Source organism: Mya arenaria, chromosome 13, assembly GCF_026914265.1.
Source record: "Mya arenaria isolate MELC-2E11 chromosome 13, ASM2691426v1".
In the NCBI taxonomy this organism is placed as follows: Eukaryota; Metazoa; Mollusca; class Bivalvia; order Myida; family Myidae; genus Mya; species Mya arenaria.
In genome coordinates, this window is record NC_069134.1 from 8,009,946 (window position 1) to 8,082,034 (window position 72,089).

At 40.4% G+C, this 72,089-nt stretch overlaps 2 protein-coding genes across 2 annotated transcripts; both read right to left on the reverse strand.

The window, feature by feature from the left end:
• Positions 1-8,945: 8,945 nt before the first annotated feature.
• LOC128214955 (prostaglandin E2 receptor EP4 subtype-like) lies at positions 8,946-22,034 on the reverse strand. Its single transcript, XM_052921678.1, has 2 exons — positions 21,037-22,034; positions 8,946-10,308 (listed from the first exon to the last, which is right to left on the reverse strand). The coding sequence occupies exons 1-2, from the start codon at positions 21,904-21,906 to the stop codon at positions 9,655-9,657; spliced, it is 1,524 nt and encodes a 507-aa protein (XP_052777638.1). The 5' UTR covers positions 21,907-22,034; the 3' UTR covers positions 8,946-9,654.
• An 18,222-nt stretch (positions 22,035-40,256) lies between these two features.
• LOC128213845 (prostaglandin E2 receptor EP4 subtype-like) lies at positions 40,257-42,316 on the reverse strand. Its single transcript, XM_052919907.1, has 2 exons — positions 41,477-42,316; positions 40,257-40,916 (listed from the first exon to the last, which is right to left on the reverse strand). The coding sequence occupies exons 1-2, from the start codon at positions 42,314-42,316 to the stop codon at positions 40,257-40,259; spliced, it is 1,500 nt and encodes a 499-aa protein (XP_052775867.1).
• Between the last annotated feature and the right edge of the window lie 29,773 nt (positions 42,317-72,089).

Consider the following 72,089-nt stretch of genomic DNA (forward strand, 5'->3'; position numbering starts at 1 on the left):
TTTTAATAAGAATTCAGTGTGATATATAGATTCAATCTTTATGCCACTTATAAGCTAAAACTGCTAGCTTGACAGACATCAAAACATAAAATACATCATCATTGTAATAAATCAAGACTAAGTGATTTTTTCACATCTATATACATGGGTGAAAGTTTGAATTTTTCAAAATACTGAAAATAGGGTGTTTACATAGGGAAATGCCATTTTCACAATACATTATAAAGGATAAATATTTTCCAAAATACTGAATTCAGTATCAATACTGAAAACTTTCACCCATGTATATATAGGTGAAGCTTGACAAAGAAACAGCATTGTTTATCAGTTATTTTTAGCCATGGTACATGTATTTCAGTTGTAGAATGCATCCTGTTGAAGGGCAAGCCATGGGTTCGACTCCCAGTGGTGGCAACATTATGTGCAATTTTGAGCATTGTCAGTATGTTCACCAGGGAAGCAGTTCATCTTTAGACTTTGCAAATATAACCCAGTGAAAGAGTGAATCAAAGAACATTTAGACAATTTATTTTTGGCAAATGTTTTAAACAAAACTTTCAAAATGCATACATTTTCTAATAATAAAACATGATATTATTGCACAGACTATTTTAAGATAGACTGTGTAATAATATCAAGTTGTATTACAATTAAATGTACATGACAACTATTATAAAATAAAATGCTGTTACAACAAGAACAGGCAAGAATCTCCACAAAACATAATTTTATATAAATCAATACTTCGATTGATAAATGACTAGAATCAATGACTAAACCATTTAACTCTTAGAGGCTGTCAGAATTGTACAGATCTTTGGGACCAGTGTAGCCCCATGGTCTACGCTGTTCACTGCTTGGACACTTAAACCTTACCTGCTGACTCGACAGCGAACAGTGTAAAATAACAGATTGGACTGGAATATGTTTAAATAGCCTAAAATCAGTATCATAAAAAAGCTTAGACTGACTAATAAAAAGTAATACCATTTTCTTTTTTAAACAGTAAAACAGCAAAACTAGTACACGTACAGTACCTTAAATAGTTTTCACAACTTATTTTTTTTTTGAACAATTTTCAGTGTTTTAAAAAGATCTGCTGTATTAGATCCACTGTTCATTCTGTAAAAATCTCAAGCACGATAATCAATGTAACTTTCAATAGTATACCCTGTTGTTTTTTCCTTTTCTGGACTACGGGGGTTAAAACATTCCCAGAGTCAAAACTTGGTAAAATATGTTCTGACTCTGACGAACATATTATTTAGTTAATGCATCTTCGTTATGTAATCCAGTGCATCCTTGTCAAATTCCAATATGCACCAGCGATTGTTTAGTTGCAACGACATCTTTCTTACTTTAACTTTCACTTTCAGGTTTATCTTTTTTTCCGGAAGTAAACAAAAACATTTAACGTTCCTATTGCCAGTATTGCAACATCGTATTTTTCATAAATGGCAAAACCATAGCAGTTTTGTTATAGAACCACGGACCTATAAACCAGGTCCGTGATAGAACTAAACTATAACACTGACAACGATCTACGTAGTTCTCCTTTCACTTTCATTAAAATTGACAGGAAGTTAGCGTGCTCCTGTTTTCCGTGCTTTTTAGACCATGTGGTATGAAAAATGTTTATTTTTCTGTTAACTCATTAAAAACTTATAAGAATATTTTTTAATTAACTGGAGAAATAATAAAAAAAAACTTAAAATAAATGAACAAAATATATCCTAGCATTGTTGTTTTTCAAAACCATTGCACTTCGCGAAAAAGCGGAAGGTATCCGTTAATTTGCATAATGGGCGGAGTTAATATTACGTCATTGAGTTTGAGTGCTGCTAATTGACAAGGTTACCGATCAGATTCCAGATCGATAATCACTTGTCACTTCGGGTGTAAATTGCTCTTGCGGGTTAAACAAACATTCAGATCATGCATTGAGGCTCCTTTCAGATGATACCGACTCTCACACCGAAATATCCCGTGTCAAAACTGATGCATATTACAAATGGATGATGCGTTGATTTCGGGTCATTTACGATTCCTGTGCGTCAAAACACGGGAGATCGGGTCAATTGAAAGCCCTGCAGTTTAATGTCACAGCCATTAAGGTTTTTGCCATTGTTTCAACTTGCCAAACCGGAAACGTTTGTAACTATGCAACGATTCGGACACTACCAAAATATTTAAATTATCGTTGTCATCATAGGCCAGAGATCGCTAAAAATCTGACTTTTCGAATTTTGGGGCATAAAAAAATTGCGGTCGGCGGTAAAAAATTACGGTCGGTCGGGTTACAGGAAACAGACATATTTTTTTTTTAGGCCTAAACGTTCATCGGAAAACTGAAAATCATATTTGTTTTGCCACATATGAATTCAAAACCAGTGTTTTTACACACTTAACTATGGGAACTGTTTTCATAGTGCGATTGGAACACCGACATCGTTCGTTGGTAACTTATGCTTCAAAAGGGCTCAACATACGCATTTGTGTTTTTTTCTTAGAACACACTTAAAACATGTTTCTTGTTCCAACTGTTTACCACAAAAATGCTCTCATTTGAAAATGAACTGGAAAAGTAAATATTATCTACAATTTATCAATGTTTATGTAGATATGGTAAACGCTATCATAGGGCTTAAAAATTGGCCCCAACCTATCTATGTATTAATGTAAATGTTCTCTCTTGCCCGTTAATTATATGTATCAGATGGCGCGGTAATCTGTTTACCTAAGATCTCAACTCTGGAGTAATATTTTGTTATAATTAGCTACAGAGAGGTTCTTGATTAACTTGTAATATCAGTTTCTAGGTTAATAATTTGATTTGTTTATACTTATTGAAATGCTTATTTAAACTTTTAGATTACCTTTGAGGAACAATTTCATGGCATGTGAGTACGTCTGTTCAAAGGGCATTTTAGAAGTTGCATATTCAGAGTGGTTTGACTTGCTCACTTCTGTTTTGATGCATAATTTTCGCGCAACATTATTTGATTAATATGATGTTTGACCTCCGAAAGCATGTTTTAGGTAACACGCTAATCATCAATTTCCTTGAACATTTCAATGTATTTAAGAAAACTTAACCTTAATAATGCCATTAACGTTTTACGAATATAAAAACCATTTAAGTTTAATGCAAATCCAATGGATTTAAGCAAGATGGTTTTTTTCATGTTTCTCCTACATAAATCAATTACTTTGTACATACGCACTGTTACCTATTCATGTTATGCCATTGCATTAGGTCGGAAGTAAGCAAAATTTTAATCCAGTGAGAACTATATTAATCTATGATGTACAGTGTGTGTATATCACGTGATAAATTGCGTCATAAATGCTACGTCGGAAGGCAAAATTTGGCTTCGAATGTAAACTTTAAACAAAGATAACTTCTCTAGTTCTTCACCATTTTAAATGAAACAGAGCGCAGTCTACGCCGCTTAAGAAGCCCCGTCTTCGGATCTTCGGACTTTACCAGAGTTTGATTGAGAGTTTAGTTTCTTAAAACACTTCGACAAACCTTTTCACAATACGGGCGTCTGACGGAGCACTGTCAAAACAATACTTTGGAATCAGGTTTGTCGAAGTGTTTGATGAAACTATTCACCTTATGATGATACCACGTCCTTTTCGACGCGCGGGTTTGTTTATAAACGGACCACCTTTCTCTCCACCAGTTAAAAGGGCGGAACTATGTCAAACGTTTAAAGATATTTTACTCCGAAAAATCTGTTTTCGTTAACCTGAAGAACTGAAAAATTCGATGTACAAACAAGTATAACATTGTCTCAGAGTAGCAACGGGGCACACGAAACCGATTTTAATGCTACGTTTACACTATGTTCCCGGTGGCCACGGCAGCCCCGTTTGCCCGAAACGTATTGCGCCGTGTGGTTTTGGCCATGTTTGTCTCCATAAACAAGTTTTGTTAGGTTGTGCTAAGTTTCCTCACGTTGTATCAAGGTAACCGTGACAAGCCGTAGGGGCGAAAAAGTGGTTCGTCCAAGGCGCACTAAGGTCCGGGCGCGGTCTACCTGGGATGCATGTACGTTGCTTCCCGGTCCGATACGTTCTGATGGGATCCCTCACGTTGTTCACGTCTTCATCCAGGTCTGATGCGTTTTCCACGTTTTGTCAAGGCTTCCTATGCATCGAACGCATCGAACGCGAACACCGCGGAACTTTGGATTACGTTTGTGTCCACGGTATAAAAAAAATCCCCCAAACAACAGCAATCACTGTATCAGAATACTTCGACAAGTAAACATGAATTCCCAAGATGAAGAAGATTTTGTGTTTTCACCGCAAATGGTAGCTTGCCGTAAAAACCGTGACAAAACGAAGCACAACGTGACAAAACAGGAAAGGAACTTTAGATGCCGGAGATTACATATGATTCCCGCCCCCCTACGGACGATTTATAAGTTGTGTAACGGCCTATTACGTACTGTCACGTACTGTCACGTGTTATGACGTTTATCCCGTTTAACTACGACCTACTACGTGTAACATCAACACCGTGGCTGCCGTGGCAAATTTTTTGACAGTTTAAAATTCTGGCCCGGCATGCACGGCAATAACGGTCTGTAACGTTTGCATATCTCGTTCCCCTGTGCTGTCTCACGTTTATCCCGTTTTCTCCACGGTGGTCTGAAACGGGGCTGCCGTGGTCACCGGGAACATAGTGTAAACGTAGCATTACCTTTTACGATGAGTAGTTAAATGATAACGGGGGTTACCGGCAAACATATTCGATAAACCAGATTGAACCACCAGCTGATTCAAACATTTGCTGTTCACAGTGTCAGTGGTTCGAATAGTTTTATAAAGCATAAGCGTAAATCAGTAAGACGTTTTAGCGTTGCATTATTTCCTGTATCATCTATTATATCGCATGGTACTCATATATATATGGCCAGTATTTTCCCGCATCTGAATGCTTAGACCAATATTAGTTTGAGTGAATTTGAACATTCAACTTTTGAATGATAATGATATCGTGTATTTGTCCTTTGTTAAACTGTGTAAATGCGAGTTCCTTCAGGATATTTTCCTATTTAATGCCCTTGTCACGTTTACAAATATTTTCCTACACTATGTGTGCCTTTGGTTCGTTTGACCAGAGATAGAAAAACATTCATCCCGAGACAAATTCATTTAATGCCAAACATCGTGTTCCCATTTATTAATGAAGCGTCAATATGTATCCAAAATAACTGTTGTGTCTGTGAAATGTTTACTCAAAGCATTATGAATTATTTTAGGGTCATTGAAGAGTCAGTAATTGTAGATCGGAAGCATTGCAATATTGATGTAAACAACGTTTATCAAATATGAAGAAACTAAAACCTTAATGAAAAAGTCTTTCGAGATCTCTGACAAATGGAACTGCAAAAACATCACCCAAAATAAACTTATAAACTCAAAACCTGTACTAAAACTAGTAGTTGGAGTTAAGTGTATATCAATTTGCATACACAACTTAAAACCCATCTTTTAGTTTGTTTGTAAAAAAATGATTTTCCTTTAACAAAACGTGTATGTTCATAAAAGGAAATGATATATATATATATATATATATATATATATATATATATATATATATATATATATATATATATATATATATATATATATATATATATATATCATTTCCTTTTATATATTTATAAATATATATATATATGATGTATTATACTTTTCTACCGTATGATATGTAATCAAAGCAACGAAAAATCCTTAGAAACGATTGAAAGGGACATGCATTATAACATTAAATACATGGGGATGGGGGATTACGACGATTGAAGTGACTTTTACATTTACAAGATGACACAAGACGCCATAAAATAGATATAGATATGTTTGTTTCCTCGCCCAATCTGGGCACAAGCGCTCTTCACCCTCTTGACCTTTCACTTTTATCTATGTGCCCTTCACCCATTCCCATTGTTTTCCAAATTTGCAACTCTCCCATATTTGCCCTCAGATAGTCCTTCAGCGCATTCGCGCTTTGATTATATTTTATCACTAACACTTATTCATTCACAAACATTGATAGCATTTAACGCACGTATTTATTTTTAATCAGTCAAACATTTACACACGAGCCCATTTTGTACCATGTGATCCGTCTTTGTCTTTTATTGTTAAAATAATCATTTAAGCAGTACCAAGAAGTTCATGCATTCATTCTATTTTTCTGGTAGCATCTATTTAAGAAAATATCATAATTGACATAATCACCAACTATTATGAGACAAAGTCAACAACTTAACTTATTCAGAAAGTCGACGATTTTTTAACAGCCCTCGTTTAAGGCCATCTTGCTGGTATTCGAGCTGCTCAAACTAGTATGCCCATAAACATGATGGATAGTATTTAACCGACTCCCCACCAACAATCTACAACCTCCATGGAATTCGAAATACCGCTGAAATTTGGAGCGGAATCCGGAATACCACTTAATTTTGAACTGGATAAGGAGAACCATTAGATGTTAAATAAAATCTTTCCAAAATTGCTTCATTTTTGTACATTTGATGTTTTTCTTGGCTTGTTTGGTTATGTCTCTATCACACGCACCTGTAGCGAGACATACATCCGTAATGGTATGGTCCAGGAAAAAAATATCTAAGGAGACCTTAAAAGCGTTTTCTGGAATTATTGAGACAAGACAAATAGTGACATTTTTTCTGGTGCTGTATGACTACGTTTAACGATATTCCATTACAAGCAATAATTAGTGTGTACTTCATAATAATACCTTTAACAAGCAATTATGCAAATATGTTTAAGATATTAGATAAACGTCGAGCGAGTGAAAGTGCGAAATCCCTTGGAGAAGTGCATATCACACCCTGAGATATTATAGTGCTTGTATATGCATTGGATGGGGTTTTAGCACTTAAGACTCGCCCTATTTCTCAGAATTGCATGTACCTACAAACCGAACAAGGCTACAAATAATGCTACACCATAGGAAACAGGGACTAGAAGCAATATCCGTTAAAGGCTGAGCATAATCAGCGCAGATAATTCCTACGTTCCTTTCTCTTTTGATGTGTTTACGCTGAATTCGTTTTTAGTGGCAGCTTCTTAGAAGATCTGACCTTGAGTGACAAGTGGTCGGAGAGCATGGAGCAAGCCCCTTCGCATCAGCAAAGCGTAACGATTATAATTAAATATGGCACGGCGGCTTGGGGACTCTCATGCAAGTATTTTTCGAAAATGTTGCACATTGACAATTCAGCTGTAAATGAAAGTCATTATATAACTTTGCCAGTAATGCATATTTCCTAGTGTACTTATAGAAACCGAATTCAGTTAACTCTCCAAGTGGAATCCAGCGTTTCCGGTGTACCAAGGAGGGGTGGTGGTGGTGGGGGGGGGGGGGGTTACGGTGTAACCTTATTTTAATAATTATGTAATTATATAAGATATAAATTATAAGATGGAAAGCGGACAAATGCATTTCTAGACTTTGCTTGCTATCGAATTCGTTCGAGATAATAGCTAATGCCATGACATATTAGTTGCCAAGTTTGGATGCAAAGCTTAATTAGGAGAGTGGGCCACATACATGCGCGCAACTGATCTGAGCTTGGGTTTAGCAATGCTTGGGATAAGACGTGGTCATAGTCGATTGAGAACGATTCTGCAACAAAACTGAGCTTGACCCAATAACCGCCAGGTAATTTGGATCAGACACACTGCTGGTATGCGCAGATGATCCCCTTTCCCTGAAATGAGTTGCATCGTTCTACATTATTCCGTCAAGTAATATATATAAAACATTTTAATGTTACTCGTTAAAACGTATTTTAAATATGAGTTTATACTAAGTATAACTTTTCAATAATTATGCATAATACTTAAAACTTCTTCACGTCATTCTGGGTAAAATTTAATACATTCTTCCAAATTTTGACCTAAACCCATAAACATTCTGAAGACATGATAACATGATTGAACGCATGGTCAAGAATTCGACCTCCGATTATTCTCAAAACATGATTACATGATTTAACAGATGGTCAAGAATTCGACCTCCTATTATTTACATGATTGAACACATGGTCAAGAATTCGACATCCGATTATTCTCATAACATGATATCATGATTGAACACATGGTCAAGAATTCGACCTCCGATTATTCTCAAAACATGATATCATGATTGAACACATGGTCAAGAATTCGACCTCCGATTATTCTCAAAACATGATAACATGATTGAACACATGGTCAAGAATTCGACCTCCGATTATTCTCAAAACATGATATCATGATTGAACACATGGTCAAGAATTCGACCTCCGATTATTCTCAAAACATGATTACATGATTGAACACATGGTCAAGAATTTGACCTCCTATTATTCTCAAAACATGATTACATGATTGAACACATGGTCAAGAATTCGACCTCCGATTATTCTCAAAACATGATTACATGATTGAACACATGGTCAAGAATTCGACCTCCGATTATTCTCAAAACATGATTACATGATTGAACACATGGTCAAGAATTCGACCTCCGATTATTCTCAAAACATGATAACACGATTTAACACATGGTCAAGAATGTGACCGCAGCTGCTGGTTCAATCAGGGGTTAATGGGTAGCTGAAAATAACTCCCGATTTCCCTTGAACAAAGGGATTTTTCACCCGGTGATCAGTCGATCTAAGATCCTACATTGATCCATGAATGTTGTGGACTCGTTCATCAATGGGCGACGGGTTTATCCCGTAATATATACGTTTTGAAAGCAAACATTGATACACTGGGACCCGTTAACAGTGCTCAACTTACTGTGTTTGCAATAAAGTAGTACCCCATAAAATAGCGATGGAAATATGTTATTATAGAATGATGGTTTATTTTTTCAAATAATATAATAATGGAACAGGGTTTAAAGCTGCACTCTCACAGATTGACCGCTTTTACAACTGTTTTATTTTTTGTCTTCGAATAAGCAAATTTGTGCGGAAATATCTGCAAACTAGTGATAAAAGACTGCTGACAATAAATCAGATCGCAGATTTTCATATTTCCGTTCGAAAATTAATGTATTATAGCTGAAAGCATTACTAACGGTGTAAGAAAAACATCATTTTTTGAACTTAAACATAAAAATCTGCGATCTAATTTTTGTCTGCAGTCTTATATGACTGGTTAACATGCATTTTCGCATTAATTGGCTCGTTTCAAGACAAAAAATAAAAAAAAAGTTGTCAAAATGTTCACTCTTTGAGAGTGCAGCTTTAAGTAATAGAATAGTGAAACTGAGCAAAAGACACTCTTGTTGATCTATATAAATACCCTGTGTAATATCCTTACTTCTTGGGAAAATACGACGAGACATTTGTAACAAAACATGATATTACTTAAAAAAGAACTTGATATCAAAATGTATTTCAATATGAAGTCCGAACCTGCAACAACCAGGCCATTGTTAGGATTACTTAGAAAGATAGATCCACAAAAAATACTCGAGCAATAGTTTTGATGTCAAACACAGTAATTGGCAATTATCTAGAATCGGTTGATATTGCTCTCACATGGCAGCAAAAACAACAATATTTCTGGAATGCGTTTGTTCATAACAAAGGAAAACCAAATACGATTATCATCCTAAACACCGTCTTCGTCAGAACATTCTCCACATTCGCTCTCTGACAAAAGCGTTTCGGACAGTTTTGATGATTCTACTAAACTGCTTTTTATTTCACCATTTGCAAATATTTTCAAACGTGTTTCACTTGGCTGAACACAAACAATGTCTTCATTTGAGGAATGTTCTGACGACAGTTCAACATCAACAGACGCTTGTCGTTGTAACTTAGCTATTCCCACTTTTCTCGAAAGACCTGAATTCCCATTGGATAGAATAAACTTTTTGGCTACATCTGCAGCTAAAATGTTTGCTGCACCTGCTCTAAGAACAAACGATCTTTCTTCACCATAGAAACTACAGACAGACGCTTGTCTCTGTGACTGCGGGGGATCACACAGACAATGGTAACAGAAGGAGCAGCACGTCTGGTTCCCTTCATTCATTGAAAACACTACGGACTCTTGTCGTCGAAAGTTTCCCGAGCTCTTGTCCGTGGAATTTCTGAAGAATACTGTTTTTATAGTGTGACCTACTTTCCATACAACCTCGCGTCGGAGAAGGATATATACCCAAGGGTCTAAGATCTGGTTTAGGGAGGCGAACCGTATAATGAGTAGGTCAAGTCGAAGATTCACCGGTAGCAGCTTTGTCTGGTTAATGACAATTCGGATCTGAAAAAGATTAAGAATAATGTTCGTTACATTATAGTGGAATGGATCGAATGCATATTTACGCTGAAAATTTTGCAACAGTTGTAAAGAGAGAGTGATTACCAAATTATCCCGAATTCTGTGGTCAAATCGTTTAATAAGTGCTTTAGGTCTAAATGATCAGATATACCAGTCAAAATACTTCTACGTTATGCGAAAAACTGAAGATTTGCTGAAATAAACATTGAAGTAAAAGAAGAAAAATATGGACACATTACTTCCCCATGACACCTGAAAACTTATTCTGCGTTTAAAAATGTTTGAAAGTATTATTTTACAAGTGTACATTAATTTTAGAGTCTACGAAGTCATTGTTTCAAGTTTCAAGTTTCAAGTTTCAAGTTTTTTATATAATAAACCAGAAGGTCGTAGACCCATGAGGCATAACGTGCACAATGGTGACAAATACAAATAATATGTACGTGTGAAGTAACAGATTAACTAATACATTTTAAACAGAATTGGATTAAGAACATGTTTAAATTATATTTATAAATCAACTGTTCGAGTAATTTTACTCTTACTTTTCCGAGTTTATAAAACATCCTCCCTTTCAATCTACGTGCGAAAATGTAATTACCTAGAGCGTATACAGGAAAAACATTAAGGTAGATAATTTCATATACTAAATGGTTGCAATGTTAAATTGATATATTAACTTTCTGTTGTCTGTCCAAGAGTGCTTTGCTACATCATTGTAAATCTTATTAAACGAACTCGTTTTATCTCATGTTTGTACTTTTGTTAACTCTGATTAAATACATTTTAGTAATAGTTTCACTCATGCAATGGAAAAAATCCCGATTTCTTATTATGTTGGTGCTCATGTGATAATGTTGTCAAAATTGATTTAACAAATCAAGCAAACCTATTAATAAAAGCTATCGAATAAGTAGGATGGCTCTAAACAGCCGTTAAGTCCCAACATGTCCATAATAAATACACCAACAATGTCATGACTGTAAATAGTTTATATAAATCTGACATGAAAGCCTCTGGCACAGCACAAAACTAATGTTAAGAGCATATGCATGTATTCCGATGATTAAAACTACTCGCATTGGAGCGTTTATCGCCGGTATTAATCACCGAAGTCTAGATATTAATTAATACCGAAGCGTTGATCGAAATATGACCTGAGGATGAATTTGTGATGAGCATTGTTGTTAAGCGCAAGTTCCACTAATACGTCAAACGAAACAAAAGAAGTACATTATGACAGTTATTAGAGGTATGATGTTATTATGTCAACAACATGATACAACCTGTGTTCTAACGAGCAGTAACAAAGATCAACATCTCGAAAGTTAGTAATTACTGACATTTGGAAACACTTGCGGATTCTTTGACCTAGATCTGCCATGGAAAAACACTTGCTATATTATCCAGAAAATTAACGATTGCCTATTACATTGTGTTGTTTTTTTCGATGAACGTGTGATGATAAAAAACACAACTGAAGATGCCAAATATAGATGATGAAGACCACATATCTGTTTTAAAGTAAAATAGTTACATTTGAATACTATTACTCAGAATGTTCTAGACTATATGTAATTTAATTTAATTATGCCGAAGAAATATGTGCCACGGAACTGCCTCATACAGGTCATATATAATATAAGTTATCCAGAACGGATAGTTCAGTTGGTAGAACGTCTGACGTGCAGGTAGGGGATCCCGGGTTCGATCCCCGGACTGGCCGCACACTTTTCTGAGCCTGTGACATTTGGCGCTCAACGTGTGGACGTGCCAGCTCTGTATGGCAGAATAACGCGCATCATTACTTAATTGTGAATTCCTTAGCACAGGTGTCCGACACATTCCCAGGTCCTTGGGAAGAATGCCATTGCAATGGCGCGAACATGTTATATATGATATCAGTTAACGGGGTTGGTTAGCTCAGTCGACTAGAACTTAACAGGGGTCTCAGGCTCGATCCCATGACTGGCAACATACTTTTTGGGGTTCGATCCCATGATTGGCAACATACTTTTCTGAGGCTCGATCCCATGACTGGCAACATACTTTTCTGAGGCTCGATCCCATGATTGGCAACATACTTTTCTGGGGTTCGATCCCATGACTGGCAACATACTTTGCTGGGGTTCGATCCCATGACTGGCAACATACTTTTCTGAGGCTCGATCACATGACTGGCAACATACTTTTCTGGGGTTCGATCCCATGACTGGCAACATACTTTTCTGAGGCTCGATCCCATGACTGGCAACATACTTTTCTGAGGCTCGATCCCATGACTGGCAACATACTTTTCTGGGGTTCGATCCCATGACTGGCAACATACTTTTCTGAGGCTCGATCCCATGACTGGCAACATACTTTTCTGAGGCTCGATCCCATGACTGGCAACATACTTTTCTGAGGCTCGATCCCATGACTGGCAACATACTTTTCTGGGGTTCGATCCCATGACAGGCAACATACTTTTCTGGGGTTCGATCCCATGACTGGCAACATACTTTTCTGAGGCTCGATCCCATGACTGGCAACATACTTTTCTGAGGCTCGATCCCATGACTGGCAACATACTTTTCTGAGCCTCGATCCCATGACTGGCAACATACTTTTCTGAGGCTCGATCCCATGACTGGCAACATACTTTTCTGAGGCTCGATCACATGACTGGCAACATACTTTTCTGAGGCTCGATCCCATGACTGGCAACATACTTTTCTGAGGCTCGATCCCATGACTGGCAACATTCTTTTCTGAGGCTCGATCCCATGACTGGCAACATACTTTTCTGAGGTTCGATCCCATGACTGGCAACATACTTTTCTGGGGTTCGATCCCATGACTGGCAACATACTTTTCTGGGATTCGATCCCATGACTGGCAACATACTTTTCTGAGGCTGTGACATAATTTGCAGGAAAGGCCAAATACTACAACGTTTAACTATTATTATTTTATTTAGTTTTGTGGAACAATCGTTTTCAACAGTAAAATATTGAGCATGTATTGTACATGTATTGTTCATGTATTGTTCATGTATTGTTCATGTATTGTACATGTATTGTTCGTGTATTGATCATGTATTGTACATGTATTGTTCATGTATTGTTCATGTATTGGCGTTATACGGATTTGAGCAAATTTTACAAAGGAATATTTTGAAATAGAGAAGAAGAAATTCTGTTGAATTTAACGAAAAGTAATTCTACAATATGAATATGTGTCCTTGTCAAAATGTTCCAGACTGTCCAATCAAAAATTTGTTGTGGATTCGTGATGACATATAAAATACAAACACTTTCATGTTCTATTTTATTTCTCGTTTTAATTTGATAATACATTAGTCACCCATTTTACTGTATTTTGCGCAATTATATAGTGGATTTTGGCTGAAGTAATGCATAACTTACACAGGTGATCTTTGGGAAGACTATACTAGTAATTGGTATATATGTCTTTCAGTCAGAATATGTAGCACCAATAAGCATTGCATTTTTTAACACCACTCGAATGGCGATAACTAAAGTGGAAGCTAACGATAATCGAAGATGTTATTTTACTCAAGTGGCTCGTAAACTTTGGAGTCAAAAAGTAATTACGTTAATGTCTTTAACAGCTTTTCGTTTTGCTAACCTTTAAGTTCTTAAAAATGGGTTAGTTGCAACGGATTCCTCACTAAGAGCAAATACACGATAATTCCTCACTAAGGCCTATGACACGGTGATTCCTCACTAAGATCAAATACACGATGATTCCTCACTAAGGCCTATGACACGGTGATTCCTCACTAAGATCAAATACACGATGATTCCTCACTAAGGCCTATGACACGGTGATTCCTCACTAAGCTCAAATACACGATGATTCCTCACTCAGGCCTATGACACGGTGATTCCTCACTAAGAGCAAATACACGATGATTCCTCACTAGCCTATGACACGGTGATTCCTCAGTAAGAGCAAATACACGATGATTTCTCACTAAGGCCTATGACACGGTGATTCCTCACTAAGAACAAATACATGATGATTTCTCACTAAGGCCTATGACACGGTGATTCCTCATTAAGAGCAAATACACGATGATTCCTCACTAAGGCTTATGACACGGTGATTCCTCAATAAGAGCAAATACACGATGATTCCTCACTAACGCCTATGACACGATGATTCCTCATTAAGACCAATGACACGATGATTCTTAACTAAGGCCAATGACACGATGATTCTTAACTAAGACCAATGACTCGATGATTCACCACTAAGACTAATGACACGATGATTCTTAACTAAGGCCAATGACACGATGATTCCTCACTAAGGCCAATGACACGATGATTCCTCACTAAGGCCAATGACACGATGATTCCTCACTAAGGCCAATGACACGATGATTCCTCACTAAGGCCAATGACACGATGATTCCTCACTAAGGTCTATGACACGATGATTCCTCATTAAGACCAATGACACGATGATTCACCACTAAGACTAATGACACGATGATTCACCACTAAGACTAATGACACGATGATTCACCACTAAGACTAATGACACGATGATTTCTCAATAAGGCCAATGACACGATGATTCTTAACTAAGGCCAATGACACGATGATTCCCCATTAAGACCAATGACACGATGATTCACCACTAAGGCCAATGACACGATGATTCCTCACAAAGGCCAATGATACGATGATTCCTCACTAAGGCCAATGACACGATGATTCCTCACTAAGGTCTATGACACGATGATTCCTCATTAAGACCAATGACACGATGATTCACCACTAAGACTAATGACACGATGATTCACCACTAAGACTAATGACACGATGATTCACCACTAAGACTAATGACACGATGATTCTTAACTAAGGCCAATGACACGATGATTCTTAACTAAGGCCAATGACACGATGATTCCCCATTAAGACCAATGACACGATAATTCACCACTAAGGCCAATGACACGATGATTCCTCACTAAGGCCAATGATACGATGATTCCTCACTAAGGCCAATGACACGATGATTCCTCACTAAGGCCAATGTTACGATGATTCACCACTAAGGCCAATGACACGATGATTCACCACTAAGGCCAATGATACGATAATTCCTCACTAAGGCCAATGACACGATGATTCACCACTAAGGCCAATGTTACGATGAGTCACCACTAAGGCCAATGACACGATGAGTCCTCACTAAGGCCAATGATACGATGATTCCTCACTAAGGCCAATGACACGATGATTCCTCACTAAGGCCAATGACACGATGATTCACCACTAAGGCCAATGACACGATGATTCCTCACTACGACCAATGACACGATGATTCCTCACTAAGGCCAATGACACGATGATTCCTCACTAAGGCCAATGACACGATGATTCCTCACTAAGGCCTATGACACGATGATTCCTCATTTAGACCAATGACACGATGATTCACCACTAAGACTAATGACACGATGATTCACCACTAAGACTAATGACACGATGATTCACCACTAAGACTAATGACACGATGATTCTTAACTAAGGCCAATGACACGATGATTCATAACTAAGGCCAATGACACGATGATTCCCCATTAAGACCAATGACACGATGATTCACCACTAAGGCCAATGACACGATGATTCCTCACTAAGGCCTATGATACGATGATTCCTCACTAAGGCCAATGACACGATGATTCCTCACTAAGGCCAATGTTACGATGATTCACCACTAAGGCCAATGACACGATGATTCCCCATTAAGACCAATGACACGATGATTCACCACTAAGGCCAATGACACGATGATTCCTCACTAAGGCCAATGATACGATGATTCCTCACTAAGGCCAATGACACGATGATTCCTCACTAAGGCCAATGTTACGATGATTCACCACTAAGGCCAATGGCACGATGATTCACCACTAAGGCCAATGTTACGATGATTCACCACTAAGGCCAATGACACGATGAGTCCTCACTAAGGCCAATGATACGATGATTCCTCACTAAGGCCAATGACACGATGATTCCTCACTATGGCCAATGACACGATGATTCACCACTAAGGCCAATGACACGATGATTCCTCACTAAGGCCAATGACACGATGATTCCTCACTAAGGCCAATGACACGATGATTCCTCACTAAGGCCAATGACACGATGATTCCTCACTAAGGCCTATGACACGATGATTCCTCATTTAGACCAATGACACGATGATTCACCACTAAGACTAATGACACGATGATTCACCACTAAGACTAATGACACGATGATTCACCACTAAGACTAATGACACGATGATTCTTAACTAAGGCCAATGACACGATGATTCTTAACTAAGGCCAATGACACGATGATTCCCCATTAAGACCAATGACACGATGATTCACCACTAAGGCCAACGACACGATGATTCCTCACTAAGGCCAATGATACGATGATTCCTCACTTAGGCCAATGACACGATGATTCCTCACTAAGGCCAATGTTACGATGATTCACCACTAAGGCCAATGACACGATGATTCCTCACTAAGGCCAATGATACGATAATTCCTCACTAAGGCCAATGACACGATGATTCACCACTAAGGCCAATGTTACGATGATTCACCACTAAGGCCAATGACACGATGAGTCCTCACTAAGGCCAATGATACGATGAGTCCTCACTAAGGCCAATGATACGATGATTCCTCACTAAGGCCAATGACACGATGATTCCTCACTAAGGCCAATGACACGATGATTCACCACTAAGGCCAATGATACGATGATAACTCAATAAGGCCAATGTTACAATGATTCCTCAATAAGGTCAATGTTACGATGATTCCTCAATACGGTCAGTGTTACGATGATTCCTCAATAAGGCCAATGATACGATGATTACTCAATAAGGCCAATGTTACGATGATTCCTCAATAAGGTCAATGTTACGATGATTCCTCAATAAGGCCAATGTTACAATGATTCCTCAATAAGGTCAATGTTACGATGATTTCTCAATAAGGTCAATGTTACGATGATTCCTCAATAAGGCCAATGATACGATGATTCCTCACTAAGGCCAATGACACGATGATTCCTCACTAAGGCCAATGACACGATGATTCCTCACTAAGGCCAATGGCACGATGATTCTTAACTAAGGCCAATGATACGATGATTACTCAAAAAGGCCAATGTTACGATGATTCCTCAATAAGGTCAATGTTACGATGATACCTCACTAAGGTCAATGTTACGATGATTCCTGAATAAGGTCAATGTTACGATGATTCCCCACTAAGGTCAATGTTACGATGCTTTCTCAATAAGGCCAATGTTATAATGATTCCTCAATAAGGTCAATGTTACGATGCTTCCTCAATAAGGCCAATGTTACGATGATTCCTCAATAAGGTCAATGTTACAATGATTCCTTAATAAGGCTAATTTCACGATGATTCCCGACTAAAGCCAATGTTACGACGATTTCTCAATAAGGCCAATGTTACGATGCTTCATCAATAAGGCCAATGTAACGATGCTTCCTCAATAAGGCCAATGTTAATATGATTCCTCGATAAGGTCAATGTTACGATGCGTCCTCAATAAGGCCAATGTTACGATGATTCCTCAATAAGGCTAAGTTACGATGATTCCCCACTAAGGCCAATTGTACGATGCTTTCTCAATAAGGCCAATGTTACGATGATTCCTCAATAAGGTCAATGTTACGATGCTTCCTCAATAAGGCCAATGTTACGATGATTCCTCAATAAGTTCAATGTTACAATGATTCCTCAAAAAGGCTAATGTTACGATGATTTCCAACTTAGGCCAATGTTACGATGCTTCCTCAATAAGGTCAATGTTACAATGATTCCTCCATAAGGCCAATGTTACGATGCTTCCTCAATAAGGTCAATGTTCCTCAATAATGCTAATGTTACGATGATTTCCAACTTAGGGCAATGCTACGATGATTCCTCAATAAGGTGAATGTTACAATGATTCCTCAATAAGGCCAATGTTACGACGCTTCCTCAATAAGGCCAATGTTACGATGAGTCCTCAATAAGGCCAATGTTACAATGATTCCTCAATAAGGTCAATGTTACGATGCTTCCTCAATAAGGTCAATGTTACGATGCTTCCTCAATAAGATCAATGTTACGATGATTCCTCAATAAGGCCAATGTTACAATGATTCCTCAACAAGGCCAATGTTACGATGATTCCTCAATAAGGCCAATGTTACGATGATTCCTCCATAAGGCCAATGTTACAGTGATTCCTCAATAAGGCCAATGCTACGATGATTTCTCAATAAGGCCAATGTTACGATGATTCCTCAATAAGGCCAATGTTACGATGATTCCCTACTAAGGCCAATGTTACGATGATTCCCACAAAGGCCAATGTTACGATATTTTTATTATAAGGCCAATGTTACGATGATTTTTCAATAAGGCCAATGCAACGATGATTCCTCAATAAGGCCAATGGTACGATGATTCCTCGATTATTAAAGGCCAATGCCACCATGGAAACAACAGGGATAGGGACGGTAGACAAACAATTTATTTGATCATGTTGATGCAACATTGAATAAAGCCTAAACTCAAAATGACAATCATCAAAGGACACACCAGGAAACAACAAGAATAAAATCCGTTAAAGGTGCAAACCATGAAATAGGCCCTTCAAGGTTTGCTTTTTAAGCAGTTAATATCACCTGCATGTTTGCGTTAACTGTCGTGAAAATTATCTAAAGTCGAAATACTTCAACGTAATGAGAAAAACTGAAGATTTGCTGAAATAAAAATTGTAAGTAAAAGAAGGAAAAATATAAACAAATTATTTACCCCTGACATCTGACGAAAAACATCTTGATTTGAATTAAAATGTTCAGATAGTATTACGAAACTAGCATGTTGGTGTTACTGCAGTAAATATCATCTAAATGTTTGGGTTTACTGTCATAAATATCCCCCAAGTGATTGGGTATACTGGCATTAATATCACCTAAATAATTGGGTTTACTGTCGAAATTATCACCTAAATGATTGGGTTTACTGCATTCAATATCACCTAAATGTTTGGGTTTACTGTCGTTAATATCACCTAAATGATTGGTTAATATCCCCTAAATTATTGGGTTTACTGTCGTTAATATCACCTTAATATTTGGGGGGTTTACCGTTAAAATGACCAAAAGTTGCCATATCTTACTTAAATTATTGGGGTAACTGTTGTAAATATCGCCTAAATGTTTGGGGTATCTGTCATAAATATCACCTAAATGATTGGGTCTTCTGTCGTAAATATCGCCAAAAGGTTTGCTTTTAATGCCGTAAATATCACCTAAATGATTGGGTCTACTGCCGTAAATATCGCCAAAAGGTTTGCTGTTACTGCCGTAAATATCACCTAAATGATTGGGTCTACTGCCGTAAATATCGCCTAAATGATTGGGTCTACTGTCGTAAATATCGCCAAAGCATTTGCTGTTACTGCCGTAAATATCACCTAAATGATTGGGTCTACTGTCGAAAATATCGCCTAAATGTTTAGGGTTACTGTTGGAAATATCGCTCAAATGTTATGGGGTTACTGCAGTCAATATCATTTCAATATTTGGGGCTACTGCATTGAACTGATCAGCAAAAACCATTATAGCTCTCCTGTGTACATCTTGAAAGCTTTACATGATCGAATCTGTGTTTAAGACTGGGGGCAAACGAATAGATGAATTTGCTGTGTTTTGGCATATGCTCGGTATGTCTTGATATTCACTACACGTGGCTTTCATAGTTACCTTATTCAAATCAAATGGTTGAAATTTACACCGAGGCTGATGTTCACCAATAATTGTATGTATTGATAACTATTACAAATTGATTATACGATATATAAAGTCGTGTTTTTTCGTGTGTGTTTATTGCTTTTTATTATACTTTTTTGCTTTGCTTTGTTTTAAAATATCTGTGTATACAATATGTGCTCTGGAGTACATACTCCAGACGTATTGTTTCGAATTTTCTACTGACCTTTAGAAACAGCAATCCATATCCAATTATTATTATACAGGGTTGAATCCCAGAAACATAAGTCTTGTATACAAAACAAGTTTTCTTTAATGCCCGTAAACGAAGACAATACAAACCATAAAGATCAACAACTCTACAAGACACCACTCACAAAATTATTACACTTACTTCTGTATCAAATAAGATAATAGTAAGATGACGTGGAAAAAAGGGACATTACAACACGGATCTTTTTAGGATATTTAATCAATTCATAGTAAATAATTGAATAGTCAAAGTTGAGAAAAAAATATATTAAAATTTAACTTTAAATGCTTTGTGAATATGTCTAAATTAATACGCGTAATACTTTTCCGACAATTGTCTGTCACATCCTTGTTTTTGATGTTAATACCATGGTTGCATAATTCACGCATCGTGTAAATACTTGTTATATCCCCAATAAACGATGCTTTATATTGTAACTTGGACTCGATTTAAAATGTAAGTAATCTTATAGACTTTATGAACAAGAAAACTTGTTTTGTCAAAAAAGGTTGGTCTTTTGGTGGTCATTTACCCCATGTATTTAACCGGTTCCTTAAAAAATATCTCATCTTCAACGTATATAAGCATTATATCAGGATTGTATACAAATTGCAACTTACGATAAGTGGGAGATAGCACGAGCTGAATACAATTGTGATGCCAATGAGAAGAACCGCCATTTGAAATTCCGCGTATCGCCGGGAATATCCGGAAAACGTTCGGGAGTCTCCGCTCCGCTTTCGTGATAGTCCGCGCATTTTGGTTTGAAACAGAGTGTACAGAACGATTCCATTACAACTTACTGTGATTGTTATAGTGACTAGTTCTAGTAAAGCAAATAGATAATTATAAGCTCTTGAAACGTCGTTATTTGTGTAATAATTAATAAAGCACCATGTATATGGATATTTTAGCACAATTTCCCCGAACCCCATCAACGGCAAACTCGCAATAAGTCCTGCGAAGGCCCAAGCTCCTATTAGAAAGATTGTTGCATGTTTCTTTCTTAATCTGGCGTAATACAGATAAGGGTGTCTGATACACAGAAGCCTCTCAATAGCCATCAAACACACAATAGTTGAGGTCGCAACACCAGCAAACACCATCATGAATCCAAAATATTTGCATGATAGCGTTCCTCCGATCCACTTGAAATCATTCACATATGTAGCTATTACGAACGGACTGAGACAGACGGTCCCAAATAAATCATTGAGGGTCAAACCCGCGACCAGGCGGTAAAACAACTTTCTTTTTTGGTCACTTGGAGATCGCTGAAGCACAATCAACGCTAAAAGATTGCCGAACACTCCGAACGAGAACATAATACTGGAACTAACAACACTGTTATGTTTCTTAACACTCGAGATGACGACCAGCGCCTCTGTCGTGTTTTGGTCATCCGTCTCTATTAAACCCATTTCCGGTAGGTCGAAGAGCGCTGTTGGACCTCTAGTCATGTTTTCCATAACGCTCCTTATCTCCGTCATTATATAAGAAGGCACATACTCCCCTCCTATTTCATATCACCGCGATCGTAGCCTATGTCAATCCGCTCTTTTTAATGTTATCCCGAGGGACGGCTGTAGAACTTTCCTCGCAGCTTTTGAATGTGAAGTATCCCGGTTCTAAAATAAACAAATTTATAGTATTTTTGTATTAAATCTTGTCCAATGCCCATGGGAAATATGCTGTCCGATGTTTATTGCAAATCACATTAACCATCTATAATTAGTTACTGGTTGATAAGAGATATCCTACAAAAACACTTGGTGAGTAGGCCTATCGAATACGTTCTGGCATCAGTTTACTCTCAGCAGTAAGACAAAGTATTCCGGCCGTACATGTGTATGTATCGGAGGAAAAGAAGCGTTTGCTTCGACCCAACACCGACTGTAGTCAGACTATTGGCGCTGGGTTGTATTGTCGGTAGAACTTCAAGAAACAATGATTGCCCCCATAAGAAATTAAAACGCACATAGTATACCCTGTGAACCAATTTCAACAAATAAATTTAACTAAATCCGTAACGAGTCCATGTACAATCTGAAATAGCAATACATTTATTATGCAACGAAGGGTTTTAATTAGTTAAACTACAATGTGTATAATAACCACGACACGCTTTACTTAATATGTATGTACGTCATTTTACACTTCAAACAAGCATCTCTTAAACGTAGCAGCATAAAGTAATGTATAGTTTCATTTATTATATTATTTTCAGAAGGCAGTTCTGCGTCGCTTACTTCAGACATGAAATTATTTAATACAAATCTGTAATAGGGATTTCGATGTGCCAAACACTGAATTGTCGGAACAGAAAGAATATAACCAAAGACCAATACAAAAACATTTGTTTAGACCGACTTCTTAATTCCAAATCATTGCAATTACTTGAAAATAAAATTGAACAATCACGTTTGAATCAAAACAGAACAAGTGTTTTAAATCAGACCGACCTCAGTCAAGGTGTTCTAACCGACGTTATAAAAATTTTCAGTTTAGCGATCAGGCATGGTCGTTAAGTATTCAATGAAGCAACGCTTTTATCTGCACATTTATATTTAATGTTGCTTATGTCATAAAACCAGTATTTACTATATATACTTAAGTTATCACTCTTCAACTGTTTGGCGTAGGTTTTACATTGAGGAAAAGTTATATAGTTTTCTAATTTTAGAATTGTAGCTGTATTATCTAATGGGAGGGGGGGGGGGGGCACAACTATTTAATGTTAATATTTAGTTTAATACGTTGTATGCAAAAGAAAGTGGTTTGTCTAGTTAAGATTATTTACTAAATTAAAATGTACATCGAAATGGATACACCACAGGCAGAACCAGACCAAGAGAAGGCTTTATATTGATATCGGGAATAAAAATTGTATTTTAATATAACATAGGTTTCATTAACTTGACTACATACTGTTTAAAAGATTTCAGTCATTAAAATGATAAAAGAAATAATTATAATCTTATTAACAACGCACGGTTCTTACCACCATTCCTCTAAAGACGTGTAACATCCGAAACTACATCCTCGTGTCCTCATTAAGAACTAATTCCCGCCGGATAACGTATATTCACACGGTTGCTTAATGCAATAATTGGTTTTAAAAAGCTTGTCACTGACAGTGTGACTCGATATAAATCCTTGCATTAACAATTTCTACTCTTTTTATGTCTTTTGCACAGCCCAGTGATGACGCGATTATATCTTTAACAATAATAATTATCATTGGATATACACTGTTACAAAAACAATGTCGATTATTGGATGAAATTTCCAAAGATCGTTGTTTATATTTTTCAAATAACTGCAGACCCATGGTTGACCCGGTTGAACATTCCATACTGCAAAATCATTCAATTACAGCGCACCAATAGAAATGCAAATGTTTTCGTGCGACAACAATGGAAATATTATTTGTTTCATGTCTGTATAGCGAGTTGATACCATTAACAGATTTTCCTAATGGACAAAGGTATGGCGTTCCATTTGGGTCAGCTTCGCTTTAATCCAACAATAGAGCTGAACGAGATGCTAAATAAAGAGGTTCACCTTCATTTCCAAGAAGGAGGTGTTCCTCTTAACACAGATGTGTACTACATTTATAAAATGGCGATGTACCTCTTAACATTGAGATGTACTACATTAATAAGACGGAGGTGTACCTCTTAGCATAGAGGTGTACTACGATTATAAGACGGAGGCGTACCTCTTAACATAGAGGTGTACTACATGTATAAGACGGAGGTGTTCCTCTTAGCATGGAATTGTACTACATTTATAAAACGGAGGTATACCTCTTAACATAGAGGTGAACTACATTTATAAGACGGAGGTGTTCCTCTTAGCATGGAATTGTACTACATTTATAAAACGGAGGTGTACCTAACAACATAGAGGTGTACTACATTTATAAGACGGAGGTGTTCCTCTTAGCATGGAATTGTACTACATTTATAAAACGGAGGTATACCTCTTAACATAGAGGTGAACTACATTTATAAGACGGAGGTGTTCCTCTTAGCATGGAATTGTACTACATTTATAAAACGGAGGTATACCTCTTAACATAGAGGTTAACTACATTTATAAGACGGAGGTGTACCTCTTAGCATGGAATTGTACTACATTTATAAAACGGAGGTGTACCTCTTAACATAGAGGTGTACTACATTTATAAGACGGAGGTGTTCCTCTTAGCATGGAATTGTACTACATTTATTAAACGGAGGTATACCTCTTAACATAGAGGTGTACTACATTTATAAGACGGAGGTGTTCCTCTTAGCATGGAATTGTACTACATTTATAAAACGGAGGTGTACCTCTTAACATAGAGGTGTACTACATTTATAAGACGGAGGTGTTCCTCTTAGCATGGAATTGTACTACATTTATAAAACGGAGGTGTACCTCTTAACATAGAGGTGTACTACATTTATAAGACGGAGGTGTTCCTCTTAGCATGGAATTGTACTACATTTATAAAACGGAGGTATACCTCTTAACATAGAGGTGAACTACATTTATAAGACGGAGGCGTATCTCTTAACATAGAGGTGTACTACATTTATAAGACGGAGGTGTACCTCTTAGCATGGAATTGTACTACATTTATAAAACGGAGGTGTACCTTAACATAGAGGTACTACATTTATAAGACGGAGGTGTACCTCTTAGCATGGAATTGTACTACATTTATAAAACGGAGGTGTACCTCTTAACATAGAGTTGTACTACATTTATAAGACGGAGGTGTTCCTCTTAGCATGGAATTGTACTACATTTATAAAACGGAGGTATACCTCTTAACATAGAGGTGAACTACATTTATAAGACGGAGGTGTACCTCTTAGCATGGAATTGTACTACATTTATAAAACGGAGGTGTAACTTTTAACATAGAGGTGCACTATATTTATAAGACGGAGGTGTACCTTTTAACATAGAGGTGCACTATATTTATAAGACGGAGGTGTACCTTTTAACATAGAGGTGCACTATATTTATAAGACGGAGGTGTACCTATTAACATAGAGGTGCACTATATTTATAAGACGGAGGTGTACTTATTAACATAGAGGTGCACTATATTTATAAGACGGAGGTGTACCTTTTAACATAGAGGTGCACTATATTTATAAGACGGAGATGTTCCTCTTAACATAGAGGTGCACTATATTTATAAGACAGAGGTGTACCTCTTAACATAGAGGTGCACTATATTTATAAGACGGAGGTGTACCTCTTAACATAGATGAGTACTACATTTATAAGACGAAGGCGTACCTATTAACATAGAGGTGTACTACATTTATAAGACGGAGGTGCACCTCTTGACATAGAGGTGTACTACATTTATAAGACGAAGGCGTACCTATTAACATAGAGGTGTACTACATTTATAAGACGGAGGTGTACCTTTTAACATAGAGGTGTACTACATTTAAAGACGAAGGCGTACCTATTAACATAGAGGTGCATAATATTTATAAGACGGAAGTGTACCTCTTAACATAGAGGTGTACTACATTTATAATACGGAGGTGTACCTCTTAGCATAGAGGTGTACTACATTTATATGACGGAGGTGTACCTCTTAACATAGAGGTGCACTATATTTATAAGACGGAGATGTTCCTCTTAACATAGAGGTGCACTATATTTATAAGACAGAGGTGTACCTCTTAACATAGAGGTGCACTATATTTATAAGACGGAGGTGTACCTCTTAACATAGATGAGTACTACATTTATAAGACGAAGGCGTACCTATTAACATAGAGGTGTACTACATTTATAAGACGGAGGTGCACCTCTTGACATAGAGGTGTACTACATTTATAAGACGAAGGCGTACCTATTAACATAGAGGTGTACTACATTTATAAGACGGAGGTGTACCTTTTAACATAGAGGTGTACTACATTTAAAGACGAAGGCGTACCTATTAACATAGAGGTGCATAATATTTATAAGACGGAAGTGTACCTCTTAACATAGAGGTGTACTACATTTATAATACGGAGGTGTACCTCTTAGCATAGAGGTGTACTACATTTATATGACGGAGGTGTACCTCTTAACATAGAGGTGTACTACATTTATAATACGGAGGTGTACCTCTTAGCATAGAGGTGTACTACATTTATAAGACGGAGGTGTACCTCTTAACATAGAGGTGTACTACATTTATAATACGGAGGTGTACCTTTTAGGATAGAGGTGTACTACATTTATATGACGGAGGTGTACCTCTTAGCATAGAGGTGTACTACATTTATAAGACGGAGGTGTACCTCTTAACATAGAGGTGCATTATATTTATAAGACGGAGGTGTACCTCTTAACATAGATGTGTACTTCATTTATAAGACGAAGGCGTACCTATTAACATAGAGATGTACTATATTTATAAGACGGAGGTGTTCCTCTTAGCATAGAGGTGTTCTACATTTATAAGACGGAGGTGTTCCTCTTAGCATAGAGGTGTACTACATTTATAAGACGGAGGTGTACCTCTTAGCATAGAGGTGTACCTCTTAGCATGGAATTGTACTACATTTATAAAACGGAGATGTACCTCTTAACATAGAGGTGTACTATATTTATAAGACGGAGGTGTACCTCTTAACATAAAGGTGTATTACATTAAGAGTACGTTCCTTTGGTAGATTGTAAGTTAAGTGTTAACTACAAATGTTCTGAAGGTTGTCGATGGTGGTGCTCGTGAAGTGATTTACTGCTAAATGCTATAAGAGCAATCGCAGGTGCCATAATAATTGTCGCAAACAAAGGTCAATATTATAATTGATGCAATCAGTAATGCATTAATGTTCAATAATAAAGCATTTGCGAGTCAGCTTACATTAAGTTATTCAAGCCAAAAAGAATTCGCATTCACTGGAAATGGAATATTTACGCCGAAATATTTTTTTCTGAATTTAAACAAAATCAAATAACTACTGTATATTTTAACAAAACCTAAATTACAATGTATTGCCCTAAACTCTTGTCGTTTAATTGTGCGATAAAATCAAATATAAGTCAATGCGACAGTAATTATTATTCCTACGGGTACTTTCGCACGCGAGTGGTACAAATACCTCGGTCAATTTTATGTTTATACACTTCAACTGGGTAAATTAATTGTTCTGATTTGACCAGATACAAGTCTACATAGCAAACCCTGCCCGACTTACATCCGCTTTCCGAATAACTTGCAGATGTTTTCTATTCTTTTTATGAGAGAGAGAGAGAGAGAGAGAGAGAGAGAGAGAGAGAGAGTACAGTATTTGGAAGTTGACCTTTAGGATTGATAAATGACCCACATGTTTATGTTATAACTGGTATATTACAAAACTTAAATTTACAAACGATATCCTGTTTAAAACACTTCGTATACTCACATATTAATGTAACCATAGTTTTGAGTAATTTTAAATGGTGACTGTGTTAGAAGGTAAAAATGAATGATGAAAATATTGTGTAGGTGTCTAATATAATCTTTGTTTTGACATTATTCAAAGCAAGGCTATATCCTGACAATGATAGTGTTACATTCCCCTCATATTTATGCCGCAGAAAATCTCATAAATATCACCTTAGTTGCGACATTTAGTATATATGCGTCCTGTATATCACTTAACCAGACACAATAAATACAATATCGTCTGTTTGTAGCTCCGGCCTTTCTTACCTTCTGTTAAATTGCTTTTTTCAATTAAAATCGTCTAAAACTTGAATAACCGAGAGCTGGTTTTTAGGTGCATCAATGTACTTGTTAATATTTCCCTGTGGTTAATTACAGCAGGCAATCTACGTCTTGGCTACGCCTGCAACGGTCGTTCGAGAAGTAACCTGTTGTTTTTGATGCAGTTCATTATCTGTATGTGTATAACAACCTGAAATTAACAGGTAATGGGATTGATGCAATACATCAAAGACACGGTTGAATAGGTTTAAGTGTTAATATATATTTATATTTTACTCATAATTCGCATGAGGGTTAACATTCTAATACGTGATTGAAATAAGCAGGGATGACATGTGTTGTTTTATAAATTATTAAACCAAGAGATCGACATGATGTCAGAAACACGTTATAGAGTAAATAAAACATGTATCCCCAACACCCGATTGGCATTTAATTACTCATTTCGCAGTCACGTTTGCGTGACAAATTTAGGAGATGTGTACAAATTGTTCCGTATGATACATGTAAGGTTGATATTTTAAAGCGTAATAACCATCTTTGAGCTAAAACTTGGCCTTTTTACCCTCCTTTGCCGAAGGACCCTTTTTACCCTCCGCAATCATCGGGCCCTTTTTATGCCCAAAAATAACCTCTAAAAATCTCCATTTTCAGAAAAAAATCAACAACAAAAATCAATACATTTTTAACAACCAAAACACAAAATCAAATAATGTAATTACACTGTAAAAAAAGCGAAGAGAGATCGACAAAGATCGTTAAGTCCCGGTTGAATGACCATAATGCGCCTACGGAAGATCATTAATATCCATATGACGATTGTCAATACTCGCCGAGAGGGGTTTGACCTATACTAAAAATAATCATGTTGCATGTTCGTTTAAATATGAAACATTAGTGTCTACATTGAAGAAGAAGAAGAAGAAGAAGAAGAAGAAGAAGAAGAAGAAGAAGAAGAAGAAGAAGAAGAAGAAGAAGAAGAAGAAGAAGAAGAAGAAGAAGAAGAAGAAGAAAACTGGATACAATAATGTGAATGAATTATTAAGTTGGGCCGAAAAATGGTTTGGTTAAGATTACATCCTTTTCCAAAAAGGTAGATAGGTAGGTTTTATTATTGTTATTATTATTATTATTATTATTATTATTATTATTATTATTATTATTATTATTATTATTATCACCATTAGGCTTTATGTAAGAACGTTATTGCCATCATTTGAGGATAATGGTAAACTTATCGTCTGTATAAAGCTCTAAACCAATATTATTTGCTTACCAACTGACTATAAAAACGGAAGAGTCGGCGCCTATTTTGTAGGTAGGTCCGGGTATCCCGAACCAAATGTATATTTTAGACCTTGTATGAGTTTCGTACAACTGAAATCAGAGCATTTAAAAATCTGACGAATTTAGTTTATTTTACGAACTTCTAGGTACTTCCTTCTAGAACAGAGATCATTGGAAATCACAAAATACATTCCAAACAGCAAAATCGGCATGGGCAGTGTTTTTTTTATTGAGACAGTCGATTGACAGCAAAAGTAATCGCTACACTGTTAAGGCCCCACCCCGTCAATCACAGCCCCGCTCAGACCCCAACCACTTGCCTCCAAACTACCATAAAATAAAAGACGATACTAATTATGCCATCAATTATTTTTCGATAAAAGCGTTCCATAAAAAGATTATGTTATGACAAGATTCCAAAAATGCTGGTAATCACAGACTTTTATCATATTCATTCGTGGCAGACGCCATATCTCTGATCTGTCATACCGTCACCCCGATCACGCAAACTTGTGGACGTCATGTTATAGCTGATGAGACTTCTGTGTTCTCGGAGGCATTGGACATGAGTGTACTTCATTGGTAAAGCGGACAAGGCAATGCAATTGTCGTTTGTGATAATATTCGTTTATTATGGTATTCATAGCAGTCCTGGTTTGTCTATATCTTATGCTGAATAGAAGAAGAAACGGTCGTTGAAACGATAAGAATTTACTCCGTGTTGCTTACATTCTACAATATAAAATGGTAACTATAAGGTAAACCATATAGCGATACACATAACTATGGTTCTGGTAATAGACACAAGGGCCAAAGCCTATCATACACAAAGATCACAACTTTACCGCATAAGAACAAAGGTGGCCGTACCGACATGAACGTTTTCGAACTAAACTGCTGAATTAGTTAATATCGTGTCAGCCCTCTTCTTCATACTCGCACTACAAACTGAGTTGCTGAAAGACATATAACTAAACCCTGATGTTAGTATATGTAGTTGTAGTATGGATTCAATGAAACATTGATTTAAAGCCGACTGGAATGCCATGTGGTTTGAGTGACGATGAATAGTTCATTTGGAATGGTATCTTCCAGTCAAAAACGTGTCCAGGTTTTCTGATACGATTGTTATAATACGTAAGACTACATGTATATAATTTCTTGACAGACAATACCTCCTTGTCCTACATGATTTTAAATTACAACGCTATCCACGTATACCGTACACTGTTATGTTGAACGTTTATCATTCGAAACATGTCTGATAAAGATATGCTGTCCTTTAGTCTATCAAATAATATGTTGCCAAAATTTGCAATTCCATTCTTAATATTAAGATGTTTTATTCAAGTAAGTAACGTATTTAAACTTTTAATATTTTGCTATTTTACGTAAAGCTAGAAATGAGTGCTAATTAGTTTATCTCCAATCTGACAGCGATGGTATTCGATCAGTTTCTTCCATTTCTTAATTATGGATGATAGTGCACGTTTTTTCTTTAGTATTATATTTACTTTTTTTTAATTTTTTTATACCAAATGGAACATTCGTTCCTAGTTTCATATTATGTTAATATATATTGTTACTCACTTAGATCGTGAGTAAAACAATTATTTCCCAATCAAATTCGCCGACTCCATAAACTTGGTAAACATAAACCACAACCCTAATTAGGAATTGGGTTTGCTATTTGTAGGGTATATTTATTGCACATAATATTGAAGCGTAATAAGTAAATAGTGCATGTAACATACATTTACGAATGTGGTCAGTAAAAACGGTAAATACAATTCAACAGATATATGAACACATTTTACAACACAATATATTTGTATAGGTGATTTCATTTCAAAGGTGAATATATAATACCAATATATCATTTAAATTATCAATGAATACAACAGTACGCTAAATGGCAATAAAACTTCACACTCGCCAATAAAGAAGCAGTAAGCTAAGGAGCTTCGCAATAGTTGACATCCTTAAAATTAGTTTTCAAAAAAAATCTATCATTAACAAGACGAGGAGTAAAGTGTCCTTTCATTTTTTTTATTTTTCAAATCAAGCTGTATTATTCAACTGAACTCAACTCAGTCTCGTTTTATTACTAACTCAGGTTACATGGATATGCAACAACATGAATAGAACATTATACAAAATGCAGGTTAATAATTTGTGATCGGATACTGTAATCTTAAACATTGTACAGAGATTTCATGATTGAAATACGCCTCAGAGTCCATCTATTCTGGGAGCTACACTATATGGATATATTTATTCAGTGTGATGACGACAAAAAATAGACCTTGGCTAGGAGGAATGTCTAAACTAACGCAATGTTTCTATTTAATGATATTGAACAACAAATCGTGACAATATTTCTGATGTTTGTTTTCCGACGATGACCACTAATAAACGTATTTTGGTCTAATCCTATTTCTGAATTGTGGTTCTAAGGGAAATATAAATAAGAGGAAGGTGGAAATTTGCCTGCCGTTCATAAATAAGGGTTGCAATTGTATGCCTTTGATATCTTGAATGTGTTTTACAATTTTACATCAAATACGATGATTGCCAGTTCACTAGTTTCGACTGTCTTGCATTGTTGCAGGCAGACGGTAGTTCTTAAAGTGCAAAAAAACTGTAAAGGATCGAAAATGATATTTTTATATAAAACGTGACCCAAACGGACATGATGTATTTAAATATGACTCTCCCTTCATTGAGATTTACGACGAGTTGTTACGATATTGTGATAATCGTGAATCTGATAGTGGTCCCAGAAGACGCGTTTTCACGGTTATGGTAATGTTACATTGATGTGTTAGAAAAGAACGTAATACTGTAATTGCTCCAGGAAGAGCTCCCTGGTGGCGCTGACGACGATTAATAGTTATGGAACACATACTTAAAGGTAATGCTGTCGTAGATGTGTATTGGTTTGGTATTGGAAGTAAGTAAAACACTCTTTATATTGGTGCAAAATAATGGGCCAATATTCAAATATGAAAAGAAATGATAAAATTCCATTTTTTCGACTAACCAAACAAAATATTTTCATAACTTATGAGTAGTTTAAAGTTTGTTGCCACTTGAGGGGAGATTAATCTTTGACAGAAATCGTTGTACAGCCACAAAACATGTGAACAATTCAACAAATATGTGACCTCACCCGATCTATAAGGACAACGCACGATTCCTCAAAACTTTAATGCAGATATCGTCATAAACATAAAATATGTGTCCACGATTTGCTACATTTCAGCAAGAAGTTGCGAATCGAGAATCGGCAGTGGCACGAGCGTTGACATTGACAGTACTAAGGGCCAAGACAATGTCCCCGAGAGTAGCGAGGTCAACCAATAATACGACTTCAAAGGATCTATTACACAAATATAATGGCCTTGCTCAGAAATGTTAAAAATAGAAGTTAGGTGTAAATATAAGGCAACCGTATAGCAAAACAACGGTAAAAGGACCGGAAGCACTCTTTAAATAGTAGATGTATTATTATTATTATTATTATTATTATTATTATTATTATCACTGTGGAAAAAATAGAACTGATACAAACATTTACGTAAAAGTTGCACTCTGGTGATCATTGCTTTTGTTGCAAACACTGAGCAATCAAAACACTTTCTTCGGCAATGTCCTTTTTTATAAGAAGCGAATCAACTCCGAACCCCGAAAAATAAAATAGTTAAGGTACTTCATGTCTGTGAAATGGATAATATTTTCTTTATTTGAATAATTTGAATACAAGGCCGCGTATGTCTAAATCTGATTCCGTATAGTGTTTTATGGAAACGTTTGAATTGGTGTTGTGTTTTTGAAAAAAATAAGGAATATATAAATAGATCAACCATTATAAAGCATACAAAAATTACAGACATAGCAACCAAATGTTAAACTTGGAATATATTGTCATATGACCGATAACCCTGATAAATGGTAAATTATGTGTTTTCAAAATTTTAGTAATTACATCGTATGCTCTTCTGAAGAGCTAACTGATGTGTTTGATATTGCCCAATAAATGAATCTGTATGTGAAAAAAGGACATTTACTACGTAACAAATCAGCTTTTTGCGACCTACATAGCGCTTGAGGCATTAATTTATTTATTTTTATTTTTTGAAATGTAGGAGTAGATTGCATTTACGACCGGGAATCCTAACCGTTATTTGTATTACAGCTCATTTAAGAAGAGCTATGTACAATATCTATGATGACATTTTTTCGCGAAACGATTATTGTGTTATTTTTTTGTCAATAATTTCTAATAATCTTTTGCCAACATGTTGTTTATGGCTTGACATTTGTGGACAAAATCAAAACAATATGTGTGGTGAGTTCACTTGCTACAAATTATCGAGGATTCTCAATATAGGATTAAGCTTTGTTCTGCCAAAGAGTGTGCGATATAAAAAGGATATTCCATGAGTGGTCATTTAACATGGGATTTATTTACTAAATGATAAAACAATAAACACTTATAAAAAAAGCCTTATTCAATTTATCAAACGAGTGTTATACATTTCGTAATGAATAACTACGAATGTGATATTCAATATATATCATTAATGCTCATTTGAAGATTTACGGCGCATTTGTTGATATTTGAAAAATATTCGTATTGAAAAAAGTTTACATCTATCAACTTTTGACTGAAATATCTGCTTACCATACGAAAGATATAATTTGTGTGACAGTAAATGTTTTTGTGTTCATGGAGACTGAAGATAATTTTTAAAGTTGTTTGTCTCATACGCTACACAACGGCGCCTGCATTGAACAGGGCGGGGAGAAATGCAGAACTAACGCTCACATTCTTCAAGTTTTGAAGCAAACTTGCAGATATACACATTCATGTAGTGCTTTGAACTCCCTTAAAATATCAACCAAGCTGTTTCATTGGTAATCAGAGGTGTAGAATGATAAAGCACCCTGGCTATATGCTGTCAAGACCTGGCCAATGTTTCATCGAGACTTAATATCTCATATTGGGAAAGACAATCACATTTGTTCCATTACACTTAACAGAACACAAAAAATACAATGTCCATTCATCAACATTTATACTTTGAACTAAAAGCATCTCCACAGTCGATTGTATGACAAAATGTATACACTATATATCTCTTCTTCTGTAGTATACTTCTACCATGCATCGAACAAATCAATTGTATTTTAAAATTCTAAACAATTTTCTTTTATATGCAAGTTTCTTTGACCTAAACTATTTGTTCATTCATAAATCTGACTAACGTTGGCAACATTTCTTGCAAATGTCAACTTCGTGACTTACATTTCAATGTCAACAACAATGATAATGTCTACGATAAACAATCATAATTAATTTATAAAGTCATATCCATGTGAAGATTGCAAGAAAATGTGATCTAGTTTAGAACCTTGGTCACTATCAAAAATATAATATGTTGAAGTTTTAGTGCACAGTAGTCCAATGGTTCAGCTATTATAATTATGTTTAATTATTAGTGCTTAATCCATGCTCCGGCCACACGTAAGTGCGTTTTCAGTGTTATTGTCTTTCAAGAACAACCTTTAGCGTAGGAGTATAAACATTGCGGTGACAATGCAAACACAAACAGAAGATCAAGTAGGTTTTTTTTTAAAATCACAAACCGTTCAGCTTAAAAGCCTACTATGTAAAGATGTTCTGAGATGGTATAACCCCGCTTTGATTAACTGTCATGTGTTATAATAAATTATATTTAAACACAGAGTAGTCACTTCCGAACTGGTGTCATTTACATTTTAAACCTTACAATGACATACCGGTGAAAAGGCATTGGTTCTATCTGAAGCAGCTTTATACATTGTGGATTAAATTCTTGTCCCTTGAGCTTCTGCAGCTGATGGGTCGCAAATTAATTTGTTCTTGAGTCTCGGAAATCATTCATTACCATGTTACGTGCAATACATAACTAAAAATTGTGTTTGAAAATGGGATGATTTTAGTTCTGGAAGCGATTTGAAGTTCATTACGCAGTCAAAAATTCAATAAACATTTTACCAGAGCTTTGAGTGTTGACTTTATGGCAAATCATTTCCGTATTCGGTGTGTTCATCAATCGAGAAGTCCTCAGCCAAGTTTGCTAACAAATAACTATGAAAGACGAGCCCTCGTGAGTGTCTTATGAACTGTTCTCGGAGTAAAATATTTGAATAATATCTTTGCCTTGACTGAATGTGCATATTTGTGAAGAGCTATTTACAAATTGTTCATAAATTGCTGAGTGTACTGATACAATTATGTCTATTATATATATGTATGTGTGTGTGTATGTATGTAAATGCACCACGTGATATTTTATGTTCTACGACGTATGGTAAATATTGTAATCATACATTCGTTAGAATTTACCCTACATTTTCAGCCATTGAAATTGCAGATAGGCAATGAGTAGGAACTTGGCTTAATAATTGAAAATTTCAATGTTCGCGGGTGTTTAAACGTCCGCCTCCGGTAGTATAAGTGTCATTTCCGTGGTATTTTCGCAAAGAGTTTAACAATTGGTGTGCCATCTTGAAGATAAATAATTTATGGATACTAGATACCTGAATATTGTTTGCATATGAGCTTTTTGTGGTCGAAATCCGTGTTCAAACAATATGATATCTACGGGTCTTAGGATGCCTTGTTTCTTCACTTTACTCATTTATAGCTTCCAGTACAAGATACAGGATTCTTTATTTAAAGTCGGGTATATGATATAAAAAAAAACATTGGCTCAATGAGCTATTTCCGACATGTATCGGGTATCAGGTAAACATTGTCACATTTCATAATTAATGATTATTTTCTGGATGGAATGATAAAAAATGACTTCGAGCATGGTCAAAACACATTTATTTGGAATAATTAAATTTTAATTTTCAAAATTCAAGACACTGTTAAAACTGTATTTTGGATTTTATCCTATTCCTTAATGTCCCTACCTTAGATGATATGACTGACATAGTGATGTTGTTTGCCGACGATAATTATGATTTTGGCATAACTTTTAATGACTTACAAAATAGCTTGAATGTATTGCATGCCTACTCTTAAAAATGGGAACCAGAAAGTAACATACAACAGACAAAGATAATGGTTCTTCGCAAATGGGGCATTTTACGTATTTTTCGTTATAGTGAAAATGGACATATGCTAATAAATAACTTGAAACAGTTGATGATTTCAATGACATTGGAACAGGTTTTAATTATACCGGGTATTTTGTTCTAAACCAATAGTCAATAACAGAGAAAGGTCTTAAGGCTCTATGTGTACTAATTAGTATTACAATTTCAAGCCTAGCGTTCTTTGTTAACTGTTTGACGCTTTTATTGAGATAACGTTGCATTATGGGCGTTAGATCTGGGAAGTTTTAAATATATTTTAATATATAGTGTATATGCACTGTACTGTTTATGGAATGCTGTGCTGTTGTTCTATGTTACTTGTTTGTGATGTTTTTGTTTTTGTGTTTTATGTTATTGTGTGTTCTTTATTTTAACTTTCTTTATTCTTTCTCTTTTCCTTGTCTTATACCATGCATCGCTGTGACTCTAGCATGTTTAGGGCAATAAACATTTCTGTCTAAACGTCTGTGCTAATGGGTGGGGGGGGGTGGAATTCTAAATAAGAGGAAGGTGGAGATTGGCCTTCTATGCATATCAAAGCATAAACACATAGGTATATAACGTGTGTTTCTCTATTTATGTTTTCAATTTTACGTCTTTAAAATCTTGAATATGTAACCATTTTAACATCGAATACAATAACTGTCAAGTTAATAGTCTAGTCAGTATCACATGGTTGCAGACGACAATTCTTAAAGTGCAAAACATGTTTTGGATCCAAACTGAAACATTTTTATAGAAAACGTGATCATATCAGACACTTTGTAGTTTGATATGTTTCTCCCTATGCTGAGATTTACGACGAATGGTAACGACTATGTGATAATTGTGAATCTGATAGCGTTCCCAGAATACGCTTTATTACAGTAATGGTTAAAGTTATAGATTAATTTGTTAGTAAAGACCGTAATACTGTTATTACTCCAGGAAGAGCTCCCTTGTGGTTCAGACAACGATACGTTCTACGTAGAAACGTTATTCATAATAAAAGGCAATGTTGTCATAATAGCGTTTGGTTTCGTATGGGAAGTATCTATAACAGTATATGATACAAAATACTTGTATTAACTTGGGCCCGTAATCATCAACATACTCTATTAATTACACAATAACGAGCACATTTGCCCTTAAGCATGAAAATATTTTTTTTAAATCCTTATCATAACTAAACCCTAGTTGTTGTTTTTTTTTAAATTTGGACACGTTCATGGGTCAAGGTCATATCTTATTTTTTCACAAAGTCGTGAAAAAAAGATAAAAATTAAACGTTTTTATTTATTGACCGGTTTTTGAGTTGCATTTTATTAATTAAATTATGGGGAAGGTACTCGCAACACTGGACAATTGGTAAATAACCATTTGACTGAAATATTTTGGTATCCCACATTAAACGAAAAATGAGGTTCAGGAAAGAGATAGGTGCACATTACATGTGAATTTATTGATATACTATTTTGCAATATTCAGAAATGTGTGCATAGATTTGGACATTTTCTCGAATTCAACTCATTTTTATTTTCGCATTAAAGGAGATGTGTAACTAATAGATCATTCATTCTCAAAATGGCACCCAAGATGGCTGCCGAATGCTCTTAAATGTTAACTTTCCTCATGTACCACTCTATTTGGCATCATCCATCGAAATAAGATTTTTTATTTAATGAGTTTCCTTTTAAAGTATCAAAATTTTAAAATACATGCTAATTTCCAACTTGTATTTATATGAATATTTACACATTTGTATTAATTTATGTTCACATACAAAAAAAAATCTAACTAAAGTCAAGATTCTTTAGAAAAGTATTGTTTGCGTCTATTGTCACAGTTAATTCCATACATCAAAGTACTGAAAGAATTTCAGGGGATAGTTGGAAAAATGACACTGTATTCATCATGTTGCCTGGAGAGGCAGGTTGATTTTCCATGGTATGAATATATATTTAAACCTTATGAAATTATATATATACTGATCAATATTCCTTGTATAAATACCAAAAATAATGTTCAAGGTAAATATCCCAGTGGCTAGGGTATATTTCCGAATGGGTGGGAAATGCCCAGACAATCTTGTTATGATTGCTACGAAAAAATCCACAATATATATGGGTACGAAACTATCATGGTACTAAAGGCTCTAGTTTCGCGTATTAGTACATTCAACTTGTAAACTACATGTTTCGGCGGCGAATAAATTATACTCGTAAACATGTCTTAAACTCAAAAATCAAAATCAGTATCTGTAGACAGTTTATTATTTTGGTTTATTAAACTTTTTAAAATTTTCCTGATGTTATCTTTCCCTACTGTAGTATTTTTTTCCGCGTGATGGAACTCCTTTATTAGTGGCGGGGTCAAGCAGTTGTCAAAAATTTAACCTTTTATATTTACTTTAAGACTGTGGTTTAAAAATATCATCCACGAAAACACTCCTTATTTCGAAAAATGGTAGAACGAAATTCCGAAAATGCCAATTTATAAACGTATCAAAGCGTAATACATTGCTAATGTGATATATTGGGGCCGTACATAAAACGGAACATTAAGAGTCATTCTTTGAAAGCCGAAAGGCAATGAATTAAATGCCAGTGTGTGTATCCACTACCATGCTCGCCTATTAACTTATTAAAATTCGATTAACGAGTAAGATATTTTCTAAATTGCTAAATACGTCGAAAAACTCAAAAATAATACAAATATAAGTCCTGTGCCATAGCAAACACACCTATTTGAATGTAAACATTATGTGAAATTATGTCGGCCGTCTCCAATATTCGTCTTGGTATGATCAAAATGCTTTGATATGACATTCATTACTCATTTGAGCACCTATCTTCGGAGCAATTTTAATTTAAGTCAAATCTGTTATTTTGAATAAGATTTTGCCGAAGTCCATTTTTTTCTCTTTGAAAGCGTTTCTTATGATTGTTGCTTTCGTATTCACTGTAGGATATAGAAAACTAATTTGCTTTATCATTTCAATGTAAAATAGCAATCTTCAGTCTTCAGTTTCACGTATCTGCCGACCATACATTCCTTAAAATTCAGTTCAAATGCAATTGATTTAAGCAACAAAAAGATATGTTTCTGCAAAGAATTTTGACCACTTTGAAGAAAAGCACATTTAATTGTTCATGTATCCACATGCATTAGGCCGAAAGTTAACAAGCTTATTTTCCAGCAGAAAATATATTCATGTCCGAGATGGGGGTTTTTCTGATTGCAGATATTAGACTGAATTTAAAGAATATAATCTATGAATAATTTGCTTTACTCAGCCTCAAATAAAATATTAATCTAAAGTACCATTCTCACTATTAAATATAGGTAGTTCATCCTGGACCTCATCCGGGCACTTGCCATTTATTTATAATATCCCTTTATATGTTCTGCTTTTTCCAATTATCCAATTAATAAGATTTGTATTTCAAATATATACTTCTTTTGCTAATTTAGTTAAGTCTTAAATGCATTTGACATTTACAATAGAATAACGCATTTGAAGGCCTGAACCCTATGATGATACATGTATATACGTTGCAGCCGAACACATATTTTCTCACAGGCGGATTGTTGATTCCAATTGTGTGGAGGTCAACTATTATTTAATATGTTACATTGAAATACAAACGAAAGGATAACTATAATGCTTTACAAAGCATGTTTAACAATTGTCTAAACACGGCACATGCCAGACCCATCACCACTCTCACTATCTGGTACAGATGTGTCGTATCTCTTTGATGACAGAACTGTTTTGCCGTCGCCCTTACCATTGGTTAGTACTTTCACAATTGATTCCCTTGGTTGTAAACACACCACGATTTTCTCCTTCGAATACGGTTCTGCCGGAACACCAAGCTGAACTGAAGCCGCCTGCTGCCTTAATTTGGCTATTCTGTCTCTCCTTATTATATCATTTGTCGTATGTGTTATGGTAAGAGCTTGTGTCAAATCTGCCGCTGAGCCCAATCTTGGGCTCGTCCTCATAGCCAACGATTTGTCATCACCGTATAGACTACATACGGATCCTTGTCTCGGGAGTTGCGGTGGGTCACAAAGACAGTGGTAACAGAAGGAGCAGCATGTATTGTGTTCCTCTGTCCTTAAAGTCATCATGGGTTCCCGTGGTTGAAGCCTGTCCAAACTCTTGTCCGTAGAATTCCGTGAGAAAACTGTCGAGATGGCGTGACCTACTTTCCACACAACTTCGCGTCGGAGAAGGATATATACCCAAGGGTCTAAGATCTGGTTTAGAGAGGCGAACCGGATGATGAGTAGGTCAAATTGAAGATTCACCGGTAGCAGCTTTGTCTGGTTAATGACAATTCGGATCTAACATATATAACTAACTGAAAATGACAAAATACACCGAAAACATAAATACTAACAGTTATTTCAAAATAACGTTTAAATGTCGTTTATATATTTAGAATAATTACAGAGCTTTTAAATTAGAAAACTTACTATTAATGACCTTAGATCATCTATAAGTATTTGAAAATTTGAAATAGTAGTGATACAAGATATGCTTATGCACAGTGTATTATGGTTCACGCTGGTGTTTTTCGAGTACATGGTTTCACTGCGTTAAGGATTTGGTATTTTTTGAATTTTGACTTTCTTTTTTGTCGATTTCCCAACAGGCATTTGTACAATAGCTCCTCAATATTTTAATTCTTGATAGAACTGAGCTTCATTGTCACATTTTAAAAACACTTATTTTTGATAAGTTTATTAAGATAAAGTTCATTTGAATTCGTAAGCAAACATTTTAGTGTTATTATTTAATATGTAACAAAATATTAACTTAATGACACGAATTTTATCGTTCGCTCCTTAAAATGTTTTTCTATTTTTATTTAATGGAATACATTACAAAAGGAGCAGCTTACGATAAGTGGGAGATAGCACGAGCTGAAAACAATTGTGATGCCAATGAGTAGAGCCGCCATTTGGAATTCTGTGTATCGCCGGGAATATCCGGAAAAAGTTCGTGAATCTCCGCTCCGCTTCCGTGATATTCCGCGCATTTTAGTCTTTAAGAGCGAATACAAAACAACTCCATTGCAACTGACTGTAATGCTTATAGTGCATAATTCTAAAAGAGCAAATAGATAATTATAAGCTCTGGAAACGTCGTTATTTGTGTAATAATTAATAAAGCACCATGTATATGGATATTTTAGCACAATTTCCCCAAACCCCATCAACGGCAAACTCGCAATAAGTCCTGCGAAGGCCCAAGCTCCTAACAGGAAGAATGTTGCATGTTTCTTTCTTAATCTGGCGTAATACATATAAGGGTGTCTGATGCACAGAAGTCTCTCAATAGCCATCAAACACACAATAGTTGAGGTCGCAACACCAGCAAACACCATCATGAATCCAAAATATTTGCATGATAGCGTTCCTCCGATCCATTTGAAATCATTCACATATGTAGCTATTACGAACGGACTGAGACAAACGGTCCCAAATAAATCATTGAGGGTCAAACCCGCGACCAGGCGGTAAAACAACTTTCTCTTTTGGTCACTCGGAGACCGCTGAAGCACAATCATCGCTAAAAGATTGCCAAATACTCCGAACGAGAACATAATACTGGAACTAACAACACTGTTATGTTTCTTAACACTCGAGATGACGACCAGCGCCTCTGTCGTGTTTTGGTCATCCGTCTCTATTAAACCCATTTCCGGTAGGTCGAAGAGCGCTGTTGGACCTCTAGTCATGTTTTCCATGCCACGAGACTGCTCTTCTTAAATCCAGTATCATATAATGATGTTCAGGAAATCCTATATATTATATCAACCCCTAAACCTATGACTGTTCTATGTTTCCGCACTCTTCCGATATCATGAGATGACTGCATGCCTAGCTAGTCCCAATTGTTATTTTATACCGTCAATCACGGCTTTGAGTTAAACGAATTTGTATTCCTTTTTTCATTTCTAGTTCCCCATGGGATGTTTAAATAGTGTTTCCTATTTTATTGCAAATCACATTAACTCAGCAATAATTACCTATGAGCTGATAAAATACTTGACTTATTACGCGGAATGAGAGGCGAAAGTTAGCCCATGCAATTTCAATGGCTTCATAGTTTGTACACTTTGTATTCCAGCATTTGATGCTTTTAGTTACTTCCAATTAAGAAATGAAAATAGAAATCCTCCAATAGGCAAACTACATTGAGTTAATAACACTTCATGTTTACCGAAAACAGTGTACGAGTTTGTGTAATAGATAATGTTCAGGTCAGTTATGATGGGTTTTAAATGTTATTAAAATTTATCATCATCAGATCAAATTATGTTAATGAAAATAACAGAAACAATACCGGAAAAATGGTTACCATTGCCTTTATTGAGTTGAGTTGAGTTGAGTTGAGTTGAGTTGAGTTGAGCTTGAATGTATACAATGTATAATATTTAGAACCTGTAAACATATAAACGAATATGATACACACAAAAAGTGAAGACATAGAAGCCGTATTAGAATTCATGGACATTTGACATATGACTGATAACCCTGGATAATTCAATATTTTAGTAATTACATCGTAAGTACTTCTGAAGAACTAACTAATGTGTTTGATATTGTCCAATTAAATGAATCTGTTAGTGAAAAAAAAAACATCCACTACATAACAAATCACATTTTTTCGATGTATGCTCACGGCATTTAAAATGTACTAGGAGTAGATTGCATTATGAACGTGAATCGTGACTGGTGTTTGGAGCACAGCCAATTATAAGAAGACCTGTGTATAATATGTATTTTAACAATAATTTGCGATATGATGTTTGGGTAATTTGCTGGTCAATAATGTTTAACTTTCTTTTGCCAGAATATTGACTATGTGATCAAAACTATTTGGGTGGTGATTTTACTTTGTTCGTGCAATATAATAGAGGTCATCACTGGTCATTCAATAAGAAATTTATTAAACGAGTTTTCTTTGGAATGTTTTTATTAAAATTAACAAACGCGAAAATGAATGTTGTTGAGGTATTCATTTTAATAACTAGAAAAAAAACATTTTAAGAATGTGTAAAATTATATTAAAGCTATGGCGAACAAAACCTACCAAAGTAAGATTACAGTTTACAGTTTACAGTTTATTTCCAAATACATGTAGACAACAATGCCCATGCGTATACATAATATAATTACAAACATAGTCAAAGTCCGATACATTCATATAAGCAACTGATCAAAATTATAAAGACATCAAATCATGCGACCAAATGATATATCATCAATAAAGTTACATTTAAGCGTAATGAAGTTAATGTTGACAATTAAATAATGCAATAAATTTAGGTATATTCCGTGCAGTATAATAAATGTTTTCAAGTATTGCTTTCTTAGTTTTTTATACAGTTGACATTCAAGAATAAAATGAAATTCATCTTCAAGTAAATTACATGCAAGGCATTTTCTATCACAGTGTGGTATTGCTACTGGTTTGTGCCTGGTTTGACGCTTATTCTCGATAAAGCAGTCCTATATTTTACTATATTAACATTTGACAAATAAGATTGAAGTTTAAAATCTGCAAACAATATGTATGATCTAGCGCTAGTAAAAATCATTTAACTCGTCTATCCACGTTTGTAGAAATATATCAGTTATTCGTTGTATGACTGCAGACATAAATAAGTTAACATCTCAAACACCTTGGTACATCCAAACATAATTAAAGCCTAAAGTTTGTAGTAAATGCCTCACCAAAAAGCCCATGATTGGAAATTTTGATTATCATCTAAATCACAATACATTTGACCATACACTATCCTAACGTATCTAATAGTCTCCATTTGAATAATTTTCATCCAATATCGTATTACACTTGTAGAACATTAAGCTAACAATGATGTTCTACCAAGCTCTCTATATACAAAATTGTTTTGAGTCTGTGTTCTAACACATAATAAATCCTTACAAAAAATTAGGTGTACTCTTTCGAATTGTATACTTTTTTGCAATCCCCATATTTCCGAATTATAGCTTAAACTTGGAAAGACGAGTTTAGCAAACAAGTCTGACATATTCGGATCGCGAATCATCGCAAAACAGTGAAATTGTTTATCTTGTTATTGTTTGTATTGTGTCAGCAGGTCCCGTCAAAAATAAATCAACATTTTAGAAAGTGTAAATTTATGATAATTTATGATATGTTAAATGTATTGTTTTTATTCAATTTGACGTTTAAAAGTGAGTTCAAGTGGTTGATCTTTTCCCGCGTTATCGTGACGTCATTCGATAAACTTTTTCCGGTTACGGTCGGGTCGTTCTATATACATAATGGGTGAGAAAGGATTACTGTTAGATTTTCTTAATTGAAATGAAGTATTTTTTAACAATTTTTTGCATTACGGATAAACATAATCCAAAAAGTTACATTAGAAATCAAAATCGTCGCCTATTTAGAGCGCCCATTATTTATTTTTTTCTAGTAAATGTCAATTCAAATCAATTACATTGAGCCTTAATGTACTGACCCCAAATCTATTACGCCCAACTACTGACAAATATGCGCATACCATGTTCAAAGATTGTAAAGCAAGTCATCCAAATCAAAGTGTGACCCGACAACGCAAACGACACCGGACAGGTGATCTCTATGGGTCTGCCATGCTTCGCAGACGACACAAAAATTGGTATACAAATACAGAATTATCAAAATGCTACACGTGGATTAGACACTTCATAGTAATTAGGCAGATACGAACCAGATAAGCCAGTTGAGGACCCAACATTGCCCCTGCTTGGCCGACCACACTTAGGGAACCAAAGGCAAGTGCCCTGAAATGTTTTTTTTTAAATATTTATGTGAAAAGCTACAGAAACAAGCTCAGAAGCCAAACGTTTAAGCGTAAACCCCAACATAAGTGATAATTAACTAAGGTTTAAAGGTGTTATAGAAATATATTAGCTTATGTGCATATTCTCTACAGAAGCAGATTCACAAACCAAAGGTTTACGTTTTATATGTAAGTACAACTCTACCTGATGACAGTCGGATATAATTCCACAGTCATAGTTTGTGATGGGCCCCAGGCTGCCCCAATGCCCAACTGAGCGATCATTATAAAAACCCGAGTCAGGATGTCCTTGTAAGGGGCGTCTGGAATCAAAATCTAACAATATGTTGTTTCAAAGTTACTATGATACTACGAAAATAGTCACACACTGTATTCATATGAACGAACTATTAATAGTCTTATAAGAATGTCTATTAAATGCTCGTGATTTACAATTAAAATAGAAATTTATTTGGACAGAACCAGTGACAGCACATATTACTGCGACCAAACAATAACACAAGATGGCGGTAACACGTCGTCCAAGTCTAGAAATAAATGATCGAAATACAACAACCAAAATTGAAACATGCCAGAGTATAGAAAACAAATAAAAACATTAAATCACTGAAGAAAAACGAAACAAGGGACGCACAAGTTCAATAATTGAAATTTAATAAAACATCGTTCATAAAAAAACATGTTGACTGGCAGTCGACAATATGTTAGATACTATCCGCCAGGAAAAGTAATAAATACCTACTTGTTTTGTAATAAATTAGTTATAACAAGTGACGGGATTCCGATGACGCTGAACAATGCAAAATTGAGATAGATATTCCCAGATAATGACTGTACGGCAAAGGCCAACCCATATGAAATCAATCCGAGACCAAGCCTGTAATATAATAACATATTTATACAAATTTTGCTTCATTGTACTATCGGTTACAATCTGGCAAATTGAATCAAAACTGGTAATCAAATCAAATAGTTAACATAGCTCTGTGGACCTTGAACTTACCAGTTTATGGCAGCTAGCACTGTAATCCGGATAAGATATCTTGTTTTAAATAAATGTAGAAAAGAGTGCTTTTTGACGGATATTTCTGAATCTATGTTATAGATCTTGATATCTCCAATTTCTTTCTTATTCAGTGTTGCAACGACTTGTACAATGCGCTTGGCCTTGTCCATCTGATCGTGGGCAATGTACCAACGAAAGCTCTGTGGTATCCACCTAAAAAGAAGCTGAATTGAAATAACCTGAAAACCATGCTGAAAGTATATATCGGCCTTTGACCATGTGTGGCACCTTGGGCTATTATTTAAACTTAAACAGTGTGACATTGATGATACTTCGTTAATTGCCATGAAGGAACTACTTTTTCACTCTTGTAGCTGTGTAAAAAATCAAGGTCTTATGTCAGATGACTTCCCCGTGTTACAAGGCTGCCCACAGGGCCGGAAGTGCTCGCCGATTATGTACCTAGTGTTTATCGATGGGCTTATAAGGCAAATAGAACATAGTGGCTTGGGACTGTGTATTTATGGTCAAAACATGAGTTCACCAACTGCAGCAGATGACATGGTACTACTATCATTCTCGAAATCAGCCATGGACCAAATGTTAGTCATCTGTTGCCAATATTCCAGGAAATGGAGATATTTTTATAACTCGGACAAATGCAAAGTCCTCGTGTTCAACGAAAAAGTAAGTCATCCACTTGACCGCTGTTTTGAACTTGGACCTGACAAGATCAACGAATGTGACAATTATACCCACCTTGGAGTTATAACGGGCAAAAATCTTTCATCGAAACAAGCAATGCGCGAAGCGTGTACTAAATTGCGTGGATCGTATTTGAATGTCCTAAACTCTGGGTTACATCCAAAAAAAAATGAACCCTCTGACATTGAGAACAATATATATTTCAGCAGTTCTCCCAAAGGCCCTATACGGGTGTGAGACATGGAACACCTACTCGTCGAGTGAAATATTACACCTGGAGCGTGCGCATAGATTTTGTTTAAAGCACATCCAACAAATGCCAAAATATGTCAATGTAAATTTTGCTCTTCTTACACTGGATGCGTTACCGATAGAAACATACATCGATCATAAAAAGCTGCTCATGTTCGGCCAATTATGTCGTTTGCAGGATAACTACCTAGCGAAAGTTATTTTTATCCATCGTCTTGTTCGCTTTTCAAACGGCGAACAACAGCGCCTTGGTTTTATACAAGATATTGTGAGATTTTTAAACAAGTACGGGCTGCATAATGTTTTAGAACAATTTCTTATTTGCGGGACATTTCCTTCAAAGTTGACCTGGAAACATATACTGAAGAGAAACGTGCTTATATATGTGAAAACATCATTGTTAAACACTCTGGTGCCTGATAATGAATGGCTATATCCAAATATCATTGCGGATGGCCACTGTTCAAAACTCTGGACTGTTGCGAGGAACGAAAATAAAAGAACGATAATATGCACCACACTTCTTAAAGCTGCTGGACAGTTAATTTCAAAACACTTTGTAATGCGCTGCAGCCGATGTGGTTTGCTTACGGAGAATGCTACAGAACACGTACTATGCTTTTGCCCTGCTAATGAGGCTAATAGAAAGCTAGTTTGGGGTGCGTTATGTGATTTAAGTCAAACGCTGTTCTTACAAATATTAAACATCAATAGCAACGAACAGTGTCAGTTCATTTTGAAAATTTAAACTGACAACAACGTTAGAAGTCTTCGCCATTTGAACCTGGCAACTTCTTTGTGCAGATTACTAAGTTAACGCTGTGCCAATATCATACTTATTAGCCTGAGCTTAAATGTCTTAATTTTCGATTTTCGTTAAGACAACCTTGCCACTGGCTGTAATATAGAACTAGGCTTATTACGATATTGCAGTATGTTATATGTTAGTTTGAATTTGAATTAGTACCGCTAAAAATTTCTTTACAAACTATATATATATATATATATATATATATATATATATATACAAGCTATTAATGTCATTGTATGTTGACAGTACTATTATCACTTTTGTATTATGTCATTTGTAAATGTTTATTGCAATAATCCATATACACACTGTTTTTAATTAACCTTCTGTATATGTATATATGTTTTGCTCTCCAACCTGGAGGAATAAAAGATATCTATCTATCTATCTATCTATCTATCTATCTATCTATCTATCTATCTATCTATCTATCTATCTATCTATCTATCTATCTATCTATCTATCTAGATATCTATCTATCTATCTATCTATCTATTCAGTTTATTGATGAATTTATTTACTTATATCTTGAGGATACTTTCGGCTTCTGAATAAGTACACGCAATTTGGACACCGTACTGGTTTCTACCGAGATAGATTCTTTAAGCTATCAGCTTATGAATCAATCGAGGTCAAAAATGTAATTATAAACTTAGATGGCGAATATATGTAAAAGTTAGTTTGTATTTATTTTCAATATTTATATATTCTGAAAGTAAAATGGATAGTGCATTTTACCGACTAAAAAGCTAACCTAGAAAAAGATAAATAATTTCTCAATGCCTTAGTTCAGTACCGTGGTTATAAACAGTGAAATGTCATTACCCTGCACAAGAAAGATTGCAGGTCCGAACTTTACATTATCTATAGTTTGACCTAATACTTGGGTCCGTGAAATTGCTTGAGACAGACGTAATCGCTTTAAATAAGTAATTATCTGTGTACATCACCACCAACAAAAGAGAAAAGGGACTCCTACGAGGGCACACATCAGTTGGATATATCTCCAATCCTTTATCAGCCAGGCACACAACGCAAACAGGCATTGTTCAATAGGCCAAGACGGAAATCCTGTAGCCCAAACCCTCCATCTTGTTAAAGTGTACTCCGAAATCAGCGCATAGTTTATGGTCAGAAAAAGGGAATATCCGATTCCAAGGAAAAATCTTGATGCTGCAAACATCGCCCAGTTAACAGAGAAGAAGCCGACCATGTTGAAAATAACGATGACGATAATAGACGAATACAACGGCACTTTACGACCGATAAGATCCGCAACTTGTCCAGAGATAATATGGCCTAAAAGCTGTCCGGAAATTTCCAAACTTTGGATAAGTGCTGGCAAATAGTCACTACCACAAACTAATCCCCACTGCAACATAAATTAATTTAATATTTCATGTATATTTCAACACGTCCATGTCTAATAGATATGTTTAATCTTCTCGATTCATATAATTAAACTAAGGTGATACAATGGTATAATATGATAATTTAGTCATAAACAAACATAATCTTTTACTTCAGACAAAATCGTTTCATCCCTTTCAAATTGAAAATGTTCATACTTCAATGTCTCATTTCCGTCAATGGTGATGTCGCATGTTTTCGGTGGGCAAACACTCGTTTCGTTTCTATAAAAAGCAGAAGTGTTCGACTCAAGACAGAGTTCCACGTCACTACACCACCATGACGGCGTTGCTGATATGATGATGATGATGCTGTTAAGACTAAGCGCCACAATCATCTGAATAAGGTGAAGCGTTATTGCTAGTCTCCACTGGAAACGGCCGCACCCGCCTAACTCCTCCAACAAGTCGTCTGGCGTTTTGTCTTGCTTAGGTTTTGTCATTTTCAATATTTTTCACTAGATTCCTAAATTTCCAGGAATGAAATTAATTTGTTCTGTTTTAAAAACAAGATACGATTTTGTAACAAACTAATGGGCATTCCTAATCAACTATAACTTACAATTCATACCACCGATGGTATGTTTATATTTGTTTAATACCTGTTGAAAAAGGAATGAGTGTGTTTTAAAAGTCTGGTCGTTTAACCCAAACTAAAATAGTCGCCATATAAACATTCAGTGTCAAGTACACAAGAAAGCTCACTAATCACTATACCAGTTGATATCATCTTTAACACTGTTTTACGAAAGAGAATGAATCTCACCGTTGTTCCCAGCGAGTGCAAGTACATGCAACTGTTATTTGATGCATCATCATTATTGAATATTCATGTTTATTGGGTAGCTGTGTGAAGTTAGCTAAACATACGACATTGGACATTGGACATTCAAAATCGAATGTTGTGCTGGCACGACATTGGACATTGGACATTCAAAATCGAATGTTGTGCTGGCACGACATTGGACATTGGACATTCAAAAGTGAAAGTCGTGCTAGCACGACATTGGACATTGGACATTCAAAATCGAATGTTGTGCTGGCACGACATTGGACATTGGACATTCAAAATCGAATGTTGTGCTGGCACGACATTGGACATTGGACATTCAAAAGTGAAAGTCGTGCTAGCACGACATTGGACATTGGACATTCAAAATCGAATGTTGTGTTGGCACGACATTGGACATTGGATATTCAAAATCGAATGTTGTGCTGGCACGACATTGGACATTGGACATTAAAAAGTGAAAGTCGTGCTAGCACGACATTGGACATTGGACATTCAAAATCGAATGTTGTGCTGGCACGACATTGGACATTGGACATTCAAAAGTGAAAGTCGTGCTAGCACGACATTGGACATTGGACATTCAAAATCGAATGTTGTGCTGGCACGACATTGGACATTCAAAATCGAATGTTGTGCTGGCACGACATTGGACATTGGACATTCAAAAGTGAAAGTCGTGCTAGCACGACATTGGACATTCAAAATCGAATGTTGTGCTGGCACGACATTGGACATTGGACATTCAAAAGTGAAAGTCGTGCTAGCACGACATTGGACATTGGACATTCAAAATCGAATGTTGTGCTGGCACGACATTGGACATTGGACATTCAAAAGTGAAAGTCGTGCTAGCACGACATTGGACATTGGACATTCAAAATCGAATGTTGTGCTGGCACGACATTGGACATTGGACATTCAAAAGTGAAAGTCGTGCTAGCACGACATTGGACATTGGACATTGAAAATCAATTGTTGTGCTGGCACGACATTGGACATTGGACATTCAAAATCGAATGTTGTGCTGGCACGACATTGGACATTGGACATTCAAAAGTGAAAGTCGTGCTAGCACGACATTGGACATTCAAAATCGAATGTTGTGCTGGCACGACATTGGACATTGGACATTCAAAAGTGAAAGTCGTGCTAGCACGACATTGGACATTGGACATTCAAAATCGAATGTTGTGCTGGCACGACATTGGACATTGGACATTCAAAAGTGAAAGTCGTGCTAGCACGACATTGGACACAGGACATTCAAAATCGAATGTTGTGCTGGCACGACATTGGACATTCAAAATCGAATGTTGTGCTGGCACGACATTGGACATTGGACATTCAAAAGTGAAAGTCGTGCTAGCACGACATTGGACATTGGACATTGAAAATCGAATGTTGTGCTGGCACGACATTGGACATTAGACATTCAAAATCGAATGTTTTTACGTAAACACAAAAAAATATTGTCAATGAGTCGATAAAGTAACCTATTCCTGCCTGTCGACTTGTTTTTTTATCGACTCAGTTAGTCGAACATGCTACGTCGTCTTCATTTGGTAAAGTTTATATGAAATAATTGTGTTCGATAAACCTTTTTGATGAGTCGACAGAATTACACAAAGCGTTTTATAATCAATCGCATCGACATTAAAGAATTCAAAATGACGTCTTCATCACATACGACATAAGTTCTTATAGGTTTTACAGAATATACAATTTATACATGTAAAATGTGACACCAGCGCCATTGGAAATGGCGTCTTGGGCAGAACTGACAATGGTTGAAAGGGTAGAAAGGAAACAAAGCGCAAATAATTATATAAACCCAACAAATGTGCACTTCAGTATGTGTTTATCTACAGAGCTTTAGAATAATTATATTACATTAATGAATATGTCTGCATTTACATGGGAATATGTATGTATATCAATCGAAAGGATTGTTTTAATACAACTCTCAATAACAATGTTGCGGACTTTCAAATACAAGTTTCTTTGTTAAATATGTGTTAGGTACCTCAAATGTATAATATTGTCGGACATGGATGTGACTTAAGGCAACATACACACACAGCAATCGAATGTCCAATGTCCAATGTCGTGCCAGCACAACATTCGATTTTGAATGTCCAATGTCCAATGTCGTGCCAGGACAACATTCGATTTTGAATGTCCAATGTCCAATGTCGTGCCAGCACAACATTCGATTTTGAATGTCCAATGTCCAATGTCGTGCTAGCACAACATTCGATTTTGAATGTCCAATGTCCAATGTCGTGCCAGCACAACATTCGATTTTGAATGTCCAATGTCCAATGTCGTGCCAGCACAACATTCGATTTTGAATGTCCAATGTCCAATGTCGTGCCAGCACAACATTCGATTTTGAATGTCCAATGTCGTGCCAGCACAACATTCGATTTTGAATGTCCAATGTCCAATGTCGTGCTAGCACAACATTCGATTTTGAATGTCCAATGTCCAATGTCGTGCCAGCACAACATTCGATTTTGAATGTCCAAAGTCCAATGTCGTGCTAGCACGACTTTCACTTTTTAATGTCCAATGTCCAATGTCGTGCCAGCACAACATTCGATTTTGAATGTCCAATGTCGTGCTAGCACGACTTTCACTTTTGAATGTCCAATGTCCAATGTCGTGCCAGCACAACATTCGATTTTGAATGTCCAATGTCGTGCTAGCACGACTTTCACTTTTGAATGTCCATTGTCGTGCCAGCACAACATTCGATTTTGAATGTCCAATGTCCAATGTCGTGTTAGCACGACTTTCACTTTTGAATGTCCAATGTCCAATGTCGTGCCAGCACAACATTCGATTTTGAATGTCCAATGTCCAATGTCGTGCCAGCACAACATTCTATTTTGAATGTCCAATGTCCAATGTCGTGCTAGCACGACTTTCACTTTTGAATGTCCAATGTCCAATGTCGTGCCAGCACAACATTCGATTTTGAATGTCCAATGTCCAATGTCGTGCCAGCACAACATTCGATTTTGAATGTCCAATGTCGTGCTAGCACGACTTTCACTTTTGAATGTCCAATGTCCAATGTCGTGCCAGCACAACATTCGATTTTGAATGTCCAATGTCCAATGTCGTGCTAGCACGACTTTCACTTTTGAATGTCCAATGTCCAATGTCGTGCCAGCACAACATTCGATTTTGAATGTCCAATGTCCAATGTCGTGCTAGCACGACTTTCACTTTTGAATGTCCAATGTCCAATGTCGTGCCAGCACAACATTCGATTTTGAATGTCCAATGTCCAATGTCGTGCCAGCACAACATTCGATTTTCAATGTCCAATGTCGTGCTAGCACGACTTTCACTTTTGAATGTCCAATGTCCAATGTCGTGCCAGCACAACATTCGATTTTGAATGTCCAATGTCCAATGTCGTATGTTTAGCTAACTTCACACAGCTTTATTGGGTAAGGTTTTTGATGTGTGCGTGTAATTCAAGTAGGGTATTTAAAGCAGAGAATGACCATAACTGACTATGTACATTCACCTAGTCTGATGCATAAAGAAAACTTGATGTGATATTGTATAATCCGCAAGGGATTGTTATCATTGTTTATTTAAATATTCATGCATTTGCATAATACATGGAGCTCAGATTGTAACTTTTATGTGCCAGGGAAATAGTTTTACTAATTCTCCTTTATATTATCAAGCTATTCCTGACTGAAACAAACTGCCACTCTGTATAAAACATCCAGAAACATACATGCATTTAAGAATGAAGTAAAATAATACCTCAAACTGTACATGGAAAACGAAGAATGCTCTGATTTCATATGTTATTAGAATATATTAGCTACCCATTTTATGTTTGTCTGTGATAACTGTTATTTTTAAATGGAGCATGTATTTTGACCTTGGAAATCTATGTTTAAAAAACATACAAGTTATCTCCAATGGTGTATTGGAGATAACTTGTAAAACTTTATGGGCTATTCTGTGAAAAATCATGTTTTTTTAATCTAATATTTGTTCATTTTTAAGTGTAAACCATTGAAACTTTATATCTTCCTTTTGTGATTTTGTGTTGATATGTTTATTCAATTTCTCTTAAATAAATATACATTTTATAGATGTTAACCTGTAATTGTTGAACTTGTTTTTATTCTTCTTTTATAACAATAACTGGTATATGACATATATCTTGCATAAATAGAATGAAAAATGAAGCGCACTGATTAGATTAGCCCGACGCCATTCATCTAGTTGTAGACGATACTACAATTAATGGCCGTTCTTTTATACGTACGTATGATTTCGATAACCTTTCTTTATACTCCACTGGTGCACATTTTTCTATTTTTAAGCTGTAGGCCGCTATGCCGCTTGGCATACAGACTTTTATGACCGTACATCGGAATCAACCATCTTGAGATCGACATAACATTTTTAACATATAGATGAATTATTGCGCCTACCGTCGTAACAACCCCGGCGCTGTTAGAACTTCGGTAGGCAACAACCTTATCAACGTTACCAATCTGCTCTAATAGCTACGGAGCTGCATTGTGCATGAGTAGCTGCTAGTATACCACTGAAATGAATATTCATAAAATGTTGTGTGGTTGAACTAGTGCGAACAAGCTGCGTATCTGTGTAATAACGCAATTAAAATCATATAAACCGCAGATGTTTTAAAATCAACGAGAAACAAAATGCATATGAAAACAGATTACACAAAAAGTTTAAAAAATCAACGCGTAATGAATCAAAATAAATATCGAATACTAAATTCCGCGCACGTGTTATTGGAATATTCGTGTGGATCACTCGGCACACTTACTAAAAGGCTGACCAGCTTGCTAACAATATATAAAAAGAGGAAACTGCTGACCAAGTTGACAGAGTTTTAAATATCTTGTTAAAATTAACTTTTAGAATGGTTCCCGTGATTGGCCGATCCAAACCGAAAAAACACAGAGACCTCGGTGTATACCTCAAGAAGCTTTAGTTAATGGCCGAATTAATACCATCGAAACCGGATTAAGGCTGAAAACGCATATTTACTTTTTGCAAGCATTTCAATATGAAGTGATCAGTTTCCCACCAAATGTAAAGGAGGCAGGAAAAGGTGATCGAAGCGTCAATCCATTTATTTCGAACCAGCGAAACCAGAGAACATTGTCTTTGCAATCGTTGATGAGATAATTAAAGATTGTGTGCAGACATTCGATTTAAATATCATCATTACAAACACACGCACGCATGCACACACATACGCACATACTTTGAGTTTGAATTTATTTTCGTGCAAACAAAGTCTACTTGCAAATTCCATGAACAATAACAATTCTAAGCAAGAAATTTTACCGATAACATAACGAAAATTAGGAGCACTTGCATTTCTAAGCCTTGTATTTGATCCTTAGAGCATACATTTGGGTAACAGTGGAAGTATTGCCATATTGTTGTTGCTGTTGTTGTGGTTTTCACCAATCCGATACGCTGTTAAGATTTTTCGTACGTACGTGTTAATTTATTGTGTATTTGCGTATTAAATATTTGAAAGCGAGATCTCAAGAAAGCCCTTAAATCGATATATTTTACTTTTCTTTTCCTGAAAACTGTTTTCATTTTGGAAACCTTTGTCTTAATGTCTTTGCTTTGGCAAAAATAGATCAATAATTCAACAATCTGAATCAACACTGATCGGAAACTTCCGTTTCAAATTTACCGAATATTTATTTGTATGCGTGAATATTACGGAACCGGTTCAAAGTATTTAGTACCGCTAAAACAAGTTTGATTTTTCTATACAATTATCATGCATTGTGCAAACTTTCAGTGATACTTTCTCTACTACTTGCAATACTTGCATTTAGGAACTATTGCCAACCTATGAGAAAGTCCCATCAAATAAGTCGATGCTCAACATCTAAGGGGAGATATACAGGCGAAGAACGCAATGAATGGAACCGAGTCTCTCAACAAACTTTCCAGCTTTCTTAACAAGATACAGTTATATTACAACTTACATGTCTAAAATAGAAACTGCGGTATAAAACGCATTCGCTTCAGTTTTAAATAATGAAACATGAAACTTATTTGAAAATTTTGAAATATATTTGTAAGTTCGAAGGCTATAACTTAAATAAGATATATCATAAGTACTGTTTGCCACTGAACATTGCATTTTTTTAGATTTTGAAGCAATTGATTATTGTTGCCTTTGCTCCACCCATATACAGCAAGTAAATTTCGAATCAAGTGGAACATGTATAGCCTCTCAATCGACTTCACATTTCAAAGCAAAAAACTGTTTTCGTCAGCGATTTTGCGTTTATGTTTAAATACCACATGGATCTAACTCCTGAAGGGGCGGGCTTAATACCATGCAATGTATCCATACATATTGAAATGACCCTGTCATTATAAAGTTTACCCACCTGGACATTTACTTGACATCATTCTGTTGAACTAATATCAGTTCTGAGGTGTATTTAAAGAATATAGCATGTTTCGTTCATTGGTACTTAAAAGTTACGCCCTATAATAATTATTGTTTTGAGTCAACTTTTATCTCTTGAAGTTGTATTTTTGATATTGTAAACAAACTGTCATGGCAATCGAGCCGTCCAATGGGCACTGTGAGTACCGCCTAACCGATCCATCTGTTCTCTGAGGACGGTACTCTTCTCCTCGGTGATTGGGTAGCGTTTTACTGGTCCTCCGGTGATTAGTCGGACGTTTCAACGTCATTGGTCAGGTTGGATCACGTGGGCATCTCCCGTGTACTATTTTAACAGCGTTTCTTTTGGGATTAGCAGTTTGACTTTTGATGTTGGTTACCTCGATTGGGTTTTAAAGCACCCGTGACTTTGACAGTTGTTCTAGTTGTTTGACCTTACGTATTTCGATAGGTGTAGTAGTTATACCTTACATAAATAAAAATTTGTTTTAACGGTATATATTTAAACTGTTTTCCAAATATAGAAAACGTTAGCGCCCATGCAACTTCAACTGTTATATAATAGCTATACATGTGTCTGATGTACATGATTCGACGATACATATACCGCTAATCGTTTAACTCAGCGTTCATTGTGTTTCCTAACCTCCATGGCTAAAGTTTGCCTTTACTTGGTAGTTTGTTACACTTTGTTTCAGCTGGGCTATAGAGGCCCGTTACCGCTGTGCTATAGAGGCCCGTTACCGCTGTGCTATAGAGGCCCGTTACCGCTGGGCTATAGAGGCCCGTTACCGCTGGGCTATAGAGGCCAGTTACCGCTGTGCTATAGAGCCCCGTTACCACTGTGCTATAGGGGCCCGTTACCGCTGGGCTATAGAGGTCCGTTACCGCTGTGCTATAGAGCCCCGTTACCGCTGTGCTATAGAGGCCCGTTACAGCTGGGCTATAGAGCCCCGTTACCGCTGGGCTATAGAGGCCCGTTACAGCTGGGCTATAGAGCCCCGTTACCGCTGTGCTATAGAGGCCCGTTACCGCTGTGCTATAGGGGCCCTTTACCGCTGGGCTATAGAGGTCCGTTACCGCTGTGCTATAGAGGCCCGTTACCGCTGGGCTATAGTGGCCCGTTACCGCTGTGCTATAGAGGCCCGTTACCGCTGGGCTATAGAGGCCCGTTACCGCTGTGCTATAGAGGTCCGTTACCGCTGTGCTATAGAGGTCCGTTACCGCTGTGTTATAGAGGTCCGTTACCGCTGTGCTATAGAGGTCCGTTATCGCTGGGCTATAGAGGCCCGTTACCGCTGTGCTATAGAGGTCCGTTACCGCTGGGCTATAGAGGTCCGTTACCGCTGGGCTATAGAGGCCCGTTACCGCTGCGCTATAGAGGTCCGTTACCGCTGGGCTATAGAGGCCCGTTACCGCTGTGCTATAGAGGCCCGTTACCGCTGTGCTATAGAGGCCCGTTACCGCTGGGCTATAGAGGCCCGTTACCGCTGTGCTATAGAGCCCCGTTACCGCTGGGCTATAGAGGCCCGTTACCGCTGTGCTATAGAGGCCCGTTACCGCTGTGCTATAGAGGTCCGTTACCGCTGTGTTATAGAGGACCGTTACCGCTGTGCTATAGAGCCCCGTTACCGCTGTGCTATAGAGCCCCGTTACCGCTGTGCTATAGAGGCCCGTTACCGCTGGGCTATAGAGCCCCGTTACCGCTGTGCTATAGAGCCCCGTTACCGCTGTGCTATAGAGCCCCGTTACCGCTGTGCTATAGAGGTCCGTTACCGCTGGGCTATAGAGCCCCGTTACCGCTGTGCTATAGAGGTCCGTGACCGCTGTGCTATAGAGCCCCGTTACCGCTGTGCTATAGAGGTCCGTTACCGCTGGGCTATAGAGCCCCGTTACCGCTGTGCTATAGAGCACCGTTACCGCTGTGCTATAGAGCCCCGTTACCGGTGTGCTATAGAGCCCCGTTACCGCTGTGCTATAGAGGTCCGTTACCGCTGGGCTATAGAGCCCCGTTACCGCTGTGCTATAGAGGTCCGTTACCGCTGTGCTATAGAGCCCCGTTACCGCTGTGCTATAGAGCCCCGTTACCGCTGTGCTATAGAGCCCCGTTACCGCTGTGCTATAGAGCCCCGTTACCGCTGTGCTATAGAGCCCCGTTACCGCTGTGCTATAGAGGCCCGTTACCGCTGGGCTATAGAGCCCCGTTACCGCTGTGCTATAGAGGCCCGTTACCGCTGGGCTATAGAGCCCCGTTACCGCTGTGCTATAGAGGCCCGTTACCGCTGGGCTATAGAGGCCCGTTACCGCTGTGCTATAGAGGCCCGTTACCGCTGGGCTATAGAGCCCCGCTACCGCTGTGCTATAGAGCCCCGTTACCGCTGTGCAATAGAGGTCCGTTACCGCTGGGCTATAGAGGCCCGTTACCGCTGTGCTATAGAGGCCCGTTACCGCTGGGCTATAGAGGCCCGTTACCGCTGTGCTATAGAGGCCCGTTAACGCTGGGCTATTGGGGCAGTTACCGCTGTGCTATAGAGGTCCGTTACCGCTGTGCTATAGAGTCCCGTTACCGCTGTGCTATAGAGGCCCGTTACCGCTGTGCTATAGAGGCCCGTTACCGCTAAGCTATAGAGGCCCGTTACCGCTGTGCTATAGAGGCCCGTTACCGCTGGGCTATAGAGGCCCGTTACCGCTGTGCTATAGAGGCCCGTTACCGCTGTGCTATAGGATCCGTTACCGCTGGGCTATAGAGCCCCGTTACCGCTGTGCTATAGAGCCCCCTTACCGCTGTGCTATAGAGCCCCGTTACCGCTGTGCTATAGAGGCCCGTTACCGCTGGGCTATAGAGCCCCGTTACCGCTGTGCTATAGAGCCCCGTTACCACTGTGCTATAGAGCCCCGTTACCGCTGTGCTATAGAGGTCCGTTACCGCTGTGCTATAGAGCCCCGTTACCGCTGTGCTATAGAGGCCCGTTACCGCTGTGCTATAGGGGCCCTTTACCGCTGGGCTATAGAGGTCCGTTACCGCTGTGCTATAGAGGCCCGTTACCGCTGGGCTATAGTGGCCCGTTACCGCTGTGCTATAGAGGCCCGTTACCGCTGGGCTATAGAGGCCCGTTACCGCTGTGCTATAGAGGTCCGTTACCGCTGTGCTATAGAGGTCTGTTACCGCTGTGTTATAGAGGTCCATTACCGCTGTGCTATAGAGGTCCGTTATCGCTGGGCTATAGAGGCCCGTTACCGCTGTGCTATAGAGGTCCGTTACCGCTGGGCTATAAAGGTCCGTTACCGCTGGGCTATAGAGGCCCGTTACCGCTGGGCTATAGAGGTCCGTTACCGCTGGGCTATAGAGGCCCGTTACCGCTGTGCTATAGAGGCCCGTTACCGCTGTGCTATAGAGGCCCGTTACCGCTGGGCTATAGAGGCCCGTTACCGCTGTGCTATAGAGCCCCGTTACCGCTGTGCTATAGAGGTCCGTTACCGCTGTGCTATAGAGGACCGTTACCGCTGTGCTATAGAGCCCCGTTACCGCTGTGCTATAGAGCCCCGTTACCGCTGTGCTATAGAGGCCCGTTACCGCTGGGCTATAGAGCCCCGTAACCGCTGTGCTATAGAGCCCCGTTACCGCTGTGCTATAGAGCCCCGTTACCGCTGTGCTATAGAGGTCCGTTACCGCTGGGCTATAGAGCCCCGTTACCGCTGTGCTATAGAGGTCCGTGACCGCTGTGCTATAGAGCCCCGTTACCGCTGTGCTATAGAGGTCCGTTACCGCTGGGCTATAGAGCCCCGTTACCGCTGTGCTATAGAGCCGCGTTACCGCTGTGCTATAGAGCCCCGTTACCGCTGTGCTATAGAGCCCCGTTACCGCTGTACTATAGAGGTCCGTTACCGCTGGGCTATAGAGCCCCGTTACCGCTGTGCTATAGAGGTCCGTTACCGCTGTGCTATAGAGCCCCGTTACCGCTGTGCTATAGAGCCCCGTTACCGCTGTGCTATAGAGCCCCGTTACCGCTGTGCTATAGAGCCCCGTTACCGCTGTGCTATAGAGCCCCGTTACCGCTGTGCTATAGAGGCCCGTTACCGCTGGGCTATAGAGCCCCGTTACCGCTGTGCTATAGAGGCCCGTTACCGCTGGGCTATAGAGCCCCGTTACCGCTGTGCTATAGAGGCCCGTTACCGCTGGGCTATAGAGGCCCGTTACCGCTGTGCTATAGAGGCCCGATACCGCTGTGCTATAGAGCCCCGCTACCGCTGTGCTATAGAGCCCCGTTACCGCTGTGCAATAGAGGTCCGTTACCGCTGGGCTATTGGGGCCGTTACCGCTGTGCTATAGAGGTCCGTTACCGCTGTGCTATAGAGGCCCGTTACCGCTGTGCTATAGAGGCCCGTTACCGCTGTGCTATAGAGGCCCGTTACCGCTGTGCTATAGAGGCCCGTTTACCGCTGTGCTATAGAGGCCCGTTACCGCTGGGCTATAGAGGCCCGTTACCGCTGTGCTATAGAGGCCCGTTACCGCTGTGCTATAGGGGCCCGTTACCGCTGGGCTATAGAGGTCCGTTACCGCTGTGCTATAGAGCCCCGTTACCGCTGTGCTATAGAGGCCCGTTACAGCTGGGCTATAGAGCCCCGTTACCGCTGGGCTATAGAGGCCCGTTACAGCTGGGCTATAGAGCCCCGTTACCGCTGTGCTATAGAGGCCCGTTACCGCTGGGCTATAGAGGTCCGTTACCGCTGTGCTATAGAGCCCCGTTACCGCTGTGCTATAGAGGCCCGTTACAGCTGGGCTATAGAGCCCCGTTACCGCTGGGCTATAGAGGCCCGTTACAGCTGGGCTATAGAGCCCCGTTACCGCTGTGCTATAGAGGCCCGTTACCGCTGTGCTATAGGGGCCCGTTACCGCTGTGCTATAGAAGTCCGTTACCGCTGTGCTATAGAGGCCCGTTACCGCTGTGCTATAGAGGCCCGTTACCGCTGTGCTATTGAGGCCCGTTACCGCTGGGCTATAGAGGCCCGTTACCGCTGTGCTATAGAGGCCCGTTACCGCTGTGCTATAGAGGTCCGTTACCGCTGTGCTATAGAGTACCATTACCGCTGTGCTATAGAGGCCCGTTATCACTGGGCTATAGAGGCCGGTTACCGCTGTGCTATAGAGGTCCGTTACCGCTGTGCTATAGAGGTCCGTTACCGCTGGGCTATAGAGGCCCGTTACCGCTGGGCTATAGAGGTCCGTTACCGCTGGGCTATAGAGGCCCGTTACCGCTGTGCTATAGAGGCCCGTTACCGCTGTGCTATAGAGGCCCGTTACCGCTGTGCTATAGAGGCCCGTTACCGCTGGGCTATAGAGGCCCGTTACCGCTGTGCTATAGAGGCCCGTTACCGCTGGGCTATAGAGGCCCGTTACCGCTGTGCTATAGAGGCCCGTTACCGCTGTGCTATAGGATCCGTTACCGCTGGGCTATAGAGCCCCGTTACCGCTGTGCTATAGAGCCCCCTTACCGCTGGGCTATAGAGCCCCGTTACCGATGTGCTATAGAGGCCCGTTACCGCTGGGCTATAGAGCCCCGTTACCGCTGTGCTATAAAGCCCCGTTACCACTGTGCTATAGAGCCCCGTTACCGCTGTGCTATAGAGGTCCGTTACCGCTGTGCTATAGAGCCCCGTTACCGCTGTGCTATAGAGGCCCGTTACCGCTGTGCTATAGGGGCCCTTTACCGCTGGGCTATAGAGGTCCGTTACCGCTGTGCTATAGAGGCCCGTTACCGCTGGGCTATAGTGGCCCGTTACCGCTGTGCTATAGAGGCCCGTTACCGCTGGGCTATAGAGGCCCGTTACCGCTGTGCTATAGAGGTCCGTTACCGCTGTGCTATAGAGGTCCGTTACCGCTGTGTTATAGAGATCCATTACTGCTGTGCTATAGAGGTCCGTTATCGCTGGGCTATAGAGGCCCGTTACCGCTGTGCTATAGAGGTCCGTTACCGCTGGGCTATAGAGGTCCGTTACCGCTGGGCTATAGAGGCCCGTTACCGCTGGGCTATAGAGGTCCGTTACCGCTGGGCTATAGAGGCCCGTTACCGCTGGGCTATAGAGGTCCGTTACCGCTGGGCTATAGAGGCCCGTTACCGCTGTGCTATAGAGGCCCGTTACCGCTGTGCTATAGAGGCCCGTTACCGCTGGGCTATAGAGGCCCGTTACCGCTGTGCTATAGAGCCCCGTTACCGCTGTGCTATAGAGGTCCGTTACCGCTGTGCTATAGAGGACCGTTACCGCTGTGCTATAGAGCCCCGTTACCGCTGTGCTATAGAGCCCCGTTACCGCTGTGCTATAGAGGCCCGTTACCGCTGGGCTATAGAGCCCCGTAACCGCTGTGCTATAGAGCCCCGTAACCGCTGTGCTATAGAGCCCCGTTACCGCTGTGCTATAGAGGTCCGTTACCGCTGGGCTATAGAGCCCCGTTACCGCTGTGCTATAGAGGTCCGTGACCGCTGTGCTATAGAGCCCCGTTACCGCTGTGCTATAGAGGTCCGTTACCGCTGGGCTATAGAGCCCCGTTACCGCTGTGCTATAGAGCCGCGTTACCGCTGTGCTATAGAGCCCCGTTACCGCTGTGCTATAGAGCCCCGTTACCGCTGTACTATAGAGGTCCGTTACCGCTGGGCTATAGAGCCCCGTTACCGCTGTGCTATAGAGGTCCGTTACCGCTGTGCTATAGAGCCCCGTTACCGCTGTGCTATAGAGCCCCGTTACCGCTGTGCTATAGAGCCCCGTTACCGCTGTGCTATAGAGCCCCGTTACCGCTGTGCTATAGAGCCCCGTTACCGCTGTGCTATAGAGGCCCGTTACCGCTGGGCTATAGAGCCCCGTTACCGCTGTGCTATAGAGGCCCGTTACCGCTGGGCTATAGAGCCCCGTTACCGCTGTGCTATAGAGGCCCGTTACCGCTGTGCTATAGAGGCCCGATACCGCTGTGCTATAGAGCCCCGCTACCGCTGTGCTATAGAGCCCCGTTACCGCTGTGCAATAGAGGTCCGTTACCGCTGGGCTATAGAGGCCCGTTACCGCTGTGCTATAGAGGCCAGTTACCGCTGGGCTATTGGGGCCGTTACCGCTGTGCTATAGAGGTCCGTTACCGCTGTGCTATAGAGGCCCGTTACCGCTGTGCTATAGAGGCCCGTTACCGCTGTGCTATAGAGGCCCGTTACCGCTGTGCTATAGAGGCCCGTTTACCGCTGTGCTATAGAGGCCCGTTACCGCTGGGCTATAGAGGCCCGTTACCGCTGTGCTATAGAGGCCCGTTACCGCTGTGCTATAGGGGCCCGTTACCGCTGGGCTATAGAGGTCCGTTACCGCTGTGCTATAGAGCCCCGTTACCGCTGTGCTATAGAGGCCCGTTACAGCTGGGCTATAGAGCCCCGTTACCGCTGGGCTATAGAGGCCCGTTACAGCTGGGCTATAGAGCCCCGTTACCGCTGTGCTATAGAGGCCCGTTACCGCTGGGCTATAGAGGTCCGTTACCGCTGTGCTATAGAGCCCCGTTACCGCTGTGCTATAGAGGCCCGTTACAGCTGGGCTATAGAGCCCCGTTACCGCTGTGCTATAGAGGCCCGTTACAGCTGGGCTATAGAGCCCCGTTACCGCTGTGCTATAGAGGCCCGTTACCGCTGTGCTATAGGGGCCCGTTACCGCTGTGCTATAGAGGTCCGTTACCGCTGTGCTATAGAGGCCCGTTACCGCTGTGCTATAGAGGCCCGTTACCGCTGTGCTATTGAGGCCCGTTACCGCTGTGCTATAGAGGCCCGTTACCGCTGTGCTATAGAGGCCCGTTACCGCTGTGCTATAGAGGTCCGTTACCGCTGTGCTATAGAGTACCATTACCGCTGTACTATAGAGGCCCGTTATCACTGGGCTATAGAGGCCGGTTACCGCTGTGCTATAGAGGTCCGTTACCGCTGTGCTATAGAGGTCCGTTACCGCTGGGCTATAGAGGCCCGTTACCGCTGGGCTATAGAGGTCCGTTACCGCTGGGCTATAGAGGCCCGTTACCGCTGTGCTATAGAGGCCCGTTACCGCTGTGCTATAGAGGCCCGTTACCGCTGTGCTATAGAGGCCCGTTACCGCTGGGCTATAGAGGCCCGTTACCGCTGTGCTATAGAGGCCCGTTACGCTGGGCTATAGAGGCCCGTTACCGCTGTGCTATAGAGGCCCGTTACCGCTGTGCTATAGGATCCGTTACCGCTGGGCTATAGAGCCCCGTTACCGCTGTGCTATAGAGCCCCCTTACCGCTGGGCTATAGAGCCCCGTTACCGATGTGCTATAGAGGCCCGTTACCGCTGGGCTATAGAGCCCCGTTACCGCTGTGCTATAAAGCCCCGTTACCACTGTGCTATAGAGCCCCGTTACCGCTGTGCTATAGAGGTCCGTTACCGCTGTGCTATAGAGCCCCGTTACCGCTGTGCTATAGAGGCCCGTTACCGCTGTGCTATAGGGGCCCTTTACCGCTGGGCTATAGAGGTCCGTTACCGCTGTGCTATAGAGGCCCGTTACCGCTGGGCTATAGTGGCCCGTTACCGCTGTGCTATAGAGGCCCGTTACCGCTGGGCTATAGAGGCCCGTTACCGCTGTGCTATAGAGGTCCGTTACCGCTGTGCTATAGAGGTCCGTTACCGCTGTGTTATAGAGATCCATTACTGCTGTGCTATAGAGGTCCGTTATCGCTGGGCTATAGAGGCCCGTTACCGCTGTGCTATAGAGGTCCGTTACCGCTGGGCTATAGAGGTCCGTTACCGCTGGGCTATAGAGGCCCGTTACCGCTGGGCTATAGAGGTCCGTTACCGCTGGGCTATAGAGGCCCGTTACCGCTGTGCTATAGAGGCCCGTTACCGCTGTGCTATAGAGGCCCGTTACCGCTGGGCTATAGAGGCCCGTTACCGCTGTGCTATAGAGCCCCGTTACCGCTGGGCTATAGAGGCCCGTTACCGCTGTGCTATAGAGGCCCGTTACCGCTGTGCTATAGAGGTCCGTTACCGCTGGGCTATAGAGGTCCGTGACCGCTGTGCTATAGAGCCCCGTTACCGCTGTGCTATAGAGGCCCGTTATCGCTGGGCTATAGAGCCCCGTTACCGCTGTGCTATAGAGCCCCGTTACCGCTGTGCTATAGAGGCCCGTTACCGCTGTGCTATAGAGCCCCGTTACCGCTGTGCTATAGAGGTCCGTTACCGCTGGGCTATAGAGCCCCGTTACCGCTGTGCTATAGAGGTCCGTTACCGCTGTGCTATAGAGCCCCGTTACCGCTGTTCTATAGAGGTCCGTTACCGCTGTGCTATAGAGCCCCGTTACCGCTGTGCTATAGAGCCCCGTTACCGCTGTGCTATAGAGCCCCGTTACCGCTGTGCTATAGAGGCCCGTTACCGCTGGGCTATAGAGCCCCGTTACCGCTGTGCTATAGAGGCCCGTTACCGCTGGGCTATAGAGCCCCGTTACCGCTGTGCTATAGAGGCCCGTTACCGCTGGGCTATAGAGGCCCGTTACCGCTGTGCTATAGAGGCCCGTTACCGCTGTGCTATAGAGGCCCGTTACCGCTGTGCTATAGAGGCCCGTTACCGCTGTGCTATAGAGGCCCGTTACCGCTGTGCTATAGAGCCCCGTTACCGCTGTGCTATAGAGCCCCGCTACCGCTGGGCTATAGAGCCCCGTTACCGCTGTGCAATAGAGGTCCGCTACCGCTGGGCTATAGAGGCCCGTTACCGCTGTGCTATAGAGGCCCGTTACCGCTGGGCTATAGAGGCCCGTTACCGCTGTGCTATAGAGGCCCGTTACCGCTGTGCTATAGAGGCCCGTTACCGCTGTGCTATAGAGGCCCGTTACCGCTGGACTATTGGGGCCGTTACCGCTGTGCTATAGAGGCCCGTTACCACTGTGCTATAGAGGCCCGTTACCGCTGTGCTATAGAGGCCCGTTACCGCTGTGCTATAGAGGCCCGTTACCGCTGTGCTATAGAGGCCCGTTTACCGCTGTGCTATAGAGGCCCGTTACCGCTGGGCTATAGAGGCCCGTTACCGCTGTGCTATAGAGGCCCGTTACCGCTGTGCTATAGGGGCCCGTTACCGCTGGGCTATAGAGGTCCGTTACCGCTGTGCTATAGAGCCCCGTTACCGCTGTGCTATAGAGGTCCGTTACCGCTGGGCTATAGAGGCCCGTTACCGCTGGGCTATAGAGGTCCGTCACCGCTGGGCTATAGAGGCCCGTTACCGCTGTGCTATAGAGGCCTGTTACCGCTGTGCTATAGAGGCCCGTTACCGCTGTGCTATAGAGGCCCGTTACCGCTGGGCTATAGAGGCCCGTTACCGCTGTGCTATAGAGGCCCGTTACCGCTGGGCTATAGAGGCCCGTTACCGCTGTGCTATAGAGGCCCGTTACCGCTGTGCTATAGGATCCGTTACCGCTGGGCTATAGAGCCCCGTTACCGCTGTGCTATAGAGCCCCCTTACCGCTGTGCTATAGAGCCCCGTTACCGCTGTGCTATAGAGGCCCGTTACCGCTGGGCTATAGAGCCCCGTTACCGCTGTGCTATAGAGCCCCGTTACCACTGTGCTATAGAGCCCCGTTACCGCTGTGCTATAGAGGTCCGTTACCGCTGTGCTATAGAGCCCCGTTACCGCTGTGCTATAGAGGCCCGTTACCGCTGTGCTATAGGGGCCCTTTACCGCTGGGCTATAGAGGTCCGTTACCGCTGTGCTATAGAGGCCCGTTACCGCTGGGCTATAGTGGCCCGTTACCGCTGTGCTATAGAGGCCCGTTACCGCTGGGCTATAGAGGCCCGTTACCGCTGTGCTATAGAGGTCCGTTACCGCTGTGCTATAGAGGTCCGTTACCGCTGTGTTATAGAGGTCCATTACCGCTGTGCTATAGAGGTCCGTTATCGCTGGGCTATAGAGGCCCGTTACCGCTGTGCTATAGAGGTCCGTTACCGCTGGGCTATAAAGGTCCGTTACCGCTGGGCTATAGAGGCCCGTTACCGCTGGGCTATAGAGGTCCGTTACCGCTGGGCTATAGAGGCCCGTAACTGCTGTGCTATAGAGGCCCGTTACCGCTGTGCTATAGAGGCCCGTTACCGCTGGGCTATAGAGGCCCGTTACCGCTGTGCTATAGAGCCCCGTTACCGCTGGGCTATAGAGGCCCGTTACCGCTGTGATATAGAGGCCCGTTACCGCTGTGCTATAGAGGTCCGTTACCGCTGTGCTATAGAGGACCGTTACCGCTGTGCTATAGAGCCCCGTTACCGCTGTGCTATAGAGCCCCGTTACCGCTGTGCTATAGAGGCCTGTTACCGCTGGGCTATAGAGCCCCGTTACCGCTGTGCTATAGAGCCCCGTTACCGCTGTGCTATAGAGCCCCGTTACCGCTGTGCTATAGAGGTCCGTTACCGCTGGGCTATAGAGCCCCGTTACTGCTGTGCTATAGAGGTCCGTGACCGCTGTGCTATAGAGCCAAGTTACCGCTGTGCTATAGAGGTCCGTTACCGCTGGGCTATAGAGCCCCGTTACCGCTCTGCTATAGAGCCCCGTTACCGCTGTGCTATAGAGCCCCGTTACCGCTGTGCTATAGAGCCCCGTTACCGCTGTGCTATAGAGGTCCGTTACCGCTGGGCTATAGAGCCCCGTTACCGCTGTGCTATAGAGGTCCGTTACCGCTGTGCTATAGAGCCCCGTTACCGCTGTGCTATAGAGCCCCGTTACCGCTGTGCTATAGAGCCCCGTTACCGCTGTGCTATAGAGCCCCGTTACCGCTGTGCTATAGAGGCCCGTTACCGCTGGGCTATAGAGCCCCGTTACCGCTGTGCTATAGAGGCCCGTTACCGCTGGGCTATAGAGCCCCGTTACCGCTGTGCTATAGAGGCCCGTTACCGCTGGGCTATAGAGGCCCGTTACCGCTGTGCTATAGAGGCCCGTTACCGCTGTGCTATAGAGCCCCGCTACCGCTGTGCTATAGAGCCCCGTTACCGCTGTGCAATAGAGGTCCGTTACCGCTGGGCTATAGAGGCCCGTTACCGCTGTGCTATAGAGGCCAGTTACCGCTGGGCTATTGGGGCCGTTACCGCTGTGCTATAGAGGTCCGTTACCGCTGTGCTATAGAGGCCCGTTACCGCTGTGCTATAGAGGCCCGTTACCGCTGTGCTATAGAGGCCCGTTACCGCTGTGCTATAGAGGCCCGTTTACCGCTGTGCTATAGAGGCCCGTTACCGTTGGGCTATAGAGGCCCGTTACCGCTGTGCTATAGAGGCCCGTTACCGCTGTGCTATAGGGGCCCGTTACCGCTGGGCTATAGAGGTCCGTTACCGCTGTGCTATAGAGCCCCGTTACCGCTGTGCTATAGAGGCCCGTTACAGCTGGGCTATAGAGCCCCGTTACCACTGGGCTATAGAGGCCCGTTACAGCTGGGCTATAGAGCCCCGTTACCGCTGTGCTATAGAGGCCCGTTACAGCTGGGCTATAGAGCCCCGTTACCGCTGTGCTATAGAGGCCCGTTACCGCTGTGCTATAGGGGCCCTTTACCGCTGGGCTATAGAGGTCCGTTACCGCTGTGCTATAGAGGCCCGTTACCGCTGTGCTATAGAGCCCCGTTACCGCTGTGCTATAGAGGCCCTTTACCGCTGGGCTATAGAGGCCCGTTACCGCTGTGCTATAGAGGTCCGTTACCGCTGTGCTATAGAGGTCCGTTACCGCTGTGCTATAGAGGTCCATTACCGCTGTGCTATAGAGGTCCGTTATCACTGGGCTATAGAGGCCCGTTACCGCTGGGCTATAGAGGCCCGTTACCGCTGTGCTATAGAGGCCCGTTACCGCTGTGCTATAGAGGCCCGTTACCGCTGGGCTATAGAGGCCCGTTACCGCTGTGCTATAGAGGCCCGTTACCGCTGTGCTATAGAGGTCCGTTACCGCTGTGCTATAGAGGCCCGTTACCGCTGTGCTATAGAGCCCCGTTACCGCTGTGCTATAGAGCCCCGTTACCGCTGTGCTATAGAGGCCCGTTACCGCTGGGCTATAGAGCCCCGTTACCGCTGTGCTATAGAGCCTCGTTACCACTGTGCTATAGAGCCCCGTTACCGCTGTGCTATAGAGGTCCGTTACCGCTGGGCTATAGAGCCCCGTTACCGCTGTGCTATAGAGGCCCGTTACCGCTGGGCTATAGAGCCCCGTTACCGCTGTGCTAAAGAGGTCCGTTACCGCTGGGCTATAGAGCCCCGTTACCGCTGTGCTATAGAGCCCCGTAACCGCTGTGCTATAGAGGTCCGTTACCGCTGGGCTATAGAGCCCCGTTACCGCTGTGCTATAGAGGTCCGTTACCGCTGTGCTATAGAGCCCCGTTACCGCTGGGCTATAGAGGTCCGTTACCGCTGTGCTATAGAGCCCCGTTACCGCTGTGCTATAGAGCCCCGTTACCGCTGTGCTATAGAGCCCCGTTACCGCTGTGCTATAGAGGTCCGTTACCGCTGGGCTATAGAGCCCCGTTACCGCTGTGCTATAGAGCCCCGTTACCGCTGTGCTATAGAGGTCCGTTACCGCTGGGCTATAGAGGCCCGTTACCGCTGGGCTATAGAGGCCCGTTACCGCTGTGCTATAGAGGTCCGTTACCGCTGTGCTATAGAGGTCCGTTACCGCTGTGCTATAGAGGTCCATTACCGCTGTGCTATAGAGGTCCGTTACCGCTGGGCTATAGAGGCCCGTTACCGCTGGGCTATAGAGGTCCGTTACCGCTGTGCTATAGAGGTCCGTTACCGCTGGGCTATAGAGGTCCATTACCGCTGTGCTATAGAGGTCCGTTACCGCTGGGCTATAGAGGCCCGTTACCGCTGGGCTATAGAGGCCCGTTACCGCTGGGCTATAGAGGTCCGTTACCGCTGTGCTATAGAGGCCCGTTACCGCTGTGCTATAGAGGCCCGTTACCGCTGGGCAATAGAGGCCCGTTACCGCTGGGCTATAGAGGCCCGTTACCGCTGTGCTATAGAGGCCCGTTACCGCTGTGCTATAGAGGCCCGTTACCGCTGTGCTATAGAGGCCCGTTACCGCTGGGCTATAGAGGCCCGTTACCGCTGTGCTATAGAGCCCCGTTACCGCTGGGCTATAGAGGCCCGTTACCGCTGTGCTATAGAGGCCCGTTACCGCTGTGCTATAGAGGCCCGTTACCGCTGTGCTATAGAGGCCCGTTACCGCTGGGCTATAGAGGCCCGTTACCGCTGTGCTACAGAGGCCCGTTACCGCTGTGCTATAGAGGCCCGTTACCGCTGGGCTATAGAGGCCCGTTACCGCTGTGCTACAGAGCCCCGTTACCGCTGGGCTAAAGAGGCCCGTTACCGCTTTGCTATAGAGGCCCGTTACCGCTGGGCTATAGAGGTTCGTTACCGCTGGGCTATAGAGGCCCGTTACCGCTGTGCTATAGAGCCCCGTTACCGCTGTGCTATAGAGGTCCGATACCGCTGTGCTATAGAGCCCCGTTACCGCTGTGCTATAGAGCCCCGTTACCGCTGGGCTATAGAGACCCGTTACCGCTGTGCTATAGAGGCCCGTTACTGCTGTGCTATAGAGGCCCGTTACAGCTGTGCTATAGAGCCCCGTTACCGCTGGGCTATAGAGACCCGTTACCGCTGTGCTATAGAGGCCCGTTACCGCTGTGCTATAGAGGCCCGTTACCGCTGTGCTATAGAGGCCCGTTACCGCTGTGCTATAGAGGCCCGTTACCGCTGGGCAATAGAGGCCCGTTACCGCTGTGCTATAGAGGCCCGTTACCGCTGGGCTATAGAGGCCGTTACCGCTGTGCTATAGAGGCCCGTTACCGCTGGGCTATAGAGGCCCGTTACCGCTGTGCTATAGAGGCTCGTTACCGCTGGGCTATAGAGGCCCGTTACCGCTGTGCTATAGAGGTCCGTTACCGCTGGGCTATTGAGGCCCGTTACCCCTGTGCTATAGAGGCCCGTTACCGCTGGGCTATAGAGGCCCGTTACCGCTGTGCTATAGAGGCCCGTTACCGCTGGGCTATAGAGGCCCGTTACCGCTGTGCTATAGAGGCCCGTTACCGCTGTGCTATAGAGGCCCGTTACCGCTGTGCTATAGAGGCCCGTTACCGCTGGGCTATAGAGGCCCGTTACCGCTGTGCTATAGAGGCCAGTTACCTCTGTGCTATAGAGGCCCGTTACCGCTGGGCTATAGAGCCCCGTTACCGCTGGGCTATAGAGCCCCGTTACCG

Excerpts from the sequence above, each read along its gene's own strand:
- LOC128214955 (XM_052921678.1), bottom strand. The coding sequence starts at position 21,906 with ATGACGGAGATAAGGAGCGTTATGGAAAACATGACTAGAGGTCCAACA. Across the intron at positions 10,309-21,036 it reads CGTGCTATCTCCCACTTATC|ATCCGAATTGTCATTAACCA; the intron begins GTAAGTTGCAAT and ends AATCTTTTTCAG.
- LOC128213845 (XM_052919907.1), bottom strand. The coding sequence starts at position 42,316 with ATGACTAGAGGTCCAACAGCGCTCTTCGACCTACCGGAAATGGGTTTA. Across the intron at positions 40,917-41,476 it reads CGTGCTATCTCCCACTTATC|ATCCGAATTGTCATTAACCA; the intron begins GTAAGCTGCTCC and ends TATATATGTTAG.